Genomic DNA, 72,089 nt, shown 5'->3' on the forward strand with positions numbered 1-72,089 from the left:
AGCAGAAACGACGTGAAAATCTCTCCAAATTTTTATTTTTAATTCGGCTGCTTTGCGCTTCTCAAAATTATTATTAAAAAAAACGGCTCAGAAGTAAACGATGCAAAGAGAACAGTAAAAATTTAGTGTTCTTTAATAAAACAAATCAAATGTTAATCAATATAAAACAGAATCATTTTACTTACAAATTCTGCCGAATGAAAAGTTGTAAAGCACTTTCAAAAACAGGCTTAAAGTATCATTATTCGTTGATAAAAGTAAAAGCTGGTTTCCTATGTAAATAGTAGAAGTAATAATTCCTGCGTAAAGTTTATTATTTAATTTGTAATTATAATCTCGATGTCATAATCACATCTTAAGTTTGTATTAATTTTCATTAGTAAATGAAAATTTCATTTATTATTTGTAATATATAATTTACTATTGCAAATACTAAGATACTAAAGAGTAAATAAATCATGATTTCAAGAATTTTAACGTGTGTAATTTCAATATCCTTTGTTGAAACTATAACACGTGACAATAGAAATCATTACTTTGGTGTTTAAATGTCTTTTTGATTACTTAATTTAAAATTTATTTCTTAATTTTATAATTTAGGGTATAGAAAACCTGATTTAGTAGCAGAAAGTTTTATATTTTATAAATTCTGTAATACAGTTTAGAGATTGCCTTACGAAGAAACAGAGAGAATATCACACGTACAATTCACTTGTACACGTTGTACAAGTGAAAATAAAGAAAGAAGACGTAATCATGGTTTCAGAAACGCTTCATTTTTTAATATAACATGCAAAAAATTTCCCTGTGATTTCTGTTCAAAAAGATAATGAAGCCATTCTTATATTCTTGGAATTTAAATTTAAGGGGTAAAATTTAAGGTTTCATATGATTTTGATCTGAAAAATTGAATAAAACCAGTTCTAGACTTGTATCTAGTAATTTTAACAAAATTGTTGTAGTACACCAACAATTGCGGTCGCAAAACACTATTTTTAAGATTGGCACGCAAGGTTTTTTAAATTACCAGTAAATTAATACAATTTGTAGAGAATTTAATTTTGAGAAAATCTATATCAGTAATGTCAACTGAACATGAAGAAGAGTTTAACAATTTGGCTTTTATTGAAAACAAAACACCCTGAAACGTGGCAGAAAGATTTTTATCATAATTTTAAACTGAAAACTATTCAATTTCAATTCACAAGATTCAGTTATTGATCAGATGTTAATACTCCAACTTACAAAATGAAAAGTTTCTCAAATCTACTTTTTGAAAGTTACTTCTAAATAATGAATTTTCGTTTTTTAATATTTTTAACAAAATAAAATGAAATTTATAATTTTATTAAACAGTTGTCTTAGTTAATTTTTACTTTATTTATGTTTAATTTTTCGATTTTGTTTCTAGATATTTAACAACAGCGAAATTATTTTTGATTCGGATTAAGATTATGTGTAGTATTTTTTTCTGCCAAGTTTTGTTTTAAATAAAAATCAAATTCCTCATTTTCAGTTGATGTTACTTAAATAAAATTTCTCAGAATAAAATTCTATAAAAGTTTTGTTATAAATTTTATTCATTTACTGACAGTTTAACGAAATTGTATGTCAAACGTAAAAAAAATGTGTTTTGCGACTCCAAGTTTTTGTTTAACAATACGTTTCATAAACATTACTAGAGACAGTTTTGGGAACTGTTTTATTCAATTGTTCAGGTCCAAAACCATAAACGTTATCCTTTAAGTATGTAAGTATTTCATATGGCTTCATTTTACCCTTGGAGCAAAAATCAGAACGAAATTTTTCGTAAGCTTTACTCGAAAACGAAGCTTTTCCGCGTCTCTCTCTCTCTCTATATATATATATATTTTTTTTCTTGATGAATATTGTCGCAGAATGGCTTCGACGGCACGTGGCACTTACTAACTTTATGGTGGCTCTGAAAAGGGCCGTTTTGTCGTCGATTGGCTTCGACAGCTCGCTGTAATTGCTAACCTTACGGTAGCCCTGAGAAGGGCTGTTGTCGTAGAATGGCTTCGACGGTTCATATTTCATAACCTTGTGGTGGCCCTGAAAAGGGCTGTTTTTTGCGTTAGCTCTGAGAAGAGCTGTTGGGTCCGGAAACTGGTCTCCGGCGAAGTCGGGGAGTTGAGGCTCGACCATTGAAGTCCGACCGGGCTTTCCCTCAGCGGCAGTTGGGTTCCCACTACAGCGTGGCAGTGGTGGCCCCCAGAGCCCCGCAGTGTTGGGGCGTCGGTCGTCCATCGCCGGCGCGGCGGGGCGGTTCTCCCCGAGCGATCCCACGCTGGGCTACCTCCTGCTGCTGAGTCCGCCGGCCAGGGCGATTGAAGCCCGGTGAGCTGGAGCGGGAAGGTAGCGTCCGCGTCCAGCGACTTCCTCGGCGGGCCGGCCAGGCCTGCTGCTCCGGCGGGGATGTTGGCATCCGCTGGGAAGTCCCACGTTGAGCCGACTAGGGAATTTCTTCTGTCTTCTTCTACCTTCTTCTTCTTTTTCTTCTTAGTCTTCTCTAGGTGGTGGTCGACGATGAATTGGAAATTCACTCTCGTGCACGTTCTTTTATTGGAGCCTGAGAGTGGTGGGGCTGCAGTACCGCTATGGTGCGAGAACTGCGCGGTCATCAGTGCGATGGGTGTGATACTTGTATCGGCGCGTTCATATACTGTGCGCCCGCTCACATCATTGCTACCGTTATCCCCCGCCGATATTAAATTAGTCATATATGTGGTAACAATATATATTTCTCGAACCAGTTTTTCAGCTATTCCTGGATTTTGTGTGCGCGCATAGGCAAATTCAATTACTGCTGGGCCATGCCTGACGTAGCTGCAGATGCAGTGCAGTGTAAGAGTAAATGTACCGGTAAACATGTAGTATGGAACAGACTCAGGTCGATCACTCTTGAGACTTGTGGTTAATTGAAACCTAACCACCAAAGATCCCCGGTATCTACAGTCTGGCATTCAAATCTATATAAAAGCAAACTGCCTCTACAAGGACTCGAACCTTATCAATCTCGACTTCGAAAATTTTGTGATGACTAGACTAACTTAGTGTAGTTTAATTTATATATATGAATTAAAGATTATTACAGTAAAACTTTTTTCCTCCCGGAACGTGGATGCGGCGGAAACTTTCCCATTCCAAATAAATTTTATGGTCTGAGCCAAGAAAATAGGTTACACATTGTTAATTTTTTTGCATAATACAAAATATCTCTAACTTGGAAACGGAAAGCAATAATTGAAGAATTTACTACAAAATCTATGTGTATAATACGGAAATATTTTCAGAATAATCCACGACAGAGAAATTTATTTTTATTATACTGCAGTACTTTCGCCGCATTAATCTTGTTCGCCTGCTCCGCGCATTTTACGGATAACAATATACATCTTTTGAGAGAGTACGGTGCCTCGACAGATAGTGAAAAGATGGGAATTGTCCAAACAGAAAAATCTCTGGTAGTTAAGGGAGAAAAATGTTCTGCAAGCAAAATGTCCAAAGGAAGGTTCACTTTGTTATTATGTGGGAATATATTTAGTGAAATGGGAAAGCCTCTTGTAATTGAAAAAGCTGTGAAACCTAGGTGTTTCAAAAACTTAAAAATTAATAATCTCCCTGTAGTATGGCGCAACAACAAGAAAGCTTGGATGACTGCTGCTTTAATAGAAAAGTGGTTAAATCGTTTTAATTCCAAAGAAGAAGAAAAATCGGAAAGTGATTCTTTTGTTTGACAATGCCAGGTGTCATTCAAAGATAACTCTGTCTAATGTGAAACTGGCTTGGTTCCATCAAGTGTATTGTAGCCCACGAATATGGGTGTTATTTACATGTTCAAATTACACTACAGGCGATATCTGATGCAATGGTCATGAACACTGAAGAAGCCGACAATTCCTATACCTTGGCGATATTTATGTTCATACTAGGTGCTGTTAACTGGAGGCTTAGCACAACTGCTTGGTGAAAGCAGGTTTTGGTAGAGATAGTTTTGGTAAAGCAGATTGTACAGATGGCTTAAATGAATCGAATGGAAATGTAATGGCCATGTCCAACCTCTCTCAAGATAAATACATTTCATTCGATGCAGAAAATTTCATTGAAAGCGATGTTTGTCTTGGAGCTAATTTCACCTTCGAATCAACTGCTGCCCTTCTAGCAGAACGAAATGCTGAAAAAGAAGAAGAGGATAAAGAAGAAGAAGCCGCAGAACAAAAAACATAACTAAGATCCGCACACACGACGAGGCCCTTCGTAGTGTAAATGACCTAATTCAGTTCATAGTTTAGTGAAGCTCATCCCATATTCTTGAACACCTATATAACTTCTGTAAAAAGATTTTCCCAAGAGAAATTTGAAGTAAGGTTAAACCTTTGGAAGAAGGCTTAATAGGCCTAACTCATAGTTTTCAAGTGTGTATTTAAGATGTACTATAGTGAAGTTTAATGTAGTATAAAGTAGTGTAGTGCAGTAAAATACAGTTTGAAATCTAGTGTACAGAAGTAATATATAATTATGTGATCGATAAATGTAATATGGGATTTCACAATATGCGTCAGTGTAATAATGAAATCAGCGAGAATCTACACTTATAAACAGCTGATATCCTGTAGGTATGTACTTAAAATAGGTATAATTTATTCAGACTTATAGTCTGAGTAATCTCTGTATATAGATAAAATTTTATCTCTGAATGCAATTTGTATAATGTGGAAACTTGTCCAGTTTGGAAAAATCTTTCAGCCTTTGCGATTCCGCTTTGAACAAGTTTTATTGTGTATACATATACACCGGATGATGACTGTTTACAGAACAAACGATTCTCACAGAAAAAATGGAAAGAATATTATGACACTCTAGTGAAAAAATAAATCTATGTGAAAATAAATAAAAACGTTCATATAAACTTGAGTCCGGAAACGATTCGTTTTCGAGTTAAGATTACGAAAAATTTTGCCCTGATTTCCGCTCCAAGGATAAAATGAAAGCATAATGAAATTTTTGGAAGTTACAAAATGAATTTTATGGTTCTATATATAATTTTATGGTAAAAAGTAAATTGTATGATTTCATATATACGAGTATTATTGTTTTTCATTTTTTCCCTTAAGGACAGTGTTTGAACTTGAATGTTTCATGATTATGCGATCCTTTTTCTCCTTCCTTTTCTCTTCCCTGAATCTCTTCATTTTTTTACTGTGTTCCTGTCTCCTTTGTTCTGCCCACTTTGCTCCTGTTTTCCCCTTATCTTTGACTTCAAATTCCGTGTTCATAATTTTGTTTCTAACTTTTCTTCCTTCTCCCCTCATTTCCCCATTGATTCCTGCTTGTCTTAGATCTTCTTCTAGTTCATGATGCCAATTGGTTTTCCTGATTGAGCCGTTCACCACACCAAAGAATCTCTTCGTGAGGCTGTTGTTGTTCATTCTCTGTATGTGGCCGTAGAATGTAAGTCGTATTACTAACGTATTAATTGTTCTTGAGCGTGTCTCTTTATTCTTATACTGTTTAGCTTTTTTTAAGTACATCAAATTAAAAATTATCTGAAACGGTTTTTTTGTTTATTAGATAAGACATTTAATTTTTTTAAATTACTCTGACTTTTCTACTATCCACATCAATGACAAAGTATGTATTATATTAAATAAAATTCACTTTGTCTATCTAAAATAATAATAAAAAAAATAAAAAATTGGGATTAAAGAGAATTTTTTCTTTATTAATAGTAGTTTTAAGACGGTGTGCATGAACTAATAGTTAGAACTTTAATTAACAACGACACAAATAATCAACTGAATAACGCGCTTCTAATAGGTTTTACTTTTTAGTAGACGATAAGAATTAACTTTATGGTGGGGATAACCCTCGCCATGTCGAGAAGCACGAGATGCTTGTTGGTTGTCGCCGTCCATTCATTTACTCTTAACCAGGAGATAAGGAAGCTGGTAAGTTAATAACATAATAATAATAATAATAATAATAATAATAATAATAATAATAATAATAATAATAATAATAATAATAATTCAGTTGATAAAATATACATAATTTTTTTTTTGTTAAAATATAAATATATTATAAATGAAAAACACAATTCAAAGTAAATTGACATTAAAAAAAAAAAACGATAAAATTACAAAAGTTAGATGTGTACTTCTTTATAATCCTAACGGAAAAAACAAACCAGTAATTACATAACTGGTTTGTTATGTTATTATATAACATAACAATATTGCCTAGGATGTTATATCATAACATATTGCCTAGGATGTTATGAAAAATGACCGCGTTTCACAAAACTTTTCTAGAAAAATCAATAAATCTTTATTCTGATTGGTACATAACAATAAATTACATGGATCACATTAGGAACAGGTAGATATGCTACTCCATTGATAGAAAAGGGAACTGCCCCTATATTTGCTTATATGGATAGGAAAGCCGTGGTAAAAAGCCGTTGAACAGAGCAACATCATAAACTACACTATTAATTATTAAATAAATAAAATAGATTGGATTAAAATTTATATTAATTAAAAAATATATATATAAACCATATAATATAAAAGTAAATGCATAAAGGATGTGTTAAATATAAAAAATAACGCTTAGTTCAAAAGACATTAATGAACATTTTTTGAGCACAAGATAATGTACATTTGAACGGAATGCAAAAATTCAAATTTAAAAAAAATTCATTAGAATTATTTAAAAATTCTTCGACAAAGTAATATTGTTTCAGTAAAATAACTTTTTTTTTAAATCTTATTTTAAATAAATTGATGGGATAAGTGTTCAAATGGTTCCATAATAATTGATTAAAAATGGCAACAGAAGCATAATAAGATCCTTTTCCGTAAGCCGAAATATTATGTTGAGTTATACAAAGATAATTCTGTTGTCTGGTTTAATAGAGGTGGATACTGTTATTTTTTTAAGAATAATTAACAGTTATTTTTTTTAATAAAGATTGCACATTCATAAAATATAAAAAAATCTTCATAAAATATTCATTAAAAAAATATATATATAAACACACGAATGGATACTGATCGATACTTTACTATCGATATATTGATATTCATTTAACCATCCTCAATAATGCGAGGTTTGCTTAATAACTTAGTCATATCGGATGGCTGTATAAATATATAGCATCTCTGTCGCGGCTTCGCCGCGTTATATGACCCCCCGTCGCAGTCATTTTTCTTATTTTATGTTTTTTAGTCAAGTAACCGGAGGCAGGTGCAGCCAGTCGCATTGCACATGCAATCACAGTGGCTGTGTTGGTTGAGCCACTGTGCCGTACACCGTCGCCCTCTTAAAAAAATCGAAATTAAAAAACCCGAAAATGGTTTTTAGATATAAATCTGAAGAATATTTGCAAGCCCAAATCTACTAAAAATCTTGTTTGCAAAATCGGAAATAGGGAAAATTTACAATCATTCTTCGAAGTTTTTTATCTTTCCTCATCCCTTTCAAGGTCGAAAAATCTAGAAATCTATTTTTAAATATTAACATAAGTTTAATTATGTTAATATTTTGGTGCGTTTAGCACCAAAAATCAAGTTGATCTTCATTTGTTACCGAGAAATTAAAAAAAAAATAGTAAATTTCATTGTCACATCATAAAATGGAGTAACATAGAAATTTATAAACAATTTTTGTAAATTAATTTTATATAAACACTGTTTATAAAAATTAGTTATCCATTACAAAAAAAAGCACATATCAAACGATGTTTTAATCACTAATTTCACCATCACTATTACAAATATCATTTTCATCTGAACTTAAGTTTAGAATAAACTTTAGCGATTCTCTCGTTTGGCGATGCTGGTCTTCAAGTTATTCACCATATCGGCAGCGTTTTCACCAGCCGTCTATAATAATGCCTTCAAATTTTTATTTGTGTGCTTAGCTAATATCAGCTGTCTAAAACAAAGCATTGCAACTCGGTATTTAATTTGAACTCGAATTAGTTTTTTGGTATGTAGGGCCTGATGGTTAAGATAGTAAAGATAACATAGCACGTCCTTCTTTTTTGAGCTATTCATCTGTTTTTTAATTTTCTTTATCTTTTCCTCCATAAGTCGTATTAATTTGGGAAGCGATTCTCTTAATATATCTTCCCTAAAACTGATGTCATTTCTCTTTAGCCGGTCTTCTCAGACATTCAAATTCATGACGATAACAAAACCAAATTCCATATTAGTTTTTGTTTCAATATATAAGCGTATAAATTTCGTCTTATTAATTATGATTTTTTCCCCTGTTTAATCTCCGGGAATCACCGTCAGGCATTACTTCAGAGGATGAATGAGGATGATATGTATGAGTGTAAGCGAAGTGTAGTCTTGTACAGTCTCAGGTCGACCATTTCTGAGATGTGTGGTTAATTGAAACCCAATCACGAAAGAACACCGGTATCCACGATCTAGTATTCAAATCCGTATAAAAGTAATTGCCTTTACTAGGATTTGAATGTTGGAACTCTCGACTTCGAAATCAGCTGATTTGCGAAGACGCGTTCATTACTAGACCAACCCGATGGGTACCCGGTACATTACTGCAGTAAAAAAATCGCACACGTTACAGTAAAATGTCACTACTACAAACAACAGCTAGAGTAGTTTTACGCAGAACACAGTATAGTTCTTTGTGTAGATGTGTAACTAACCTACCATGTGAACCATCTTCTTTCTCGGTATTCTGATGTTTCTGTTAGTCTTACTATGAATGAAACCGCACACCATACGCCCTATTTTTTGTGACTGTAGGGGAGATTCAAAGAAAACGCGCGGATTTTCAGTATCCGAGGTCCGGTAGTTCTGACTATTAACACATCCACCAGGATGACACTACGCTTCATCTGTGTAAAACACTTTCTAAAATGCCAATGTCGCCTCTAATGAAGTTCTTGAACCGTTGAGGTAGTGAATCCTTTTAGCATAATCAGGATTAGTTAGCTCATGGGAAACCTGTATTCAATATGGATAACATTTCAGCATTTTCCTCACAGTGTCGGCTGAACCTAGTGAAATGTTCTTTTCTCGGCTTAGTCTCCACAAATATTTACGAGATCTAGTAACTTCCACTTTAATGTCCTGTATGACCTGCGTCGTTGAAATTGACCTCTGTCGGACACGTTTCTGTAACACCGAACTTATTTCACAAAATTTTTTAACTAACCTCTGAATAATAGTTTCACTAGTGTTTTTTTTCAAATCTCCCTGAAATTTCGCCGATACACAACATGAAATTTCATCTCTAAATAAGTTTTCATCGCAAATACACGTCCTTCAACATTGTTAAAATGCAGTTAACCGCATTTTAACGAACAACAAAAAACGATTACGCAACCTGTTCAAAAGCCAGTGCTCGAATAGGACTGGCAATACTCAAATTCGCAGGCAATTTGAATTCTCCCCACTCCAGCTGCAGTTGTACTAAAAATCTTTCACATTATTTTATCCATCTAACACCAATGTATACATTTTAATAAAAATGAGTATAAACTGCTAAGCGTTAGTCTCTTTTAAGTTGAATACTCTGTATAAAATACATCTGCTTACGTGCATAGTTTTTTATGTTAATTTCCCTGTTTTTTTTTTGTTTCAGTTTTGCTAATTATTGTAGACTATCTATTTCTCATTTCACATAAGAAAGAATATACTATTGCATGGAAATTATTATACGATTAAATTTCGAATATTTCCCACATTTGGATTAAGAATTAGATATTTTGAAAAAAAATTAGTAAGTATAAATTAGCCATTTATCATGATAAACTAAATGAAAGTTAAACCTTCTTGACATCGTTAATGTTTCTTTGATTCCTTTCATAAAAGTACACTTAAAAAATGTAATTTTGTGGAACGTTTTTAAATCGATCAAATGGAAAAATCGGATAGATTGGAACGGCGAATCGTTATGAAATAAGACTTTGGAAACGTTCAGGATTTACTATTGGATTAATGTATATAAAATCAACTGTTGTATATAATTATATTAATAATTATTTTTCCATTATAATGTAAAAACTTTTATTATTCCTCAAATGAAATAGTGAAGAAAATTATTCAAAGACTTCTTTCTATTAAAATAGATTAATTTTGTAAACAAAACTATTAACTAACCACTAGACCAACCCGCTGGGTTGGTCTAAACTCGTCGTCGTAATTCAGCTGATTTAGAAGTCGAGATTTCTCAGGATCAAATCCTAATAAAGGTAGTTTACTTTTAGTAAAGGTAGTACTTTTATTCGAATTTGAATACTAGATCGTGGATACCGGTGTTCTTTGGTGGTTGAGTTTCAATTAACCACACGTGTCAGGAGTAGTCAACCTGAGTTTGTTCAAGACTACAAATTTACCGACACAGTTAAATTACACTGATAAGTAGCTAATGACTTTAATTCTTGATGCGACTGTAAATGAAAGTATTACAAAAAAAAAAAAAATAATGCGTTGTTTCCATGATCCCAGATTATTTTCGTAAAAAAAAGTTGCTTCATAGTAGTTTTCATTAGTATATATAACATTTATAAAGAAAACTACTTAATACTTCATTTCATAAATTCTAGTTAATTATTTTTCACTTTTTAGTGCATAAGTTACTTTGTCCATTCTAAATAAAAGCGTTTTAAAATTTTTTTTAATTTATTTTTTATTATTTAGGCTTACGTTATAAAATGCCAAAATTTTCTAAAAAAAATTAATTCACAAAAAAGAAATTCAGTTATTGCATTATTAAAATTTTATTATTTTATGACCATTAAATTTATCTATTTATATTAAAACTTCATTGTATATTATTACATTCTTTTTTGTTATGTTACATAAATAAGGTTTATAATAATTATTACAAACAAAATACTTTATATGTATAAAAAAAAAGTACTTAAAACGTCAGAGGACAACTCTGATTTGTAATTTTTTCTGTTATTGTTTCGATGTAGGCTATATACTTGTAGAAACAGACTATTCGTACTAAAATAAGCGTTATTTCACAGGATACTTTATGAAAACAAACACCACTAACACACAAATGATATAGTAAAATCCGGTGAAGAGTGAGGGCTATACGTATTGGCTAGTTCAAGTAAAAGTAGCTCTTCACTGGCGACTTTTGTAACCTTAACATCTATGTTTTTATCACCAGATTTAAATTATCTTACACGGGAAATAAGTTCGATCTTTTTATTGCACTTCAGTCAATAGTATGCATGTGTTACTTTCGACCTATACACATTTCTCGCAACACGGTCAAAATTTTGGAATCGGAACGTGTAAACTTTTTTTTTGTATCACAATTCGTTTATTTACAATCGGTTCCCAGAAAGAACCACAAGTAAATGGAATTACAATAAGCGCTTGATGAGCGGTTTCCAATGAATCCCCTCAATAAAGCATACGTACATAAGACAATAGTTTAAATGTGATATAAATATAAGACAGTATGATATAAATGTAAGATGATACAAACATAAGACAATAGTTTATTTATATAAATGCACTTGAACAGATTCATTTCATAAAAAGTACAAAATTTTGTAAAATCCAAACGAAAAAAAAAACAATATTGAAGGACAAAGGAAAAGAAAAACAGAACAGCAACATAACTTGCTTATGGAAGGTTTAAGCCCTTCATCAAGTATAGAGAAGATGCTCATCATTTAATGGCAAACGCGCACACGCGGCTGCGGCCACTGCCAGGAAAGCAGGTGGTCGCAAGCGGCCAATTTGTATGGAACTCGTATGAATGAACGCGCATGTGGCCATTGCGACCAACTTGCCGCTGCAGTGAAACGTTTGTCGTTCTGGCCGCCGCGATAAACCAAAATCTTGCGGCAAGATTTGTATTAATTGTAATGGGACAACGCGCACGCCAGACGGCCAGTATGCGATCAGACAACGACTTGTTCAGTTTTGTGCAAACGTATGCAAAATTGTATTAAATTGTAATTTTAGTGGGTAATTTGGCAAAAACGTGCAAGCGTATATTTTTCAAATTCGTGTTTTTCTCTTGACTCTTTTTTAAACATTTTTATATAATGTCAGAAATTGATTTCGATACAGAAAAACTCATTTCTGAAGTTAAAGAAAGACCAAGTTTTTGGAATCTGTCTTCCGATGACAATTCCAACAAAATTTTCCTATGCACAGACGCAATGATGTGTCCATACCTCTTACGTTGTCTGTAATTGTACTTAATAAATCATCAAAACTCTTGACTGACATTCTTGAGAAATAGAAAAGTTTTTTTCATGTTGACGCAGGTCACAAAAAAAAATTATAAAATATGCCTTTTAAAAAACAACTTCGTAAAATGGGATGTATCCAATACATTTTTCTTTACCGTTTCAAACGATTATATAAATACACAACTGCAGCTACCTCGGTGACATCCATCCTGTGACTGGACGGCCAAGGCGAGGCCACCACCTTGCTGGCCGCAGCGGCTGTTCGCTTTTTCAGCCGCTTGTAATGTGGCCACGACCAGCCGCTGCCGTGGTTGCAACCGCATAGTGCGCGTTTGCCCTAAGGGATGTCATCCCAACCCAAGAGTCACTCAGACTACCCCGGCTCTAGCACGTGAAGGCGTTTGGATCGCCGAACATCCTCACTGTTGTCAAGGAGATTCAGCGCTGAAGAGTTGTTGTTGATTACCACATGATTACCTATTCGTTGTTTGTAATGTGAACCGAACTGCTTGATTTCTTCGCGGATATAAGGCATTCTAAAGATAATTATGAATTATTTCGTTCGTGTAAACCGCGGCGACTCTGTAATAATTTTCGCCAGATTATTCTGGAAACGTTGTACTCGTATAACCTCAATGTTGCTTTTCCTCGATGTACTACAATGCTCTATGTCTATACCATAGGTCCAAATAGGTTTCAGAATGACCTTGTGTATTAAAAGTTTGTAGGACAGCGACAAATGTGAATTCCGGTTTAGTAACCAAGAATACTCCTTAAACCTTATGTGTTCAGCTATTTTCTCTTCTTTTTCACATAGTTCTTTCATCTCCCGTGTAAACTAGAATTCTTTTTTTCTGTGTAATATCAATAATGTACAAATGAGATTTGTAAACTAGAAACTTCGTTTTTTTTTAATGAAATCTTATTTAAAAAAATAATATCATCACGGATATACAGTATATTTAATATGATGGTTATTTTAAGGTGGTATTTTGATGGTTTTTAAAACACGGTTAATTTAAATAAAATAATAATAAAAGATAAGTAAAAACGTATCTAAGCGTCAAAAATGTAAAAATTGAGGTTTTAGTAAAGTACAAGCTGAATAAAATTTACAAGGCAACTGGTTCATTTTTTAGTTATTGTTGATTGATGGCATTCACTGACCCTCGCGATCTACACAAATAATAAGGTCTATGTAGAGCGCATCACATGACCATCTTTTGTCATTTTAAGAATATTTCAGTTTCGTTGTCTTATTTCTTGAACTATTTCAGTAATAACAAAAAAGTATCAAAGTACTAAAAGAAATATATCCTGTTAAGAAGGTCCCACTTTTATAATTTGTAAGCAAAAAAAGTTGTTTATTTTAAGTTCTTACAAAATAAAATAAAAATATATATTACAAAAAAAAAACATTTTTATTCATTTTCTACAAACTGAGGTGTCTTGTAATAAGTTAAATATATGGTTTTTATTACTTCTAAAACAACTACAATGAAGCTGAACTTGTATCAATGTCTAGGTCATGTGTTATTCCTTTTTATTTCAGTTTATTGACAATTTTTCATTTATTATGTTTGCGAAATTGTATGGCTTTTTGTGGTAAATGCAAATTCGGCTCTGTGAGAAATTCAGCACACATATTCGAGATCACATAATATGAATCAATTGTGACATCGTATTTTCAGTACCAAAAGCTGGTTTAATGTCCATGCTGTTACTTAAATAATAATAAAGATGATATTTAAGGACTTTAGTCTCGTCTAAAGTTGTATGCTAGTCTGACTAATCTCAAATGAAATAACTGCAGCCGGCCTCTGTGGAGTGAGTGGTAGCGTCTCGGCCTTTCATTTGGAGATCCCGGGTTCGAATCACGGTCAGGCATGGCATTTTCACACGCTACAAATCATTCATCTCATCCTCTGAAGTAATATCAAACGGTGGTCCCAGAGGCAAAAGAAGTGTGAGAAATGATTTCTTGTGCTTGTTTATTGTTGTTGTTTAAGATAAATAAATACTTTTATTTGTATGTAACTGGTTTTATTAATAAAATGTATGTAGAAGTTCAAAAAATTATCTACGTCTAGTGTTAATAATTGTAGGATATAAATTGTGTAATGTAGAATTTTTTTTAGGCAATTAATTCATTAAACAAAGCCGATGTTTATGTAGGGGGATGTGATATGAAAATATTCTAAGAAAGAAGAAAGAAGAAAATAAAAAGCCAAAACTGGGAAGGTGTGACACTATTTTTCTGTCACAGAGAATGACATTTAATATGCCTATAGGTAGGCATAATAAAGTACTGTTTGCAAATAAAATATTTCCCAAGAAATGCAGAGGCAGAGTCCAGCAACTTATAAAATAAAGAGAATTCAGAGAATTCTCTTTATTTTATAAAGAGAATTTAACGTAAAGAAAGTACTAGAGAGCATGAGCTTGAGTTTTGTAAACAATGACACATTAATTTTGTACATATATATTTATGTGAATTATATACATTATTAAAAAAAAAATGCACCAAATGACAATCTTATTATATTTTTAGCCACTTACAAAAATACTTTGTAACAAATCAACAGTATTATTATTATAAAGGTAAGCTGTATAACCTGTCAGAGAAAATATAAAGACCAGAAATAATTTCAGCCAAAAAAAATCTTCAATGTAACTTATATTTAACATTTTGGTTCATGTAAAATGGAAAGAGATAGAACTTCCTTGACTCAGCTTGAACAATCCATATATATGTTTATTTGTATGTGTGTATATATATATATACAAATATACATATACACAAAAATGTGAAGTACAGTACAACAAGAAGGCAACTTCAGGGTTAGATTTAATCTAACACAAATATTATCAATGCCTATTGAAAGTTAAATGTACAGTTCAAAGAGACACTTTATTTTAGAATGTAGTATTTTTATCCAGGTATTATTTCAGTTTTTTTAATAATACAAAAAAAAAACCTTATTTCATTCAGAAAAACAATAATTATTTATTTTTAAAAGAAAACATTAAAATAACATACTGTATGTTGTTATAAGCAAAAACAAAATTTTATATTTATTAGTAACAAGGACAACTGCTTTACTAGTAGTAAATAATACTTGCAAATAAATACACCACAAATAAACATCTCATCTCAAATTTCACACCTATATTAAAATTACTTGGGTTTCATAATTCAATCCAATTAATAAATATTATATAACACCAGACATGTTTAATACAAATATTATTGTATTCACTTAATGTAAAATAAGCCTGCAAAATAGTTTTAATTACTCATGTGTATTATAAATAAATTTATTTTATTTATTCTTTTATGTTTAATATAACTGGTATCCAATGTGCTTGCTTGTGATAGTAAAAATTCTATTTGATAAAATAGTGAGTAAAAAGTAAACGCTGAATCAACAAATTTATAATGCTTTGAATTTTGTTACTTCTTCATCACAACAAGTTATAAATTATGTTTTTTTAAAACTTATTTAATTTGATATCAGATAATAATGCATTAATTCAGAGCAGAGCTATCATAGCACACCAGTCCATTAATGACATGAAAATTCTTATGCTACATGTAGTATGAATAATTTATTATTAACACTCAGTATTCCTGATGTTATGAACTGACATTTAATTATATAGGTAGGAAGTTGATTACAGCAGTGTTTCCCAAACTTTTCCAATTCTTGGTTCCCTTGCTGAATTCAGATTTTTTCAAGGTGCTCATGTCTATTTTAGCCAGTAATATTTTGCTAGGGTAAAGTAAAAATAAATAAAATACATTTTGTTCACAAAAGAATGTAATTGAACAAATTAAATTAATAGTGGTAAAAGTAAATAAATATAGTCAATAATCAACTAAATAATTAGTGGGGATGAATGAGCCTGTTCATCACCACAATTTTCTAAAATCATGAAATTAAAATGGACAGCCAGTTGAACAGCGAGTAGAAGTCATCCCCTTCACCACATTGATTTTTGCATGGTACTACCCTTTAACACAGCAACTCCTGAAAATCCAGCTTTGTACAAGAAAGAAGCTGCAAATGGAATTAAAGTACTTAAGAACTATTCATCTTTTACTGAAATCCAAAGTTCAGTTAATGTCATGCGGCTAAATTTTGCTTTCAATGCGTTGTAAGACAATTCAATCAGATTCTTTTCTTTTGCGTAAATAAATTCAAATGAGTAGTGGTATTAAATAAATATTGAATCCATGCAGATCTATCAATATTGTCATCTTAAAAATATTTCTCACAACAGGTGATATGCAGTGATAAGTGTTCTTCAAAAACAGCATTCTTTATTATATAGAGCCTTCCACAAACAGTAATCTAAGTGGTTTGTACCAGCTTTGCTAGATACTGGATTAGACACTAGATTTCATATGCTATGTTGAATTACTTAATATAAAATAAAATTACTGTCATTAGATTTAGAATTTAGTTTATATTTCATAATTGTTCCAAAAACAATTTCAAACTGGCTAAATTTTTTGGTTTGTGAGAAGTACCTTCATGGGATGACTATAATCATCCAATAAGTTAATTAAAAAAATTAATAGCTTTAATTTGAATTCCTTTTAGGTTAAAAAAAATTCTTATTAGTCTTTATGATAAATAAAATTTAACTTTTTGCTACTTTTTTATGTATAAAAAAGATATACACTTATATATCAGTGTGTCTGTAAAATAATTGTGGTTTGAAATGGTTATAGCTTCAGAACATAACATTGTAGAGAGATGAGCTGTATATTAAATGAAAGAGAAACACTCCGAGTTAATGTGTGTTGTGTTGTTGTGTTGTGCTAGCACATGCGTGTTGTGTTTCTAGTATATGCAAGCAGCATGTGCGTGTTAGTCATCAAGTTTGTGGTGAAGAGGAAGGTTCAATGTGTGTTGTGGCTTTCTATGTAAGTCAGTTACATGTGTTAGTCATGAGTACAATGAAGATCCCTCCCTCATGAAAATAACATTTGGCAATGGGACAAACAACTCAAAGAAATAGACAGCCTACTGAAGCAAACACATCCAGGATGGCCATCAGTGTCTGATGATGCAGTGTGAACTAGTTTCTTGTGTAGCCTGAAGAAATTCATCCGAAAGTGATCTAGTTGATTCTGGATAGGTTACAGCAGTATGGTGATCTTTTTAAACAAGTTCATTTTTAGTGATGAAGCAACATTTCATGTTTCTGGATGAGTACATCAGCATAATGTTTGTATATGGGGTACTGAACCTCCACAAGCAATTATAAAACATTAGCATGACTGAAAAAGTGAATATGTGGAGTGTTATTGGATGAGACAGATTTATTGACCTCTTCTTTTTTGCTGGAAAAAAGCAATAACAAAGAACATCTTTCTGGATATGGTAGAAGGATATGCAGCGGCTCAAATTCCGGAGAATTCCATTTTGCAGTCAGATGGAGATCGTCCACATTTTGCCACAATCGTGCAGGATTTTCTTAACAAAACATTTCCTCAGCGATAAGTGGAATGAGATGGGTGGATTGCCTGACTCTTGTAATAACCAGATTTTACCTCCATGGATTTCTATTTTTAGAATTATGTAAAAAAACAAGTATATTCTGTTTAAGTTCAGAATCTAGACCATTTAAAAGAAAGGATCACTGAAGCTGTTTCTTCTATCATGCCGGGTTACTTTACCATATATGGCAAGAAACTAAACTATATCGTCTTGACGTTTGCAAGGCAACTAAGGGAGCACACACTAAAATCTACTGAACAGGTAAGAAACTTAGAGTGTTTCTCTCATTTAATGTACAGTACATCTCTCTACAATGCTTTGTTTCGAACCTATAACCATTTAAAGCCCTACTATTATTTTAGAGACACTCTACAGTATATGTGTAATTTTTTTTTTGCATAATCTCACTTACTCTCATGGTATCTATTTGTTTATCTACGTTTCTAAAAATAAATCTTATAAAGTACACACGACTTTAAAGTATAACAAATGTTACAAAATAAATACTAATAAACATAAAATTATAAAATATTATTGTATTAATAGAATTAAATTTACATTAAATAAAGTAATCTATCTATGATCTATACTATTATATAAAGAGGAAGAGGGTTTTTGTTTGATTGGGATAAACAAAAAAACTACCTGATCAATCGCAACCAAATTTTTACCCATGTTTCTTGGCATAACTGAGAAGGTGTTTGGATATATTTCATCTTGAAAATTTTCAGAAAAAGAAATTTATATATATATATATGTAATACTGGAGATTTACCAGTCAAAGCACAAACTTTAATAAATGAAATTAATTAATTAATTGTGAACTGTGAGTGTCTTTCACTGTGTGAGCTAGGTTTTAACTGAATGAATATCTCTATAAACCAATTTCTAGATTTTTTTAATTACAAGTTTCAAGGACTAAAAGTGATTTTTGAATTTTTTTAAAACCCTGTTTTTTCCAATTTCTCTGTCATAAATGAAGAAATCAACCTGATCTTTGGTGAGTATAATCTTCATGTCAATACAGCGATTTCTAGATTTTTGAAATTCGACCTTGAAAGAGGATGAACAAAGGTAAAAAAGATATTGAACAATGATTGTAAATTTTCCCAATCCAGGCTATAGTATATTCAGTAGATTTGGGCTTGCAAATACTCTTCACATAAATATTTAAAAACCATCTTTGGGTTTTTTTTAATTCCTGCTACCATCCCTGAGGAGATCTTTCTTTTGAATTTCTTCTTGTCGATTTTATTGATGTTGTATCTTTTCACCAGCCGTGGGGGCCCCGGGCGCTCTCGTGCAGCATCTAGGACTCTAAATGAGGTATATTGGTGGTCGCTACCGGTATAATCCTCGAGAACTCTCCAGTCCTGGACGAGCGTGACTAGCTCTTCGGAGGTGAGGGAAATATCGGGAATGGTTTCCAAGTATCCTGGGCGGCGGAACGTCGTCGTGTTCCCTGTATTGAGGATCACGAGTCCAGTACATGCCGCCATGTTCAGAATGTATTTCCCTTTGGAGTTGGTATGCGCCATACCCCACTCTAAACGCCCTGGAGTTGAAGTCCCCAGCTACCACTAACCCACCAGCGGCAGCGAGGATAACATCCTCCAGCGCGTCAACTTTTCGGCGAAAGTCCGCTATCGAGTCATTTGAGATGAGGTAACAGCTAAAAATTGTCACTTCACCGGAGCAGATTCAAACGAATCCATCGCCTGCGCCGTGCCTCCGAACTTGGGTTCTGCTGCGACACGGAATCCATGCCGCGACAGTCCCGAGCGAGTCCCGGAACCATTGGGAGTCGTCACGGTCCCGATACTGCTCGCTGATCAGCGCCAAGTCGGCCTCCCTAACTCTGGCTAGCTGCAGCAGCAAGTCATCAGCTAGCCGACTCCAGTTACGATTGCCTGTAGTACGTTCAAAATTTTAACGGAGCCTTCTCTTCGCCTGCTCCAGGGCAATAATAATAATTATAATTTTTTTCTCTTTTTTTTGCTGAGGGAGGTGGAAATGCATTTACGCACGAAGTGTCGGACTCCCGCTGATGGTATTATCCAATCACTTATAGCAAACTACCGACTAAAACCACCACCCTTTCTACCAGGACTCAACCCGGAACCTTTTAACACATTACTTCCGGTCGAGTCTTCCTATACTAGCCTGATTAGGTGATACCTAATTTTCAGGACTATCCAGGTTAACCTTTTTGGTTCTGAGAATGCTACCGACTCCTGGAGAACTTTCGAGACTCCCCGAGAATGTTGCCCAGGTTGCCCAGATTTATTATTATAAATTATAAATTAATATAATAATTAATAGGAAAGCTACCTACAGCCTTTGTATATTACACAACAGTACATAAAAAATATATTACAGGAAATATAAATTAAAAATTTCAATATAAAGTAAAAATACAAAATCTAAAATTTATACAATAAATATTATTATATGTCTGCATAAATACAAGATACAGATAAATATGTACACATAATTAAAAATACACATTCAGAAAACAAATTTAAAAAATACAGTTTAATAACAATAATAATAATTATTATTATTATAAATTCAAAAATTTACATTTTATCTCCGTCATTCAATTACATTTGTTTTATAAATTAATTAGAATTTCTGGTACTTATACAACACTATCAATATATATATCTGCAGGTAAAAATAATCACAAAAGAAATTCACATCACTATCATACAATATTAACTGATTTTAATTATTAAAATATTTATCTATTTATTAATATAAAATGGTTTTAATTTACATAACTTAACTACGGACAAGCAGAAGAGGGTCTGTGTAGTTCTGCAGTAATCCAGTATTATAGCTTTATGTTTTTAATATTGTTTATCATACCGGAGTAAAATCTACTCAGTTCAAAAAAAAAATTCTTCCTTGGTTGGAAAAACCCTATTTTATCATATTTGTTTACAGCGGTTAAAGTGAATCTCTCTGTGTGGGTGAAATAACTTGTGTAGAGTATACAAGAGGACAAAATTTCTAATATTGCGTCCGGGTATACGTAGCTGTATTTTGTTTTCCGTAGGATTACACCCGTGTAATGCTTTATGGAAAAACAGTAAATCAAAGTATTCTCTTCGACATACAAGAGATGGTAAATTATGATGTAACTTGTTTGCCAAGATGCTGAAGTTTAAATTTGTGAGACAGCCAAGATAGAAAGTTGTTCTGAATGGATTCGATGTTATTTGATATATAGTCTCTTCCAAAATTCCAGGTTGAGGTGGAATATTCAAGTTGGCTTCGAACAAGTGACTTGCAGAGTAAGACACAAGTTAGAGGATCAACAAAAGGTCTCGCAATTCATTTCAACAGACCAGGATTTCTCTTCGCTCTGCTCATAGTCATGTCTGCGTGTTTAGAAAGGTATAGCTTGGAGTCAAGTAGTATGCCTAGATCGGTGACGGAGTTTACAGTATTAATAGAAAGAGAATTTACTGTATAATTAAAACAAGCAATGTTAGTTTTACAGGAGAACGGAATATGTTTTTTTTTTTAGAAATTTAGCGGCATGTGATTTCTCATTGCCATTGGTAAATATGGTTAATATTATGTTGTAACAGTAGGTGATCATGCAAGCTTTTAATCTGGAGAAATATTTTAAATCATCGGCATACATACTCAGACCAACAGAGACGGATTCAGTAATATCATTGATAAAAAGTAGAAACAGCAAAGGGCCAAGGTTGGAACCCTGTCGAACACCAGGGACTACGGAGAATTCCCATTGGGAAGTGCATCCAGCATACCTAACAGCAAAAGTTCTGTAATTCAAGTATGAAGAGATCCACTTTACAAGACGCTCACTGAACCCAAATACAGCCAACTTCTTTTGGAGCAGGTAATGCGGTATTTTGTCAAATGCTTTTTGAAAGTCAAAATAGATAGCATCCACCTGGCCTTGAGATTCAACAACAGGAACCACTTTTATCAAGGAAGGAATTAAGGTTTATGGTAGTGGAACAGGACTGCATGAAGCCATGTTGAGAAACGGAGATCTTATGTTGGATATTTTGAGATATATGAGATGATAGGATTGATTCAAACATTTTAGAAAAGGAGGATAGGATGGAAATAGGGCGGAAATTAGAAATATGGGGATACCAGGTTTGGGAATCAGGGTAACAATCGCCTTTTTCCGTAGGCTGGGGAAGGTACCTGATTTCAAGCTCCAGTTACATAATGAGGCCAGAATAGAAGCGATCACACTGCTGATACCGTTAATGATAAATGGTGGTATGCCATTAGGTCCAATGGCTGCATTGTGATTAATTTCATTAATGGTGGTTAATACTAAATCGACGCTGACATAGGGTATATCAAGTTCAGCACAGTTCATCCGATCTTTATACGTTGAAGGAGTATACTTGTACATCTTCTGGAAAAGACTGAAACATAGATTGACAGTACTCCCCAAAACGGATACATAGCACTTGAGGATCGGTGACTGGTTCATTATTGACCAGAGGTGCAACTACTCTATCTGGGTTAGATTTATGTTTTGGGATGTATTTCCAAAACCTTGAAGGCCTAAACATTAGATCACTTTCGATAATAATAATAATAATCTTTTTATTTTAACCAATAGAATTAAACTGAGATTATTTTTATTTCTTAATTAAGTACTTAGGGATACACAACATTTTCATTTTAAGTATCCCACCATTGGAATCTCATAAACAAGAAAAGCTACAAAGAACATTAAGTAGGAATGATTAATCAATTTTTGAGTTGATTAAACATATCTTATTGGTATAAATGAAACTTCCACTATTTTTCTAATATGGCAGCCAATTCAAATTCTTAATTTTTTATAATATTTTGGATACAGCACATAATTCTAAAAAATCTTTATTCTTGGATATTTTTCCCTAACCACCACAACTCCTGAAGCTGCACCACTACTCCTGATATACACATCGACAATATACATCCTATAAGTAGAATCTAAGTCCGCAGTATTGTAATTTTATTCTTTTTCTCTTACTTCAATGGAGCTGTATTTTCATAATTTCATTATTTGAGTTTTTATCTTAACAGTTACAATACATTAAATTAGTGAACCAAATTTTGTTAAGTAAATACAACAAAAAACAGGATACTGACAAAATAGTGGTTTGATCTCTCGTCGGAAAGACTAATTCCCTAAAATGATGAGGATCTGAAAACTAAATTTCAAATTGACTTGTAGAGAACTTGCTAATACAATATTAATGTTAATGAAGAAACCATAAAATCACGTCATAGTTTGACACATTAAAACAAACTGAAACGACTCAATACATGCATTTCTTGTCCCATCCGATCAAAAACAAGATCTTTATTCTATTGAATTTTAGTGTACCATAAAAATGGATCATGTTCTTGAATCGCAAGAATTCTCATTGGTTATCCCCACATGATTTTTTGACATAAAAACCAAAGGTACAACTGACTCAAGAAAATCTTTGCTACATCTTCAGTGGACTCCCATAAGAAGTCATAAATTTTTATTAAAGCAAAAACCCACTTATTCACAGAAAATTTGAAAAAACAACTGTCATCAGAAAACAGGAAGAAAGTTTTGTTTCTTCAGGATAATCCCTGAATTCATATGGCAAAGATGACTCATAAGACAACGGAATTGTCTGTGATTGGGATTATGTCATCAAATTGTTGTGAGTTATCTCTCGCTAACAGATTTCACTTGAGTTTGAGGAACAATCCATATGACAAACAATCAGTTCAAAAATGAAATTGACCTGAAAGAAGTATCAAGATTTTGCTGTAATAAAACAAAAGATATTTATAAAAACATCATTTATTAGTTCTTAAACTGCCTGGAAAAAGTTACTGATTGTGAAGAGTCTTATCTAAATGAATAAATTCATTTTAAAACAAGAATGTTTAATTTAATTTTTCATGTGAAAAACAGCAAAAACATTTTTGGAAAATTATTTTGAAACATAATCGTTAATCTACTTTTTTGTAGATGTAACTATGTGAAGGTCAACAACTTTCATCATGGGTTTTCCTGTCTCTCTCTTTTTCCTGTTTAGCCTCCGGTAACTACCGTTTAGATAATACTTCAGAGGATGAATGAGGATGATGATATGTATGAGTGTAAATGAAGTGTAGTCTTGTACATTTCTCAGTTGGACTATTCCTGAGATGTGTGGTTAATTGAAACCCAACCACCAAAGAACACCGGTATCCATGTTCTAGTATTCAAAAACGTGTAAAAATAAGTGGCTTTACTAGGACTTGAACGCTGGAACTCTCGGCTTCCAAATCAGCTGATTTTGGGAAGACGCGTTCACCACTAGACCAACCCGGTGGGTTGGGTTTTTCTGTCTGTATTAATAATATATTGCTGCATGTAATTGTAATAAAAAATATACTATCATTTAATTATTTTATTAATTTAAATATAAAAATGATGTTTATTATTTGTTGTGTTTCAGAGTGGTATTTAAGTTTTGAATGAGAAAAAAATTTCTGTAATTTAAATAAAAAAAGTTAACTAAAATGGTTGGAGAAGCACTCAATACATGTGAAGGTGGATACGGAACACATGGATTTGCAGGATTATTATTTAGTCAATTACTTAATTGGCTGTTACAAGCACAATGTAGTCTTGGTGGTCCACATATGTATCCTAAAGATCAGACGCCATTACAAGAGTATGATTTTATTATAATAGGTGCAGGTTCTGCTGGATCAGTTATTGCTAGCAGGTTAAGTGAAATTTTACAATGGAATATTCTATTAGTGGAAGCTGGTGGAGATCCAACTGCTACAAGTGATATACCAGGTACCGCGTTTTTTTATGATCGCGATATATTAGATTGGGAGTATTTCACAGAACCTGAACCAGGAATATGCGAAGGGCAAGTAATTAATATAGTTTTGTTTATTTTTAATCTGTAATTCTCTAAGAAAATTTAGGAAGAGTCGCAAGAAACTTTCACTTAAAATCTACGTACGGAGTGTTTCACAAAGTTCTCCGGAGACTTTCATAACCTATTCTACTCGTTAAAATATAAATATATATCATATATCATACAAATATATATCCAATAATGCTTCGTTTGCGAGTTGTGGCTAGTGAAAAATTTCACTCGGGCCCGGTGAAATGAAGTCGTACTGAAATTTTTAGGACGTTAATTAAGAGACAGATATAGTGATTTCTTATGGTTTTTGTCCCTATAAAATCGAATAAATTAGGTCCTAGAACCGTATCTGCAGTATTTTTTGAGAAATCTGGGGTGAAACGCAATAAATTGTGGTAAAAAACTCTTGTTTTTTTTACGTTCAATAACTTTCTTAAATGATAAACACATAAAAATTTTAAACAAACTTCTAAAGAATTTAAGAAATTTTGAGAAAATTGGTTTAAGAAGATGAAAAATACAAAGAAAAGTTAGAAAAATTCGAATTTTATTTAGTAAAAAGTATATTACTACAAATAAATTGATCAGAAAAGTACTTATTTAATGTAAACAAAACTTAACTCTTTTTTGGTGATGTGATCAATTCGTAAAAACAAAATTTACTGTTAAACAATTTAAAAAACTGGAAATTACACAAAAAAAATAAATAAAAATAAAAATTACTTAGATAATAATTTGTTTTATTAATGATTGAAATAATAATTTTTCAATTTATTTCATTTCTATGTTGGGAATAAAATAACAGCTTATCAACAATGAGCAATACTGTATTAGTGTTTAAATCATTTTATAAGGTACATTAAGAATATCGGGTACTGCAAACTGTGCTGTCGTTAATCGTGATCGGTTTGCCATTGAAGTAATGCCGTACTTACTTATAACAGAGGGACACGCCGATATTGTGTTCATTTTGAGCGTGTGTAATGGTAATGCAACAGCTGGTGAAGTAGAATATGAAAAACATTTTCCAAATCGCAGGATTCCAGATCCCAAAACAATTAGAGCGACTTTTTGCAATCTTCGGGAAACAGGTTCACTACCTAGTATTCATACGAGTAACAAACGATCTGTTTATCAGGACGGTGTTGTAGATGAAATAATTATCGACTGAATACCGCGTCGTCCAGGCGTCAGTATACGACGTCTTTCTAAGCGGAGTTTCGCATTCGATGGTTTGTAGGACATTTAAATAAAACAAGTTTTAACCTTATCATAAACAGCCAGTTCAACATTTACATCCAGGAGACGGTCCGCTTCGCTTGGAGTTCTGCAATTGGTGGAATACAAATCGACAACTCTACAAGTGTGTTTTGTTTAATTCTCATCTGGGGATGGATGAAAAATATTGTATACAAAACAAAAATATATTCCCGTGGGAATTAATTGTCCAAATTTTGGAAACAGCTGAGTAACTTAAGGTCAGTTCTGAAGAACTAAAAAGAGCAACAAGAACAGTACAGAAGCGTGCCAAGAAATGTGTTCAAAATGGAAGGCTCATTTTTGAATATTTATTATAAACTGGTACGTATATATTGGTACTTTGTTCTACTATACTATTTCTAAATAAAATTCGAATTTTTTTACTTCTTACTCCATTTTTTTCAGAATTAAATTCTCCAAGGTTTGTTAAAAATGTTTATGTGTTTACTGCCCATAAAAAAACAGAGTCTTTTACCCAATTTATTGGTTTTTACCGCATATTGCTCAAAAACTACTGCAGATACGGTTCTGGGACCTATTTTATTCGATTTTTCAGATCAAAGACCATAAGAAATCACAAATCCCTTAGTTAACGTCCTAAAAACTTCAGTACAACCTAATTTTTTACTGGGGGTAGCTGAAATCCGTGCGAAATCTTTTACCAGCCGTAACTCGCAAACAAAGCATTTTAGAACATATGTTTATATGAACCTTTTCCATTATTTTCACGAGTAGAATAGGTTATGAAAGTCCCGGGAGAACTTCGTGATACATTCTTTTTATTACCTTCACAAAATATTTGTATTTGCATGTTTATGCAAATGCGATTCCTTACATAACCATAATTTATTTAACAAGAAGAATGAATGTATAAATGAAATGTGTAATTATTAGTCCAGGCGGTACTTTTCCAGAAGATATCCGCCACCGACTTTTCAGGTGTCTCCCACTGGTTGTAGGTTTATTACAAAAAAAATAAAAGTTAAAAATAACTTGTAGGCCTATGCAATTGTTTGTTAATAATTTTAATTACAAAAAAAATTAAGTATTAAAACCAACTATTGTATTAATTGCAATAAGCAATAGCTTTCAGTACGGTCAGGAAAATATTACGGTCACCAAGACGACGTCTCCACATGAAATCGCACATGTAATTGTGTCTATCATGCCTTGATGAGTCCAAAGTGACGCTGGTTCCTTCTTTTGCTAAGCTCCACAGTCCTTCCGTAACGTGTATGAGAACCAGTAATTGGATCGATGAAGTTATGAGAGTGATTTACAGTTAAGCGAGTGTAGTTGCGGTTGGCATTTCTTATGCCGTCATACGCAGCCCATTGATTGGAATGGTTAACTGTTCCTGGTCTTAATATTTTCAACAATTATTGGTAGTAGAGTAGCTTCACACGCCACCGAAAACCCATTGACCGAAGTGTTATGGCCCGCGGTTATATTTTCCTTAATTTAAAAAGCGATTCATCTATTTCAACATTCATATTAGGACCACCAATTTCAGTCGGATTCCTAAGCAATTTCGTCACGCATGCCTCTCGAAAAAAGTGATTCCAGGCCACCACTGTTGAATGTGAAATGTTTAACTCATTCTCACAACAAGTTGTACTTGTCATTTCGTAACTCAAATATATGAACAACAATACAGTGGAGTAGTCTAGTTTTACCTGTTTTAGCCTTGTGTCTTTCTGCAGCTGTACATCTTCGCGACATCCCCTACGGTGACAGCCAACGGTCTCTTGAATCAGAAAGACATAGTCATTTCATGACCAAGCGATCACATTTTACGAAAGGGTAATATTCCCACACTGCAAAAATTAAACAGCATTTTCTTCCCGCTTTACTGACTCATGCAAAATAACGTTATTAGGCAGCTCCATTATGCAACACAAATTATAACTTTCAGAGACAAATACATAATCACAAGAAATGAGATTGCTACTAAACAACTACCATAATATCTGAATACCTAAATAGGACATACTTATTTAGATAATATATGAAAGAAAAATGTATTTATTAGTTAACAGCTCCCTCATTCCGATGAAGATCGCTGTCGCTTGACTAATAAAGATAAACCACCGCTTTAATAATAATAAAAATAACAAATTCCTGTGACGAGGGCGCTGGATCATTTATATCTTTAAATAAATTGATTGTTAGTCTATTGAAAATATGTTTATTTTGTAAATAATTTAACACATATTTATGTTGATTATATTTACACAGGATATCCTTTACATTTTATATTAGACTGTATTATGTTTAAATAGTGTACATATAATTCAAAATGTGTTTATTGTTAGAATAAAATATTTATATTTATTAAGAATAAAGTTATATGTTTTAATGTGTAAATTAGACTAACAATAAGAAAAAAAGGTTATATGTAATAAAAATCAGCTGTTGAACTCGTCGAACTGAAATAAGAAATACATATGCTTTTATGAGTAAGAAGAGCAGACAGTTTACCATCAAATAAAGAGGAAACAAAACATGGCACTGAGCATAACTGCCCGTCACAAAATCCAAGGATTTTTCCTTTGTAATATTGCAATGAAATATTACATGAAATAATATAAATAATCTTTACTTTGTAATCTCAATAAACTTATAATAATTATATATAAATATTATACAGTATAACATGAATATTAAACAAGTGTACATATCACTTATAATTGAATTATTGAATTTATACATAGTTTCAAATTATATTCACACTGGTTTGTATTTAAAATAATAATAATAATAATAATAATAGTAAATAATACTAATAATACTAATAGTAAATAATAATCATAGAGGTCAAATATATATTAAGTTACTTTATCAACCACATTTTTCTTTGTCTTTACTAATAAATCGGGTAACCCTATACCGCTTGCTTTAGGACTCCTTTAAAAATGTTGTTCGTGAGTCCTTACGACGTATAGGTGTATTCACTAGCGAGCATCTCATTCCAATGAAGATTTAATGTACATCGGGTAATCTATATCGATACTTACTGTACTTTTCCCCCTTCCCCTTTACTGAAACCGTTCTTGGAGAGCATTGCATCTGAAAGGGGGGAGTATCACGCCGTCAGATGCCGGTATACGGGGTGTCCGCGGCCTCATCGCGCAAAGACGACCTCCACTTACTCGGAGGGCCCCCTAAACACTTCGCTACGAGCCTGTTCGCCCCAGCACCCTCCGACATTTCATTCTCTGGCGGGTCTCCTCGTACGTATGTAATCTATTCATTACCTTGTTAACGTACTTTGCGACCGAACTCCATTCTTCAACAGCTTTCAGCATTATACATTGTGTATCCTCCGGGCGGAGGATACACAAACCTAACGTATCTAATATCTCCCTGTGTCCTCTTACACCAAATCCTGATGTTGCTAATGAGTCGGTAGGTCCACCGACCTTTACTATCTCGGTCCCACCGTTCTGCCAGACCTCCATTAATTCTTCTCCTATGAGATGATATGGGTTTCCTGTCTCCGTGTGGCAAAGGCCTTTGCTGCCAAAGCCTCCTCCTCTGCGATAAAACTAAGTCAATTGGCATTGCACCTGCCAAAACTTCAGCTGCCTCCTTGGAGGCGGTTCCATATGCAGCTATGACTCGTAAACAACATTGTCTATGGACTGCCTCTAACTTACCTAGATATTTTGCATATCTAGTTATTTTTACAGAGCTCAATCCCGTAAAACATTGTGGTGTACGTCGCTCCCACAAGTAACCTTCTTCAATGCGGAGTTGGTTCGCCAGTATTTGGGAGGAGGCCAGCAATCAGTCTCGCAGTCCTCTCAGATTTCTTAACAGCCTCTAAGTAGTATATTCCAAATCTTAGCCTAGTGTCTATCCAGATGCCGAGGTGCTTAATTATCGGCCTTAACACTATTCTTCTATTCTCCAAGACTACTTTTAGAGTCGCTTCTTCGCCGCGGGGATCGCTACCACCTCTGTCTTATCTGGGGCGAATGTTAGTCCCACCCAGTTATCCAATCTTTAAATGCCGTATATGTATTCCTTATTTTGTCCTCTCTTATTGTGACCTCTCGCCTCGTACTCGCCTCGACGACCAGAGCGAGGTCGTCGGCATATCCCACAATCGTTACATCATGCGGGAGGGCAACTCGGAAGACTTTATCATAAGTCAAATTCTAGAGAGTCGGTCCAAGGACCAACCCCCTGGGGCACTTCTCCTTTTTTTCTTTTCCTTTTTAGCCTCCGGTTACTACCGTTTAGATAATGCTTCAGAGGATGAATGAGGATGATATGTATGAGTGTAAATGAAGTGTAGTCTTGTACATTCTCAGTTCGACCATTCCTGAGATGCGTGGTTAATTGAAACCCAACCACCAAAGAACACCGGTATCCACGATCTAGTATTCAAATCCATGTAAAAATAACTGGCTTTAGTAGGACTTGAACGCTGTAACTCTCGACTTCCAAATCAGCTGATTTGGGAAGACCCGTCAACCACTAGACCAACCCGGTGGGTTTGGGGCACTTCTCCTATGAAGGCTTCGCAGAACTGTTCCTCCATGTACCCGACACTCAACTCTGATAGGAGTCATTAGGTAGGATCGAATTATTCTTCGCAGATATGAAGGCACTCTATGATCCTCTACGGCCTGCATTATGGCGACGTGATAAATGCAGTTAAATACATTTCTCACGTCTAGAGTAATGAGGGTAGAAATTCCCCGCTGATGACCTCTTGTAGCTCTCCCAGCCCCTCGCACGCTGCTGCCACAGCGTCGAGGACGGACCTTCCCCTACGGAATCCACACTGACTAGCAGAAAGTCCGCCCCCCTCCTCGATTGCCCGAGATATTCTGTTCTGAAGCATGCGCTCCTGTATCTTGGCCTGCCCATCTATCATCGCCAGCGGCCGGTAAGAAGAGGGGAGCGCCGGATCCCTCCCCGGCTTTACCACAAGTACCAGCCGTTGGCCCTTCCAAATCTCTGGGAATACGCCTTCCGTAAGGCAACTGTTATACACCTCAAGAAAAACCCCCGGCTCGGCCCAGACCGCCAACTTGACCACGGAATTCGGCAGTTAGTCCGGACTCGGCGCCTTAGCCGGAGGTAAGCGCGGTGCTGCCTCCAATTGTTCATTTGAAGTGAAGAGGGGCGGGCTCTCCCCATCACTTCTATCATCAATCCCAAGCCCCTCTTCGGGAGGAAAGAGCTCGTCTATTATATTGAGAATCTTTTGGACATCCTGAGTGACTGGGGCTCTGGGCTTTATGGTTCTCCTTACCAATATGGCCTGCTCCATGGATCCATTTCTACATCCGCAATTAGCCTCTTCCAGGATCTCTTTTTTGCATTGCAAATGCATCTAACAAGATCCTTCTTGCATTTGTGATATCTGTCCCCCCTCAAAGGGCAGGGAGATACGCCCTCGTCATGCGTCTCCTTGCCCTGTGGCAAGCCTCTCTCTTTTCCGCAATCTCAGGGGACCTCCAATAGACAGGTGGGTGAAAAGTATTTCTTCAGTCAAACCCACATAATTAAAATGATGAGATAAATCTATTTTTTTAAATATAAATTATCTTAAGTTTTTTTCTAAGCTCAGATTTCTTTAAAGTGTAAAAGGGATAAGATTTGAGTACAAGAAAGTTGATTTATTTTATTTTTATTGTTTATTTTATTTAAATCAAAATTTTTAAAAAGCACTTATTCTTTACACAAAAAGGAAAATAAAGATTATAAAGTAAATTATCCTATGGTATTAAATGTATTATATACGATTAGTATTAAACATATAAGAAAGTTAAATTAAAATTTGTCAGCAACAGTAAAATAACAGTTAAATTTTTCTGTTTCCATTTTATTTAATACCTTGTCTTCTCAAAGTGCCAGTAATTCCAGAGGATGAACCCCATGCCCTCAAGTATTAAGTTTAAAAAACATATAGATTTTGTTAAATTAATAATGTATTTAATTTTTTCTTTTCTCGTTTTAACTACTTTTTATAAACAAATATTTTTTCTATTTTTTTACTATTGAAACATAGTAAGAAGATATTATATTGAAAGTGAGTTCATATATTATATGAGTAAACATAGATTATTTATAAGCTTAATGATACATATTATCTAAATTTATAGTTCAGATGTTTTTTTACTTCCTTGAACAAAGTAAAGTACTATGATCGCAAAATATTTTAGTTTTTCAGATTTCAACGGAAATATCCATTTTGACTAGTTTCGGTGTGATGTCTGTACATATGTATCTCACATAACTCAAAAATTATTAGCAGTAGGATGTTGAAATTTTGAATTTAGAACTGTTGTAACATCTAGTTGTGCAAAATAAGTACCACTTATGATATATAGTTGAAAAGTGCTCAATGAAGGCCTATTACTGCAGTTAAGGGAAAGTCCAAAATCCAATTTATTTTGGATTTTGGACATTCTCTTAGCTGCAGTAATAAGCCCTCATTGAGAGCTTTTCAATGATATAAGTGGTACTTATTTTTTTTGATTCCAGAATTATAGGAAAATTAAATTTCAATTAATGAAATATTTGGATCTAATAAGGGGAAGGCATATCGATTTGAATCAGACTTCATCTCCTTTTTTAAACTTTTTTTGTAATTTAAATATGTTAATTTATTAATAATTTATTAACCCCTGATTATAAAAAAGCATTACTACAAATAATAATTCAATAACAATAAAGAAAAAAAGTATGAAAAAATATCAGAAGTTATAAATGAAATAAAATCTTATGTACTTTTCATTTTAAAAACGTGTATATATGCAATTTAATAGGCGTACAAATAAGTTATGTGGTGTCCACATCTGATTATTTGTTTTGTTGATGGTTACATCACAATAATTTAAAAAACATAATATTAGATGGATATAAGGTTTACATTTACTCTCCTAATATTTTTAGTCTTCTCTTCTTCTTTTAGTCTTTTAGATTTTTACTCTCCCAATATTTCAGGTAAGATTGTTTATTAATAATTGTATAAATATTTGATTTAATAAAAACTAATATTTTAGACATTGTGCAATTGTCCACTTTTTTATAGAGCTGGAGGATTGTATCTCGATTTCAAATGAAATAAATTTAAATGAAGTGCAGAAAAAAGTGTATATGTAATTTAATAGTCATACAAGGAAGTCATGTGGTGTCCATATCAGATTTTTTTTTAACTTTATTTTATTTTAAATAAAAATAAAACTTGTCACAGCAGTTATAAAACTTCAATTTTTTGTTTAAATTTATAATGTGTGATATATAAAGAATGGCTTAAATATTCATTTAATAAACATTAGCAGGCGTTTATAATACCAGAATTATTTGACAAGTCTGATGTTAATGAAGTAGTAAGAAAATTCTGGAAGAGATTTTAGTCCCCAAAAAGGATTTCACTATTTGTTAAAATTTTGTAAATGTTAAGTAAGTTGTTATTATGTTATAAGTAAAGAAAAAAATTTAGAATATATTCAATCTCCTCTTCTAATATCATAAAACTTTATAAATATTTCTCTCTTCTTTCTTAATTAAAGGCAATCTTTCAGAATAATATATGCATCTGCATGAAACATTCAGCAAATAATTTTGTCAGTTCTATGTTGATATTTTTTTTGTTACTATAGTCATTTTTTGGCAGTTCTTCTTATGTTATCTTGCGCTGTTTTATATTGTTTCTGTGCATGTAGTAGTACTTACTGAATTCTTGATTTTTACTGATTTTACCCAAATAAAAAGTAAGATAGACTTTCAGTACAAAGTAATTAAAAAACACTGTAATATTATGTATAATTATACATAAATAAAAGATTAAAAAAATAAATGTTTCTGTTTGATTTTTCTGTGCAGATATAAAGGAAAACAATGTTACTGGCCAAGAGGAAAAGGACTTGGAGGATCAAGCTTAATAAACTTTCTTATTTACATAAGAGGAAATAAAAATGATTTTGACAACTGGGAAAAACTAGGAAATGAAGGTTGGAATTATGAAAATGTATTACACTATTTTAAAAAATCAGAAAACATAAGAGTACCTCAATTATTAGACAGCATATATCATGGAAAAGAAGGATATCTTGGGATTGAAGATATGCATGATCCAGAATTTGTAAATGTCAGTTCACTTATAATTGCTGCAGCAAAAGAAATGGGATTACCTGTTTCACATGATTTAAATGGTGAAAAACAATTAGGATTTTCTGAAGTACCTGGATTTGTTTGTGGTGGAACACGATGCAACACAGCAAAAGCATTTTTATCGCCTATAAAAGATAGAACTAATTTACATGTGATGAAAAATTCTCAAGTTACTAAACTTTTAATTGACGATAATAAACATGTTTATGGATTGGAAATAAAAACGAATGAACAGATTTATTCAGTAAAAACAAAGAAAGAGATTATTTTATCAGCCGGTGCAATTAATAGTCCACAAATATTGATGTTGTCAGGCATAGGACCAAAAGAACATTTAGAAGAATTAAATATAAAAGTGGTTAAAAATTTAAAAGTAGGACAAAACTTAAAAGATCATTTCCTTTTTCTAGGTACTGTAATTGGATTTGATCCATTCAATGGAATGCATCCGAAACCGCCATTAGATATGTTAAATGATGTATATAAATATTTATCTACCAGATCTGGTACACTTTCGAAAACTAGAACATCAACACTCATTGGTTTTATAGACACAACTGGAAACAATGACTGGCCAGATATAGAATTTCTAAATGCATATTTTCCAGCAAATGATACTCTTGCATTAGCAGAAGTTTTACGTAGATTAGGTTTTGAGACAGAATACGTAAATGCAGTTACTGAAACAAATAAAAGTTATGACATATTATTATTTTGTCCAGCTTTACTGAGGCCAAAAAGTGTAGGTAAAATTCTTTTAAAAAATACTGATCCTTTATCTCATCCAAAAATATATACAGGTTACATGAAAGATTATGATGATATTAAAACACTATTAAAAGGTATAAAGTTTATTAAAGATTATATAAAAACCGATTCAATGAAATCACGAAATGCATTTCTCCTTAATATTGAATATGAAAGTTGTAAAGATTATGAATATGGAACAGATGATTACTGGATTTGTGCAATGAAACAAGTAGGATCAACAACATATCACCCTACTAGTTCATGTAAAATGGGTCCACCAACAGATCAATTTGCTGTTGTAGATTCAAGATTGCGTGTGTATGGTTTAAATGGGTTGCGAGTGGCTGACGCATCCATAATGCCAGAAATAGTAAGTGCCAACACTAATGCTGCTTCAATAATGATTGGAGAAAAAGCATCAGATTTAATTAAAGAGGACTGGAATTCAGATAATTTAATTAAAGATGAACTGTGATAAATATGTAAAAAAAGTTTTTAATTTTTTTCTGTTATCTATCAAAGATCTTAATTCTTGCTGTTTTTGTTGTTACAAAATTGTATTTGAATTTATTTTGGTAAAACTTACATACTGTATATGATGATTACCTGATTACATAACACATGATGTACAAGTTCCACGTAAGTACCATCAATACTTGTTCACGAACCTGTTGACAAAAATTATAATATTTGTATGATAATAAAACAACTTACAGTACTTATACTAGATACACATTGTGATAGTATATACTGCATTCATTCCTCTAGCTTGAAGATTAGATTATCAATTTGTTCATCATTACATTTAGATGGAAATTCTTTGGTCTTTTTAAATGTATTTGGACTAAATTTACTTTGTAGATCTTGCCTAATTCTAGATTTCAGAATATTCAAAATTTTGGTTCAGTAAATTAAAAACTTCTGAAAATTTCCTTTTTGCACCTTGGAATCTGTATTACATCTTCTTTTGTATTTCTAATGTAATGCTCATGAGTAATTTTTCTGCACATATTATTACAGACAATGTTCTTTATTGTTGCTACACAATATATAATTCTTATGCCGATCAGCCTGTTTTTGTTAAATAGCAATTGCCATGCCAGAAAAGCGTGGACTTTTTTATATATATTTTTAATGATTTGCTTGTGAAATCACATTCATGAGAGAATGTTGTTCCTTACACCTCCCCAAACAGCTATGCCTTATTGCACAATAGCATAAACTATTCCATAATATACTACTGATGGTGCTTGTTTCTCATTGAGGATGTTCCTGATTTAAAAAAAAATATAAATGTCAGATAGTCTTTTTGTCAAATATTCTTTGTGATGATTTCACTTCCATATAAAGCTAGCTCCAAACATATACTTTAAGAAATGTTTTCCTGATGTTTAAATTAATTTTTGATGTAAGCAAATTATATTTCTGACTGAAAGCTCGTTTTTCCTGTGCTATTCGGCATTTTATATCGCTCCTGCTTCGTCCATCTTTAGTAATTCTACTTCCCAAAGAACAGAATTCTTCTATAATTTCTTTTCTTCCTATATTTATATTCAGTGGTCCATCTACATTATTTCTACTATATTTCATACTTTCATTTTTTCTTGTTTATTTTCATGTGGTAGTTCTTGTGAAGGACTTCAACCATGCCATTCATTGTTTCTTCTAAATCTTTTTTACTCAGCTAGAATTAGGAAATAGAGGAGATAGAGAACATCCTTGTCAGACTCCCTTTTTTATTACGACTTCTTTCATACGTTCATCGATTATTACTGTTGCAGTTTGGTTCCTGCAAATGTTAGCAATTGTTCTTTTATCTCTATACTTGAACCCTAAATTTGTTAAAATGCTGAACATTTTATTTCAGTCTACTTGTCAAATGCCTTTTTTAAGTCTGTAAATCCCATGTATGCTGGTTTGTTTTTCTTTAATCTTCCATCTACTATTAATCTGAGTGCTAAAATTGGTTCCCTCGTCCCTATACATTTTCTGAAACCAAATTGGTCTTCTCCTAACACTTCTTCCACTCTCCTCTCAATTCTTCTGAACAAAATTCTAGTTAAGATTTTTGATGCATGAATAGTTAAGCTAATTGTTCTGTATTCACACTTTCTGCTCCTGCTTTCTTTGGCAGGACAATAACACTTTTTTTGAAGTCTGACAGAACTTCCCCTTTTTCATAAATATTACACACCAGTTTGTATAATCTATCTATCGCTTCCTCACCTGCACTGTGCAGTAATTCTGCAGGTACCCTGTCTACCCCAGGAGCCTTTCTGCCATTAAAATCCTTTAATGCTTTATTAAATTCAGATCTCAATGCTGTATCTCCCTTTTCATCCTCTTCGATTTCCTCTTTAACACCAATTTCTAATTCATTTCCTCCATATAACTCTTCAATGTATTCCACCTACTTATTGACTTTTTCTTTCGTATTATGTATTGGTGTACCATATTTATTTAACACATATTAGATTTTAATTTATATACCACAAAATTCTCCTTAACTGTCCTTTAAGCTCCATCTATTTTACCAATAATCATTTCTCTTTCCACTTCTGAACACTTTTCTTTAATCCACTCTTCTTTCACTAATTTGCACTTACTGTTTATAGTATTTCTTAATTTTAGATAGTTCCTTTTACTTTCTTCTTCACTAGCATTCTTATACTTTATGATCATCCATCAGCTGCAATATACTCTCTGATATCCAAGGTTTTCTACTAGTTCTCTTTGTTCCGCCTAAGTTCGCTTCTGCTGACTTAAGAATCTCCTTTTTAACATTCCCCCATTCTTCTTTACTGCCATTCTCCATCGTTTTTACTCAGACCTCTTACAATAACCTCCTCAAAAATCTTCTTTACCTCCTCTTCCTTAAGACCTCTTTACCACTCCTCTTCTCTAAATTCCACCAATTCATCTGACGCCTTTTCTTCAGTTTTTTAAACCACCACTCCACATTTCATTATCACTAAATTATGGTCACTATCAATCTCTGCACCAGGATATACTTTGCAGTCGACAAGTTGATTTGTAAATCTTTGTTTAACCATGATGTAATTTATATGATACCTTACAGTATCACCAAGCTTTTTCTATGTATATATTCTTCAATTATGATTTTTAAACTGGGTGTACTAATAATTTTGTATTATAATACAAAGTTTTGTATAGTTTCTTCTTTTTTTTTGTATTGTTGAGTCTGTATAACATCTTGAGAAGTTCTGTGTACCACCAGTGAGTAGTATGAATACCACAATTTGAGAACCGCTGCCCTAAACAAATACTAATTGTATTTTACTAAAGTAGGAGGAAATTTCTATTTAGGAGTTGAGAGAAATATTTTACACTTTTTCTAATAGTTGTTAGAACATCCTAGAAAAAGTTTCACCAAATTACACCTGGATCAAGCTGGTAGTAATGAGTCTCAAAGGAATCATCCCTCAGCTTTTTATCTTGGAATGACTATTTTTGGCTGGAGTGTTTTAAATTTTTTTACTACTAATAAGCCCAAAAATTTCCCCAAAGTAATTTTCACTAAAATCCACCTATATCAATATAATAACTGTAGGTTAAATGAATTATTCTGTTTGATCCACAAAAAATTAAAAAAAGAGTATTACATAAAACAACTCGTTAAAAGCATAATGAAGTTGGCAGATTGTTATCATGTGATATTGCTGTATTAAATGATCCAAATAAGAATCTTTTCATATAATAATAAAGAATTGTTGGATTATAATATAATAACTAATTTAAAAGACTGTTGTGTAGTAAATTAAGACTAGTCTCTTTTTCTATAGAAATACTGTATATTATGTGTTACTTCTGGAAAATATTCATTTAATAATTTTCTATATTAACATCTATTCCCATCCTTCTTACGACTGTCATAAATAAAGCACCTTAGGTAAAGAGGTACTAACTGGAATAACATTTTGTGAAAATAATGATGTTCACTACACAGCTGGTAAAAACAGAAATGAGTTGAAAATCACCTGATATTTCTGTACAGTTGACATGGTGACATACAACACAATATTCTGCAACCTGTTCAGATCTCACTTACCATAGTAAGTCTGACAAGGGGTCCTTTTATTTTTCACCATAGCTGTTGTATTTTAAGGAGAAATTTTTTTAATTCAGACAGTTTAAGACCAATAATATAACTTACGAACAACAAATAGTTAAGTCTTGAGAAATAACAGAATTATTCCAGTTTTTGAAATAGGATTTTTAAAATTAGGTATTTAATAGGATCTTTCTTTTCTATCCTGTGATAATAAAAAGTATGGATAAGTATATAAAAATACTTTTGCATAATGCATTTTTAAATATGTATCACTTTAATTATTTTAAGATGTACATTATATATATATTTTTTTTTTAATTTTTAAGCATTCTCCTATTAAACAACTAATTTTAGTGAATGTAAAGAATGCAAAATAGATTAAAATGTAACTTTTTTTTATAAAATTTAATGTTATTAGTTAGAAAAAAAATCTTGTAGAGTATTTTAATGCAATAGGTTTAGGTAAAATATCATTTTAGAATAGAAAGAAATGAATAATAATAATAGGAGATTTATCCAGCACATGCTTGAATTCCATTGATCCTTAATACACACACACCTTGACAGTTGCACTTTGTGTAATTGTAGTGTTTCTCTTTGTCCATTGCTAAGTCACGGATGTAATTTGGTGTTAATCACTTGATAACATAACATGATTAACAAATATTTTATTATTTCCATTGAATGGAAGAAAATTCCTTTGCTTTTTAATTTTTGTTTTAAAAATGAAATTTGAAAAAAAATTTAACATCTTCAAAACACTACATTCATTTATAACAGTAATAGGGCCAAAGATTAATATGGATATGTTAAACGAAAAGTTTTTTGTTTTTAAAAATCCTTCAACTGCTATAAGAAAATGTTTGTACATTATTTATTTTGATCGGTACGTAATAATATATAGATTACATCAGGAATGTTTATAATGTATTTTGTGCAATATAATGTGTTGTGTGTATAATGTATTATGTATCATTTAAAAAAGGAACTGCCCAAATATTTACAAAGTACACAATAGATTATAAAGTAAAAAATATATGTGTTTAAAATCCGTTAAATTATATAAAATATAAACACATAAAATGATATTAAGGTAAATCATAAGACATTAAATATACAAAATAATTTACAATTGAGAAGGATTTATTGATAATTATTTGAGCAAAAAAATTAGGGTTTTTTTAATTAGTACTATTTAAAAATTTATAGACAGAGAGATAATGTTTCTATAAAAGAAACCTTTTTATTGTATTTTCAGTAGACTGGTGGTAAGATTTTTTAAATAGTTCAGCAATTTAATAAAGTGGAAGCATAATAATGCCCTTTCTAGTTAGCTGAAGTATTTGTTCAATTATATGAAACCAGCTGTTGTGTGGTTTGATAGAGATGGATATTGTTATTTGCTTAAGAATAAGTGACTATCATTTGTTAATAAAAATTGCACAATCATAAATGCAAATGCTTAGATTAAGTAAAATTTTAATTTTCTAAATATTGGTTTTACACAGTTCATACTATGAACAACAAATGATGATCTGACACTCATTTTTATACCTTAAAAATGTGGTCTAACATTTTGAAGAAGCCCCAAGAAATGATATTATATTCTAGACAGATATACATAAGCATTCTAATTATTTAATAATAAACTTAGTATCGTGTGAAGGCACTTCAAAGCAAAAAAGTACAGTTTAATTTTGCTGCAAACAGAATCAGTTTGATCATTTGAAAGAAAGTTGTAATCTAACAAAACGCTTGGAATTTCGGCTTTACAGATGAAGAAATATTGTTGTTATCATTACTGAGAATTCTATAAAAATGATCAGCAATGTTATGTTTACTAAAGAATACATTAATAGTAACAACAATATTAATGACTGTTAAGAGGAATGATCATTTTGAAACTGAAATAAGAATTTAATGTTGAGAGGACTGGATTATTGACCAAAAGGTAACTGAAAATATTATGAATAAACTTTAACTATATATACAAGCTAGGTTATAATTTTTTTTTTTTTAGATGAAAAAATACATCAAATTTTGTTATCTTTTATAAACAAATATCAATTAAACATAAATTTAAAATAAATTGTATTAGTAAGTGCAATTTTTACTGAACAGTGTTTCCCATTCATTCCCATCCAGTGTTGTGTTTATGATTTTTTAAGTAGAACAAAGAGTAAGATTAAATAAATAAAATTACAAATAATAGAAAGAAGAATAGTTTATTTTTCCCATTCTAATATATTCACCAGAGTTTTATCAAATGATTGTTTTTTGTAATTTAACCAAAGGCCTGAATGAATTTCTTATCAATCATGGCATATACGAGTGATATTGTATTTACCTTGCTTATTGTAAGATTGCACACAGTGCACACAGTATATTTGGTGAAAATGAGAAACAAAATTCCTGGCATGGACCGAAAATCGTAAGAGGCATTTATGAAGTAATTAATCGAAGGATAGAGAAACAAATCCGTTACGTATTACCTACTCCACAGGTTGGTGGTTAGGAGTTTGGTTACAGGAACAACAACCATGAGAATGTAGATTAGTTAAAAACAACTTGAAAAGATTGATATGAAAGCAATGAAGATTTGGTCATAGTGTTGTATCATTAAACCCTCTAGATCCAGCTACAATCCTGGAAAGTGAACTCTGGAAAAATGATTAGACATTGTAGTTATTCAAGAAAAAGTAGGATTAAGGATACTCCATCTTTTTCAACTGAAAAGGGATGAGGAATAGTCTTGTCCATGAGTTTAATTGGTAAGATTTCTACACAATTCTTGTTTTGACATAGAAAATAGCCATTTTAATTTTGTTGCAGTAGGTGTTAAAAAGTCTCTGAATTCTAACCCATTGGAGCATTATGTAGATATTTGTTTGACACAGGTTAATAATTGACAAAGATCAAATTACCAGTCTTAAAGTTGATTATTCTTAAAAATTTATGTTGACCCATTTCAGTAGATCTCATTTGTGTCATAGAGAATGGAGACCAGACGATACTCCAAATGGGAATGAACTATGGTATAATACAAAGGTTCTACAATATTTATTTATTAGTTTATTCACATGATGCTGTATCCAGCATCATATGAATAAATAATAACTACACATACAAGCTATATATTGTCTCTTGTGGTTGCAAGTTAATGAATTTTTCACCAGATATCTGCTTTGGTAATGTAATCTATAATGGTTATAGGACTGGTTGTGGGTACCTATTCATTTAACTTTATATCAAGTGAGAGATTCATAAGCTTTATTTGTTGGACCAGCAAATCAACAGTAATGATCTATGCAACATAATTAATTACTATGTGATTTTATTAAAAGGCAACAACGATTGCATTTATTGTACAAACAATGCATTCGATTCATACAAAAAAAAGCCAACCGATCAAACTGTTTTCAATATGGGCTCGGGACGCCAAAATTCCGCAATGCTGTAATAACTGATCGCCGACTGAAGGTTCATAAGCTTGCTGTCATGGCAAATAAACAGCGTGATAGACACCATGTTCAATTTTACACGGTGTTTTGGGTATGTAAAACATTTCCGTTTAATGGATGTCGCGTTTGGTAGTCAACCAAATGCATTCGACTTAACACTTCTTGAGGGAGCTTAAACTTATTTAAACGCAATTCCATTGAGTTTCTTGGATATTTTATAAACATTTTATAACAGTCGATAAAACATGGATTACTACTACGTGCCGGAAACCCAACAATGGGTGGAGGCAGGTGAAAACTACGCCATAGAAAGCAAGAACGGTTCCATCAGCAAGAAACGCCGTAGCTACGGTTGTTTGATATTATTGTAGTGCAGTCCTTATAAACTACCTGGAAACAGGAGGACAATGACCGGTGAGTATTAGGCTTTTCTACTGGACCGAATGAAGAGACGTATTCAGGATGAACGTCCACTCCTGACCAAGAAGAAAGTGCTCTTTCATTGCGTCTGCACAACGTCTCGGAGCTACACTTTAAAACTACATGACCTACGCTTTGAAGAGCTTTTAGATGCACCGTATTCGCCTGATTTGGCTCCCAGCGATTACTTCCTCTTTCCAAACCTGAAGAAATGACTGGCTGGATGAAGATTCACTTCAAATGATATGGTCAAAACTAATTGTACAACCGCCTATTTTTGTAGAGTTGGAGAAATCGTAATATAGTGAGAATATTAAGATTTTGGAAGGTTGCTGGTCTGAATGATCGAATCGCAAGGTGACTGTTGACAAATAAAAATCTTAACAAATTTTGTGTTTTCTGTATCAGACCACGAACTTTCCGAACTGCCATTATACATATATAATGTATAATAATTACAGTTGTAGTTTAAAATTTTAGACGATATTCATACCGAAAAGACGTGGCACTTTTTGAGTTTCTTCCATGTAAAAGAAATCTATAAACGCACAACTGAGGTGATGGGATGGAAGCTCATCAATCCTTAGCCCACGCGCATCTTCTATTCTCAAGTGGCCTTTGAAAATAACACCTGGTGTATAACTTTATGAAAAAGGGTGACAATTAGCAATTCAATATTCAATTCCGTGAAGAAATCGAAACACATTGTCGTTATGTGATTTCAATCGTTTGAAAATTGAAACGAAGTTTTTGTTACACAAAGTGTAAATATATATTTTTTAAGCATAAAAACAAGATACACTGTTTTAATCTACCTAGTATCATCTATGTTGAAATAGAATAGTTTTTTTAAATACTTGCACAGATGTGCTCAATGTGTTTCGGGGTTTTAGTTGTAGTGCATTCATAAAATTATCTATTATAACATTTTTATAGTCGGGGTGGATCTTGAAGTGACTTACAACCTAAATACCTCGAACTCTCTGCATGTTTCAGTAGAATATCGCCTCGGTTTATTAGAAATAATTTTAATTAATGAATTCAAACTTGTATTTATAAATCTAAAATGACAATCTTAAGCATTAGCCCGCAAAATATAACCGTACCCAAACATCGACTTTAAAAAAGCATAATAAATCGTCCGTAATGTATTTTTATTTAAACCACTTCTAAAAAACACTAAAACACTAAATAACATTTTTTAAACAAAATTCTTGTACACCTAGTTAATTTTTAATATGAAAATTAAATTTTAATTAATTGTCAAGAAAAACCCCAAATAACTACAATCCAAAGCCTAATCCAGGATTACACAAAATTTAAACACTTTTTTCAGATTCATAATAGAGTTGTAAAATACATAAACAGTTTTTTTTTACAGTTAAGAGCAAAAGAGAATGCAATCTAATTAATAATATAATAGTAATCAAAAGCATTTATTTTAAAAGTTTTAGTTGCAAATGCAATTAATACGTTAGAGAAAATTTATTATTTTCTTTAAAAATATTTTGTGTATATTTGTTTTGGTTTCTTGAAACAAATCCTAAATTAATATTATTGTGAGGATACGTCCACTCCTTCCTGCTAATACACACTTTGTATCTACATTCATTTGACAGGCAAGCCCCTACGTGTGTGTTCCTGCTTGAGTGTTTTTGTGTTTTACCATGGAAGAGGTTAGTAAGTTTTGAACGATACTTGCCCGTCTCGCGTCCCTGTGTTGGTGTATACATTGAACTGTAATGAAAATGAGAAAAAAAAATTAGTCTTCTCGCTAAGACTGAACGACTGCTGGTGTCGCAGCAGATTTACCTACTCTGAATGGCCCCATCAGAGGTCCTCATCGGGGTCTCCTCCTGATCGTTGGAACAACCAGACTTTCCGTTTGTGGATATTACGAGATGTCCTGAACAGCGGAGCTGCCCTTCCCGGCCCTAACGTACTAGGTTCCTGACTAACTTGTTTGTGTTATGTTTCTGGCGTAATAACATGATCGGAGGGGAGGTACCCTCTGTAAAATCAACTTAAAATTCATTCCAGTGACAAAGGCAGTTGTACGTGTAAAATCTGCAATTCCTATGAGAGAAATGATAATTTATTAACGTTTCTGTAGCAATAAAATTAATCTATCTTTATTTAATTTTTTTATTGTTGAGAAATCTTTTAATTATTTTATTGCGATATTTGAATTAAGATTTATTAATTAACTAGCTGCAGAGTCCGCAGGTAGGCCCTCCTGCCGGGCGGCGTCTCGGATGGGGTTATTAGGTGTCCAAAATTGATTACTTCTCGTGTAATAATATATATATTTTGAATCATGAAATCAGATGTAACGAAAGTTAAGTTAGAAATTTTACCCTACAAATTGATACTAATTAGGGTGGTGGCGGGCGTAATGCCAATCATTACTTATTTTTATCGTATCAATGCATGAGCATGATACTCTACTGTATGATACAGTAATTATTCGTATATCTTATTCGAATAAAAATTTGTAAAGGAAATATTTTCTCTCAGTTTGATTTTACCAAACATTTAATTTTTGTTATTTGTTTCTTTTCACCATTCTTCATATCTCTCTCCTGTATAAGTAGCCCATTCTGGCTCAGATGCCCTACATTTTCTAAAAACTAAAAATGTAACTTTCTAATTCGTGAATTTTTTATTGATATTATCGACGTTTTTTCTGTACATATTGGGTTCGATTCTTGGAAGTATCTAGTGTGCTTTGACCATAATTTCATCAGTTACATATTTTTACTTAAAATGTGTTTGTCAGACATAAAATATTAAAACAAAAATGTCTATTCTTGTTTTCCGAACGTAATTTTATACTGTTTGCTTTTAATAATTTATTTCTATCTATGTATAATGTATTTTTATCCTACCTCTATCAGTCTATCAGTGTTAAGAAACATGATTTTTTTTGCTCGTTACTATCTGTTATCATGTTATTTCTTAGGACTTATCCCTTTAGATAAAATAATTCCCCTTAGCAATGTGTTTGTTAATTTTAATTTATACACAGCACGAATTCCTAATGTATTACAGGCAATTAATAGACACTTTAACACACACATACACACAAAGAGAGAGAGCGAGTGAGTGAGAGAGAAAGAGAGCCTGAGAGAGACAGGGTGAAGAGAGAAAGTGGGAAGAGGGACAGAGAGAATAGCAGTTGCTCAGAATAACACTTAAGCCTTAAATAACTTATCTTTCAATGAACTATGTAAAATTTTTTAAAGCTATACTCAATTTTTGAGGGAATATTAGAGATATATAAATAATGAATAAGAAAACTGCATTTTTTCTCAGAATAGTGAAAACGTATTCTGCACGATACATTTGCGCACTAACTCTTCTATTACGTTGTTACGGTATCGATGTCCTCTCCGTGACTCTTTCATTAACCCAAACAAATACTAATCTGAAGAGGATCTGGATCGTACGGCGATGTTTTAAGGATCCTCAGTAAATTTCGGCCAGCTTATTCCGGTTGCTAACGGCTATATGAAGGCTGCCGTAGTCGTGAAGAAGAATCACACCTTTTATCGATAGGCTGACGGTGTCTTTTGTTTCCATAGGTGGCTTTCACTTTGTCCGAGAGCGGGACCTATTAAGTACCATTTACAGTGCAACGGTTGTGGAAAAAAACGACGTGCAGTACGTCTTTCTTTCGTCCAAAAAGACGCTCGTGAGGAATTTACGATAACGGACGCGTTTTCACCTTTACGATGAAAAGCTCTACATTTTTATGAAACTTTACGAGCCGATTTCGAGTCGGGAGTGTAATAAAGAACACATGTTTAAGCATTTCAAATATTAAACCCTATCTCTCACAGACTTTGCTGAACACTAGTTGCTTTATGTTGATGGAATGGGCACTATTATTTCCGGCCTGGTTTCATCAACCGTAGAATTCCGATCATCTTCAACAAGGTCACAGTCAATCGATATTCTCGTCTATCACATTTTACCGTGAACGCCTATTGCGACTCGCTTTCTGGAGCTTCTTTCCCTTCATTAAATGTGGTGACTGAGTTGTAGAATTTGGGACATGACGTCAGATCCCCAAAATACGCACGAAGTATAGTCATAATTTCAGACATTTGAGCTGTCATTCTTGAAGTAATTCTCGGTAATAGCATTTTGCTCCGACAAGACGCTGCTGATCACAAAACGGAAGTTAAGGCTGGTGGAATCTATGGCTTCAACTTACATTTCCCTTTGCACGAGCTCCATGATGCTTGTATCCGGGACATGAAGACAAGATTTCTGCTGAACTTTGTCGGTGGGTGGGGGTGATATATCCGGTTTAGATTTGACTCTCGTAAATACTGTTTAAAATGATCTTTGTTATTTATACAAAGCCTTGTACGATATTACATGCGTAGGTATCTTTCATAATATTTTTAAGGTATTCAGGTGCGTCAAATTTGATCAGTTTTACAAATTTTTAACAAAATTCTTTGTACCATAGTTACGTATACGGTGCGCTAGACGAAAATATGAGCTTGGCTGTGACAAAAAGGAGCTTGTGATACACATTGTAGTAATCTATTCGTAAATGTATTCTCACATCAACCTTGTATTTTTCACGAGTAATTGTTTACTAAAAAATAATTTATAAAGTAATAATAATAAAGTAGTAATAAAAAACTTTTAAATAATTGTACAGTTTACTATGGATTTGTTATATATTCTTACATACGTATATATATATTTTTTTTTAAATAATAATAGTAATCAAAAGCATTTATTTTAAAAGTTATAGTTGTAAATGCAATTAATATGTTAGTGAAAATTTATTATTTTCTTTAAAAATATTTTGTGTATATTTGTTTTTGTTTCTTGAAACTAATCCTAAATTAATATTATTGTGAGGATACGTCCACTTCTTCCTGCTAATACACACTTTGTATCTACATTCATTTGACAGGCAAGCCCCTACGTGTGTGTTCCTGCTTGAGTGTTTTTGTATTTTACCATGGAAGAGGTTAGTAAGTTTTGAACAATACTTGCCCGTCTCGCGTCCCTGTGTTGGTGTATACATTGAACTGTAATGAAAATTAGAAAAAAAATTTAGTCTTCTCGCTAAGACTGAACGACTGCTGGTGTCGCAGCATATTTACCTACTCTGAACGGCCCCATCAGAGGTACTCATCGGGGTCTCCTCCTGATCGTTGGAACAACAAGACTTTCCGTTTGTGGATATTACGAGATGTCCTGCACAGCGGAGCTGCCCTTCCCGGCCTTAACGTACTAGGTTCCTGACTAACATGTTTGTGTTATGTTTCTGGCGTAATAACAGGATCGGAGGGGAGGTACCCTCTGTAAAATCAACTTAAAATTCATTCCAGTGACAAAGGCAGTTGTACGTGTAAAATCTGCAATTCCTATGAGAGAAATGATAATTTATTAACAACGTTTCTGTAGCAATAAAATTAATCTATCTTTATTTAATTTTTTTATTGTTGAGAAATCTTTTAATTATTTTATTTCGGTATTTGAATTAAGATTTATTAATTAACTAGCTGCAGAGTCCGCAGGTAGGCCCTCCTGGCGGGCGGCGTCTCGGTTGGGGTTATTAGGTGTCCAAAATTGATTACTTCTCGTGTAAACATATATATATTTTGAATCATGAAGTCCGATGTAACGAAAGTTAAGTTAAAAATTTTACCCTACAATTTGATACTAATTAGGGTGGTGGCGGGCGAAATGCCAATCATTACTTATTTTATGATTTTTATCGTATCAATGCATGAGCATGATACTCTACTGTATGATACAGTAATTATTCGTATATCTTATTCGAATAAAAATTTGTAAAGGAAATATTTTCTCTCAGTTTGATTTTACCAAACATTTAATTTTTGTTATTTGTTTCTTTTCACCATTCTTCATATCTCTCTCCTGTATAAGCAGCCCATTCTGGCTCAGTTGCCCTACATTTTCTAAAAACTAAAAATGTAACTTTCTAATTCGTGAATTTTTTATTGATATTATCGACGTTTTTTCTGTACATATTGGGTTCGATTCTTGGAAGTATCTAGTGTGCTTTGACCATAATTTCATCAGTTACATATTTTTACTTAAAATGTGTTTGTCAGACATAAAATATTAAAACAAAAATGTCTATTCTTGTTTTTTCGAACGTAATTTTATACTGTTTGCTTTTAATAATTTATTTCTATCTATGTATAATGTATTTTTATCCTACCTCTATCAGTCTATCAGTGTTAAGAAACATGATTTTTTTTGCTCGTTACTATCTGTTATCATGTTATTTCTTAGGACTTATCCCTTTAATAAAATAATTCCCCTTAGCAATGTGTTTCTTAATTTTAATTTATACACAGCACGAATTCCTAATGTATTACAGGCAATTAATAGACACTTTAACACACACATACACACAAAGAGAGAGAGCGAGTGAGTGAGAGAGAAAGAGAGCCTGAGAGAGACAGGGTGAAGAGAGAAAGTGGGAAGAGAGACAGAGAGAATAGCAGTTGCTCAGAATAACACTTAAGCCTTAAATAACTTATCTTTCAATGAACTATGTGAAATTTTTTAAAGCTATACTCAATTTTTGAGGGAATATTAGAGATATATAAATAATGAATAAGAAAACTGCATTTTTACTCAGAATAGTGAAAACGTATTCTGCACGATACATTTGCGCACTAACTCTTCTATTACGTTGTTACGGTATCGATGTCCTCTCCGTGACTCTTTCATTAACCCAAACAAATACTAATCTGAAGAGGATCTGGATCGTACGGCGATGTTTTAAGGATCCTCAGTAAATTTCGGCCAGCTTATTCCGGTTGCTAACGGCTATATGAAGGCTGCCGTAGTCGTGAAGAAGAATCACACCTTTTATCGATAGGCTGACGGTGTCTTTTGTTTCCATAGGTGGCTTTCACTTTGTCCGAGAGCGGGACCTATTAAGTACCATTTACAGTGCAACGGTTGTGGAAAAAAACGACGTGCAGTACGTCTTTCTTTCGTCCAAAAAGACGCTCGTGAGGAATTTACGATAACGGACGCGTTTTCACCTTTACGATGAAAAGCTCTACATTTTTATGAAACTTTACGAGCCGATTTCGAGTCGGGAGTGTAATAAAGAACACATGTTTAAGCATTTCAAATATTAAACCCTATGTCTCACAGACTTTGCTGAACACTAGTTGCTTTATGTTGATGGAATGGGCACTATTATTTCCGGCCTGGTTTCATCAACCGTAGAATTCCGATCATCTTCAACAAGGTCACAGTCAATCGATATTCTCGTCTATCACATTTGACCGTGAACGCCTATTGCGACTCGCTTTCTGGAGCTTCTTTCCCTTCATTAAATGTGGTGACTGAGTTGTAGAATTTGGGACATGACGTCAGATCCCCAAAATACGCACGAAGTATAGTCAAAATTTCAGACATTTGAGCCGTCATTCTTGAAGTAATTCTCGGTAATAGCATTTTGCTCCGACAAGACGCTGCTGATCACAAGACGGAAGTTAAGGCTTGTGGAATCTATGGCTTCAACTTACATTTCCCTTTGCACGAGCTCCATGATGCTTGTATCCGAGACATGAAGACAAGATTTGTGCTGAACTTTGTCGATGGGTGGGGGTGATATATTCGGTTTAGATTTGACTCTCGTAAATACTGTTTAAAATGATCTTTGTTATTTATACAAAGCCTTGTACGATATTACATGCGTAGGTATCTTTCATAATATTTTTAAGGTATTCAGGTGCGTCAAATTTGATCAGTTTTGCAATTTTTAACAAAATTCTTTGTACCATAGTTACGTATACGGTGCTCTAGACGAAAATATGAGCTTGGCTGTGACAAAAAGGAGCTTGTGATACACATTGTAGTAATCTATTCGTAAATGTATTCTCACATCAACCTTGTATTTTTCACGAGTAATTGTTTACTAAAAAATAATTTATAAAGTAATAATAATAAAGTAGTAATAAAAAACTTTTAAATAATTGTACAGTTTACTATGGATTTGTTATATATTCTTACATACGTATATATATATATATATTTTTTTTTAAATAATAATAGTAATCAAAAGCATTTATTTTAAAAGTTATAGTTGTAAATGCAATTAATATGTTAGTGAAAATTTATTATTTTCTTTAAAAATATTTTGTGTATATTTGTTTTTGTTTCTTGAAACAAATCCTAAATTAATATTATTGTGAGGATACGTCCACTCCTTCCTGCTAATACACACTTTGTATCTACATTCATTTGACAGGCAAGCCCCTACGTGTGTGTTCCTGCTTGAGTGTTTTTGTATTTTACCATGGAAGAGGTTAGTAAGTTTTGAACGATACTTGCCCGTCTCGCGTCCCTGTGTTGGTGTATACATTGAACTGGTATGAAAATGAGAAAAAAAAATTAGTCTTCTCGCTAAGACTGAACGACTGCTGGTGTCGCAGCATATTTACCTACTCTTAACGGCCCCATCAGAGGTCCTCATCGGGGTCTCCTCCTGATCGTTGGAACAACCAGACTTTCCGTTTGTGGATATTACGAGATGTCCTGCACAGCGGAGCTGCCCTTCCCGGCCCTAACGTACTAGGTTCCTGACTAACTTGTTTGTGTTATGTTTCTGGCGTAATAACAGGATCGGAGGGGAGGTACCCTCTGTAAAATCAACTTAAAATTCATTCCAGTGACAAAGGCAGTTGTACGTGTAAAATCTGCAATTCCTATGAGAGAAATGATAATTTATTAACAACGTTTCTGTAGCAATAAAATTAATCTATCTTTATTTAATTTTTTTATTGTTGAGAAATCTTTTAATTATTTTATTTCGATATTTGAATTAAGATTTATTAATTAACTAGCTGCAGAGTCCACAGGTAGGCCCTCCTGCCGGGCGGCGTCTCGGATGGGGTTATTAGGAGTCCAAAATTGATTACTTCTCGTGTAATAATATATATATTTTGAATCATGAAGTCCGATGTAACGAAAGTTAAGTTAGAAATTTTACCCTACAAATTGATACTAATTAGGGTGGTGGCGGGCGTAATGCCAATCATTACTTATTTTTATCGTATCAATGCATGAGCATGATACTCTACTGTATGATACAGTAATTATTCGTATATCTTATTCGAATAAAAATTTGTAAAGGAAATATTTTCTCTCAGTTTGATTTTACCAAACATTTAATTTTTGTTATTTGTTTCTTTTCACCATTCTTCATATCTCTCTCCTGTATAAGTAGCCCATTCTGGCTCAGATGCCCTACATTTTCTAAAAACTAAAAATGTAACTTTCTAATTCGTGAATTTTTTATTGATATTATCGACGTTTTTTCTGTACATATTGGGTTCGATTCTTGGAAGTATCTAGTGTGCTTTGACCATAATTTCATCAGTTACATATTTTTACTTAAAATGTGTTTGTCAGACATAAAATATTAAAACAAAAATGTCTATTCTTGTTTTCCGAACGTAATTTTATACTGTTTGCTTTTAATAATTTATTTCTATCTATGTATAATGTATTTTTATCCTACCTCTATCAGTCTTTCAGTGTTAAGAAACATGATTTTTTTTGCTCGTTACTATCTGTTATCATGTTATTTCTTAGGACTTATCCCTTTAGATAAAATAATTCCCCTTAGCAATGTGTTTGTTAATTTTAATTTATACACAGCACGAATTCCTAATGTATTACAGGCAATTAATAGACACTTTAACACACACATACACACAAAGAGAGAGAGCGAGTGAGTGAGAGAGAAAGAGAGCCTGAGAGAGACAGGGTGAAGAGAAAGTGGGAAGAGGGACAGAGAGAATAGCAGTTGCTCAGAATAACACTTAAGCCTTAAATAACTTATCTTTCAATGAACTATGTAAAATTTTTTAAAGCTATAATCATTTTTTGAGGGAATATTAGAGATATATAAATAACGAATAAGAAAACTGCATTTTTACTCAGAATAGTGAAAACGTATTCTGCACGATACATTTGCGCACTAACTCTTCTATTACGTTGTTACGGTATCGATGTCCTCTCCGTGACACTTTCATTAACCCAAACAAATACTAATCTGAAGAGGATCTGGATCGTACGGCGATGTTTTAAGGATCCTCAGTAAATTTCGGCCAGCTTATTCCGGTTGCTAACGGCTATATGAAGGCTGCCGTAGTCGTGAAGAAGAATCACACCTTTTATCGATAGGCTGACGGTGTCTTTTGTTTCCATAGGTGGCTTTCACTTTGTCCGAGAGCGGGACCTATTAAGTACCATTTACAGTGCAACGGTTGTGGAAAAAAACGACGTGCAGTACGTCTTTCTTTCGTCCAAAAAGACGCTCGTGAGGAATTTACGATAACGGACGCGTTTTCACCTTTACGATGAAAAGCTCTACATTTTTATGAAACTTTACGAGCCGATTTCGAGTCGGGAGTGTAATAAAGAACACATGTCCAAGCATTTCAAATATTAAACCCTATCTCTCACAGACTTTGCTGAACTCTAGTTGCTTTATGTTGATGGAATGGGCACTATTATTTCCGGCCTGGTTTCATCAACCGTAGAATTCCGATCATCTTCAACAAGGTCACAGTCAATCGATATTCTCGTCTATCACATTTGACCGTGAACGCCTATTGCGACTCGCTTTCTGGAGCTTCTTTCCCTTCATTAAATGTGGTGACTGAGTTGTAGAATTTGGGACATGACGTCAGATCCCCAAAATACGCACGAAGTATAGTCAAAATTTCAGACATTTGAGCCGTCATTCTTGAAGTAATTCTCGGTAATAGCATTTTGCTCCGACAAGACGCTGCTGATCACAAGACGGAAGTTAAGGCTTGTGGAATCTATGGCTTCAACTTACATTTCCCTTTGCACGAGCTCCATGATGCTTGTATCCGAGACATGAAGACAAGATTTGTGCTGAACTTTGTCGATGGGTGGGGGTGATATATTCGGTTTAGATTTGACTCTCGTAAATACTGTTTAAAATGATCTTTGTTATTTATACAAAGCCTTGTACGATATTACATGCGTAGGTATCTTTCATAATATTTTTAAGGTATTCAGGTGCGTCAAATTTGATCAGTTTTGCAATTTTTAACAAAATTCTTTGTACCATAGTTACGTATACGGTGCTCTAGACGAAAATATGAGCTTGGCTGTGACAAAAAGGAGCTTGTGATACACATTGTAGTAATCTATTCGTAAATGTATTCTCACATCAACCTTGTATTTTTCACGAGTAATTGTTTACTAAAAAATAATTTATAAAGTAATAATAATAAAGTAGTAATAAAAAACTTTTAAATAATTGTACAGTTTACTATGGATTTGTTATATATTCTTACATACGTATATATATATATATTTTTTTAAATAATAATAGTAATCAAAAGCATTTATTTTAAAAGTTATAGTTGTAAATGCAATTAATATGTTAGTGAAAATTTATTATTTTCTTTAAAAATATTTTGTGTATATTTGTTTTTGTTTCTTGAAACAAATCCTAAATTAATATTATTGTGAGGATACGTCCACTCCTTCCTGCTAATACACACTTTGTATCTACATTCATTTGACAGGCAAGCCCCTACGTGTGTGTTCCTGCTTGAGTGTTTTTGTATTTTACCATGGAAGAGGTTAGTAAGTTTTGAACGATACTTGCCCGTCTCGCGTCCCTGTGTTGGTGTATACATTGAACTGGTATGAAAATGAGAAAAAAAAATTAGTCTTCTCGCTAAGACTGAACGACTGCTGGTGTCGCAGCATATTTACCTACTCTGAACGGCCCCATCAGAGGTACTCATCGGGGTCTCCTCCTGATCGTTGGAACAACCAGACTTTCCGTTTGTGGATATTACGAGATGTCCTGCACAGCGGAGCTGCCCTTCCCGGCCCTAACGTACTAGGTTCCTGACTAACTTGTTTGTGTTATGTTTCTGGCGTAATAACAGGATCGGAGGGGAGGTACCCTCTGTAAAATCAACTTAAAATTCATTCCAGTGACAAAGGCAGTTGTACGTGTAAAATCTGCAATTCCTATGAGAGAAATGATAATTTATTAACAACGTTTCTGTAGCAATAAAATTAATCTATCTTTATTTAATTTTTTTATTGTTGAGAAATCTTTTAATTACTTTATTTCGATATTTGAATTAAGATTTATTAATTAACTAGCTGCAGAGTCCGCAGGTAGGCCCTCCTGCCGGGCGGCGTCTCGGATGGGGTTATTAGGTGTCCAAAATTGATTACTTCTCGTGTAATAATATATATATTTTGAATCATGAAGTCCGATGTAACGAAAGTTAAGTTAGAAATTTTACCCTACAAATTGATACTAATTAGGGTGGTGGCGGGCGAAATGCCAATCATTACTTATTTTATGATTTTTATCGTATCAATGCATGAGCATGATACTCTACTGTATGATACAGTAATTATTCGTATATCTTATTCGAATAAAAATTTGTAAAGGAAATATTTTCTCTCAGTTTGATTTTACCAAACATTTAATTTTTGTTATTTGTTTCTTTTCACCATTCTTCATATCTCTCTCCTGTATAAGTAGCCCATTCTGGCTCAGATGCCCTACATTTTCTAAAAACTAAAAATGTAACTTTCTAATTCGTGAATTTTTTATTGATATTATCGACGTTTTTTCTGTACATATTGGGTTCGATTCTTGGAAGTATCTAGTGTGCTTTGACCATAATTTCATCAGTTACATATTTTTACTTAAAATGTGTTTGTCAGACATAAAATATTAAAACAAAAATGTCTATTCTTGTTTTCCGAACGTAATTTTATACTGTTTGCTTTTAATAATTTATTTCTATCTATGTATAATGTATTTTTATCCTACCTCTATCAGTCTTTCAGTGTTAAGAAACATGATTTTTTTTGCTCGTTACTATCTGTTATCATGTTATTTCTTAGGACTTATCCCTTTAGATAAAATAATTCCCCTTAGCAATGTGTTTGTTAATTTTAATTTATACACAGCACGAATTCCTAATGTATTACAGGCAATTAATAGACACTTTAACACACACATACACACAAAGAGAGAGAGCGAGTGAGTGAGAGAGAAAGAGAGCCTGAGAGAGACAGGGTGAAGAGAGAAAGTGGGAAGAGAGACAGAGAGAATAGCAGTTGCTCAGAATAACACTTAAGCCTTAAATAACTTATCTTTCAATGAACTATGTAAAATTTTTTAAAGCTATACTCAATTTTTGAGGGAATATTAGAGATATATAAATAATGAATAAGAAAACTGCATTTTTTCTCAGAATAGTGAAAACGTATTCTGCACGATACATTTGCGCACTAACTCTTCTATTACGTTGTTACGGTATCGATGTCCTCTCCGTGACTCTTTCATTAACCCAAACAAATACTAATCTGAAGAGGATCTGGATCGTACGGGCGATGTTTTAAGGATCCTCAGTAAATTTCGGCCAGCTTATTCCGGTTGCTATCGGCTATATGAAGGCTGCCGTAGTCGTGATGAAGAATCACACCTTTTATCGATAGGCTGACGGTGTCTTTTGTTTCCATAGGTGGCTTTCACTTTGTCCGAGAGCGGGACCTATAAAGTACCATTTACAGTGCAACGGTTGTGGAAAAAACGACGTGCAGTACGTCTTTCTTTCGTCCAAAAAGACGCTCGTGAGGAATTTACGATAACAGACCCGTTTTCACCTTTACGATGAAAAGCTCTACATTTTTATGAAAAAATACGAGCCGATTTCGAGTCGGGAGTGCAATAAAGAACCCATGTCTAACCATTTCAAATATTAAACCCTATCTCTCACAGACTTTGCTGAACCCTAGTTGCTTTATGTTGATGGAATGGGCACTATTATTTCCGGCCTGGTTTCATCAACCGTAGAATTCCGATCATCTTCAACTAGGTCACAGTCAATCGATATTCTCGTCTATCACACTTGACTGTGAACGCCTATTGCGACTCGCTTTCTAGAGCTTCTTTCCCTTCATTAAATGTGGTGACTCAGTTGTAGAATATGGGACATGACGTCATATCCCCAAAATACGCACGAAGTATAGTCAAAATTTCAGACATTTGAGCTGTCATTCTTGAAGTAATTCTCGGTAATAGCATTTTGCTCCGACAAGACGCTGCTGATCACAAAACGGAAGTTAAGGCTGGTGGAATCTATGGCTTCAACTTACATTTCCCTTTCCACGAGCTCCATGATGCTTGTATCCGGGACATGAAGACAAGATTTGTGCTGAACTTTGTCGGTGGGTGGGGGTGATATATCCGGTTTAGATTTGACTCTCGTAAATACTGTTTAAAATGATCTTTGTTATTTATACAAAGCCTTGTACGATATTACATGCGTAGATATCTTTCATAATATTTTTAAGGTATTCAGGTGCGTCAAATTTGATCAGTTTTACAAATTTTTAACAAAATTCTTTGTACCATAGTTACGTATACGGTGCGCTAGACGAAAATATGAGCTTGGCTGTGACAAAAAGGAGCTTGTGATACACATTGTAGTAATCTATTCGTAAATGTATTCTCACATCAACCTTGTATTTTTCACGAGTAATTGTTTACTAAAAAATAATTTATAAAGTAATAATAATAAAGTAGTAATAAAAAACTTTTAAATAATTGTACAGTTTACTATGGATTTGTTATATATTCTTACATACGTATATATATATATTTTTTTAAATAATAATAGTAATCAAAAGCATTTATTTTAAAAGTTATAGTTGTAAATCCAATTAATATGTTAGTGAAAATTTATTATTTTCTTTAAAAATATTTTGTGTATATTTGTTTTTGTTTCTTGAAACAAATCCTAAATTAATATTATTGTGAGGATACGTCCACTGCTTCCTGCTAATACACACTTTGTATCTACATTCATTTGACAGGCAAGCCCCTACGTGTGTGTTCCTGCTTGAGTGTTTTTGTATTTTACCATGGAAGAGGTTAGTAAGTTTTGAACAATACTTGCCCGTCTCGCGACCCTGTGTTGGTGTATACATTGAACTGTAATGAAAATGAGAAAAAAAAAATAGTCTTCTCGCTAAGACTGAACGACTGCTGGTGTCGCAGCATATTTACCTACTCTGAACGGCCCCATCAGAGGTACTCATCGGGGTCTCCTCCTGATCGTTGGAACAACCAGACTTTCCGTTTGTGGATATTACGAGATGTCCTGCACAGCGGAGCTGCCCTTCCCGGCCCTAACGTACTAGGTTCCTGACTAACTTGTTTGTGTTATGTTTCTGGCGTAATAACAGGATCGGAGGGGAGGTACCCTCTGTAAAATCAACTTAAAATTCATTCCAGTGACAAAGGCAGTTGTACGTGTAAAATCTGCAATTCCTATGAGAGAAATGATAATTTATTAACAACGTTTCTGTAGCAATAAAATTAATCTATCTTTATTTAATTTTTTTATTGTTGAGAAATCTTTTAATTATTTTATTTCGATATTTGAATTAAGATTTATTAATTAACTAGCTGCAGAGTCCGCAGGTAGGCCCTCCTGGCGGGCGGCGTCTCGGTTGGGGTTATTAGGTGTCCAAAATTGATTACTTCTCGTGTAAACATATATATATTTTGAATCATGAAGTCCGATGTAACGAAAGTTAAGTTAAAAATTTTACCCTACAATTTGATACTAATTAGGGTGGTGGCGGGCGAAATGCCAATCATTACTTATTTTATGATTTTTATCGTATCAATGCATGAGCATGATACTCTACTGTATGATACAGTAATTATTCGTATATCTTATTCGAATAAAAATTTGTAAAGGAAATATTTTCTCTCAGTTTGATTTTACCAAACATTTAATTTTTGTTATTTGTTTCTTTTCACCATTCTTCATATCTCTCTCCTGTATAAGTAGCCCATTCTGGCTCAGATGCCCTACATTTTCTAAAAACTAAAAATGTAACTTTCTAATTCGTGAATTTTTTATTGATATTATCGACGTTTTTTCTGTACATATTGGGTTCGATTCTTGGAAGTATCTAGTGTGCTTTGACCATAATTTCATCAGTTACATATTTTTACTTAAAATGTGTTTGTCAGACATAAAATATTAAAACAAAAATGTCTATTCTTGTTTTCCGAACGTAATTTTATACTGTTTGCTTTTAATAATTTATTTCTATCTATGTATAATGTATTTTTATCCTACCTCTATCAGTCTTTCAGTGTTAAGAAACATGATTTTTTTTGCTCGTTACTATCTGTTATCATGTTATTTCTTAGGACTTATCCCTTTAGATAAAATAATTCCCCTTAGCAATGTGTTTGTTAATTTTAATTTATACACAGCACGAATTCCTAATGTATTACAGGCAATTAATAGACACTTTAACACACACATACACACAAAGAGAGAGAGCGAGTGAGTGAGAGAGAAAGAGAGCCTGAGAGAGACAGGGTGAAGAGAGAAAGTGGGAAGAGAGACAGAGAGAATAGCAGTTGCTCAGAATAACACTTAAGCCTTAAATAACTTATCTTTCAATGAACTATGTAAAATTTTTTAAAGCTATACTCAATTTTTGAGGGAATATTAGAGATATATAAATAATGAATAAGAAAACTGCATTTTTTCTCAGAATAGTGAAAACGTATTCTGCACGATACATTTGCGCACTAACTCTTCTATTACGTTGTTACGGTATCGATGTCCTCTCCGTGACTCTTTCATTAACCCAAACAAATACTAATCTGAAGAGGATCTGGATCGTACGGGCGATGTTTTAAGGATCCTCAGTAAATTTCGGCCAGCTTATTCCGGTTGCTATCGGCTATATGAAGGCTGCCGTAGTCGTGAAGAAGAATCACACCTTTTATCGATAGGCTGACGGTGTCTTTTGTTTCCATAGGTGGCTTTCACTTTGTCCGAGAGCGGGACCTATAAAGTACCATTTACAGTGCAACGGTTGTGGAAAAAACGACGTGCAGTACGTCTTTCTTTCGTCCAAAAAGACGCTCGTGAGGAATTTACGATAACGGACCCGTTTTCACCTTTACGATGAAAAGCTCTACATTTTTATGAAAAAATACGAGCCGATTTCGAGTCGGGAGTGCAATAAAGAACCCATGTCTAACCATTTCAAATATTAAACCCTATCTCTCACAGACTTTGCTGAACCCTAGTTGCTTTATGTTGATGGAATGGGCACTATTATTTCCGGCCTGGTTTCATCAACCGTAGAATTCCGATCATCTTCAACTAGGTCACAGTCAATCGATATTCTCGTCTATCACACTTGACTGTGAACGCCTATTGCGACTCGCTTTCTAGAGCTTCTTTCCCTTCATTAAATGTGGTGACTCAGTTGTAGAATATGGGACATGACGTCATATCCCCAAAATACGCACGAAGTATAGTCAAAATTTCAGACATTTGAGCTGTCATTCTTGAAGTAATTCTCGGTAATAGCATTTTGCTCCGACAAGACGCTGCTGATCACAAAACGGAAGTTAAGGCTGGTGGAATCTATGGCTTCAACTTACATTTCCCTTTCCACGAGCTCCATGATGCTTGTATCCGGGACATGAAGACAAGATTTGTGCTGAACTTTGTCGGTGGGTGGGGGTGATATATCCGGTTTAGATTTGACTCTCGTAAATACTGTTTAAAATGATCTTTGTTATTTATACAAAGCCTTGTACGATATTACATGCGTAGATATCTTTCATAATATTTTTAAGGTATTCAGGTGCGTCAAATTTGATCAGTTTTACAAATTTTTAACAAAATTCTTTGTACCATAGTTACGTATACGGTGCGCTAGACGAAAATATGAGCTTGGCTGTGACAAAAAGGAGCTTGTGATACACATTGTAGTAATCTATTCGTAAATGTATTCTCACATCAACCTTGTATTTTTCACGAGTAATTGTTTACTAAAAAATAATTTATAAAGTAATAATAATAAAGTAGTAATAAAAAACTTTTAAATAATTGTACAGTTTACTATGGATTTGTTATATATTCTTACATACGTATATATATATATTTTTTTAAATAATAATAGTAATCAAAAGCATTTATTTTAAAAGTTATAGTTGTAAATCCAATTAATATGTTAGTGAAAATTTATTATTTTCTTTAAAAATATTTTGTGTATATTTGTTTTTGTTTCTTGAAACAAATCCTAAATTAATATTATTGTGAGGATACGTCCACTGCTTCCTGCTAATACACACTTTGTATCTACATTCATTTGACAGGCAAGCCCCTACGTGTGTGTTCCTGCTTGAGTGTTTTTGTATTTTACCATGGAAGAGGTTAGTAAGTTTTGAACAATACTTGCCCGTCTCGCGACCCTGTGTTGGTGTATACATTGAACTGTAATGAAAATGAGAAAAAAAAAATAGTCTTCTCGCTAAGACTGAACGACTGCTGGTGTCGCAGCATATTTACCTACTCTGAACGGCCCCATCAGAGGTACTCATCGGGGTCTCCTCCTGATCGTTGGAACAACCAGACTTTCCGTTTGTGGATATTACGAGATGTCCTGCACAGCGGAGCTGCCCTTCCCGGCCCTAACGTACTAGGTTCCTGACTAACTTGTTTGTGTTATGTTTCTGGCGTAATAACAGGATCGGAGGGGAGGTACCCTCTGTAAAATCAACTTAAAATTCATTCCAGTGACAAAGGCAGTTGTACGTGTAAAATCTGCAATTCCTATGAGAGAAATGATAATTTATTAACAACGTTTCTGTAGCAATAAAATTAATCTATCTTTATTTAATTTTTTTATTGTTGAGAAATCTTTTAATTATTTTATTTCGATATTTGAATTAAGATTTATTAATTAACTAGCTGCAGAGTCCGCAGGTAGGCCCTCCTGGCGGGCGGCGTCTCGGTTGGGGTTATTAGGTGTCCAAAATTGATTACTTCTCGTGTAAACATATATATATTTTGAATCATGAAGTCCGATGTAACGAAAGTTAAGTTAAAAATTTTACCCTACAATTTGATACTAATTAGGGTGGTGGCGGGCGAAATGCCAATCATTACTTATTTTATGATTTTTATCGTATCAATGCATGAGCATGATACTCTACTGTATGATACAGTAATTATTCGTATATCTTATTCGAATAAAAATTTGTAAAGGAAATATTTTCTCTCAGTTTGATTTTACCAAACATTTAATTTTTGTTATTTGTTTCTTTTCACCATTCTTCATATCTCTCTCCTGTATAAGTAGCCCATTCTGGCTCAGATGCCCTACATTTTCTAAAAACTAAAAATGTAACTTTCTAATTCGTGAATTTTTTATTGATATTATCGACGTTTTTTCTGTACATATTGGGTTCGATTCTTGGAAGTATCTAGTGTGCTTTGACCATAATTTCATCAGTTACATATTTTTACTTAAAATGTGTTTGTCAGACATAAAATATTAAAACAAAAATGTCTATTCTTGTTTTCCGAACGTAATTTTATACTGTTTGCTTTTAATAATTTATTTCTATCTATGTATAATGTATTTTTATCCTACCTCTATCAGTCTTTCAGTGTTAAGAAACATGATTTTTTTTGCTCGTTACTATCTGTTATCATGTTATTTCTTAGGACTTATCCCTTTAGATAAAATAATTCCCCTTAGCAATGTGTTTGTTAATTTTAATTTATACACAGCACGAATTCCTAATGTATTACAGGCAATTAATAGACACTTTAACACACACATACACACAAAGAGAGAGAGCGAGTGAGTGAGAGAGAAAGAGAGCCTGAGAGAGTCAGGGTGAAGAGAGAAAGTGGGAAGAGAGACAGAGAGAATAGCAGTTGCTCAGAATAACACTTAAGCCTTAAATAACTTATCTTTCAATGAACTATGTAAAATTTTTTAAAGCTATACTCAATTTTTGAGGGAATATTAGAGATATATAAATAATGAATAAGAAAACTGCATTTTTTCTCAGAATAGTGAAAACGTATTCTGCACGATACATTTGCGCACTAACTCTTCTATTACGTTGTTACGGTATCGATGTCCTCTCCGTGACTCTTTCATTAACCCAAACAAATACTAATCTGAAGAGGATCTGGATCGTACGGGCGATGTTTTAAGGATCCTCAGTAAATTTCGGCCAGCTTATTCCGGTTGCTATCGGCTATATGAAGGCTGCCGTAGTCGTGAAGAAGAATCACACCTTTTATCGATAGGCTGACGGTGTCTTTTGTTTCCATAGGTGGCTTTCACTTTGTCCGAGAGCGGGACCTATAAAGTACCATTTACAGTGCAACGGTTGTGGAAAAAACGACGTGCAGTACGTCTTTCTTTCGTCCAAAAAGACGCTCGTGAGGAATTTACGATAACGGACCCGTTTTCACCTTTACGATGAAAAGCTCTACATTTTTATGAAAAAATACGAGCCGATTTCGAGTCGGGAGTGCAATAAAGAACCCATGTCTAACCATTTCAAATATTAAACCCTATCTCTCACAGACTTTGCTGAACCCTAGTTGCTTTATGTTGATGGAATGGGCACTATTATTTCCGGCCTGGTTTCATCAACCGTAGAATTCCGATCATATTCAACTAGGTCACAGTCAATCGATATTCTCGTCTATCACACTTGACTGTGAACGCCTATTGCGACTCGCTTTCTAGAGCTTCTTTCCCTTCATTAAATGTGGTGACTCAGTTGTAGAATATGGGACATGACGTCATATCCCCAAAATACGCACGAAGTATAGTCAAAATTTCAGACATTTGAGCTGTCATTCTTGAAGTAATTCTCGGTAATAGCATTTTGCTCCGACAAGACGCTGCTGATCACAAAACGGAAGTTAAGGCTGGTGGAATCTATGGCTTCAACTTACATTTCCCTTTGCACGAGCTCCATGATGCTTGTATCCGGGACATGAAGACAAGATTTGTGCTGAACTTTGTCGGTGGGTGGGGGTGATATATCCGGTTTAGATTTGACTCTCGTAAATACTGTTTAAAATGATCTTTGTTATTTATACAAAGCCTTGTACGATATTACATGCGTAGATATCTTTCATAATATTTTTAAGGTATTCAGGTGCGTCAAATTTGATCAGTTTTACAAATTTTTTACAAAATTCTTTGTACCATAGTTACGTATACGGTGCGCTAGACGAAAATATGAGCTTGGCTGTGACAAAAAGGAGCTTGTGATACACATTGTAGTAATCTATTCGTAAATGTATTCTCACATCAACCTTGTATTTTTCACGAGTAATTGTTTACTAAAAAATAATTTATAAAGTAATAATAATAAAGTAGTAATAAAAAACTTTTAAATAATTGTACAGTTTACTATGGATTTGTTATATATTCTTACATACGTATATATATATATTTTTTTAAATAATAATAGTAATCAAAAGCATTTATTTTAAAAGTTATAGTTGTAAATCCAATTAATATGTTAGTGAAAATTTATTATTTTCTTTAAAAATATTTTGTGTATATTTGTTTTTGTTTCTTGAAACAAATCCTAAATTAATATTATTGTGAGGATACGTCCACTCCTTCCTGCTAATACACACTTTGTATCTACATTCATTTGACAGGCAAGCCCCTACGTGTGTGTTCCTGCTTGAGTGTTTTTGTATTTTACCATGGAAGAGGTTAGTAAGTTTTGAACAATACTTGCCCGTCTCGCGACCCTGTGTTGGTGTATACATTGAACTGTAATGAAAATGAGAAAAAAAAAATAGTCTTCTCGCTAAGACTGAACGACTGCTGGTGTCGCAGCATATTTACCTACTCTGAACGGCCCCATCAGAGGTACTCATCGGGGTCTACTCCTGATCGTTGGAACAACCAGACTTTCCGTTTGTGGATATTACGAGATGTCCTGCACAGCGGAGCTGCCCTTCCCGGCCCTAACGTACTAGGTTCCTGACTAACTTGTTTGTGTTATGTTTCTGGCGTAATAACAGGATCGGAGGGGAGGTACCCTCTGTAAAATCAACTTAAAATTCATTCCAGTGACAAAGGCAGTTGTACGTGTAAAATCTGCAATTCCTATGAGAGAAATGATAATTTATTAACAACGTTTCTGTAGCAATAAAATTAATCTATCTTTATTTAATTTTTTTATTGTTGAGAAATCTTTTAATTATTTTATTTCGATATTTGAATTAAGATTTATTAATTAACTAGCTGCAGAGTCCGCAGGTAGGCCCTCCTGGCGGGCGGCGTCTCGGTTGGGGTTATTAGGTGTCCAAAATTGATTACTTCTCGTGTAAACATATATATATTTTGAATCATGAAGTCCGATGTAACGAAAGTTAAGTTAAAAATTTTACCCTACAATTTGATACTAATTAGGGTGGTGGCGGGCGAAATGCCAATCATTACTTATTTTATGATTTTTATCGTATCAATGCATGAGCATGATACTCTACTGTATGATACAGTAATTATTCGTATATCTTATTCGAATAAAAATTTGTAAAGGAAATATTTTCTCTCAGTTTGATTTTACCAAACATTTAATTTTTGTTATTTGTTTCTTTTCACCATTCTTCATATCTCTCTCCTGTATAAGTAGCCCATTCTGGCTCAGATGCCCTACATTTTCTAAAAACTAAAAATGTAACTTTCTAATTCGTGAATTTTTTATTGATATTATCGACGTTTTTTCTGTACATATTGGGTTCGATTCTTGGAAGTATCTAGTGTGCTTTGACCATAATTTCATCAGTTACATATTTTTACTTAAAATGTGTTTGTCAGACATAAAATATTAAAACAAAAATGTCTATTCTTGTTTTCCGAACGTAATTTTATACTGTTTGCTTTTAATAATTTATTTCTATCTATGTATAATGTATTTTTATCCTACCTCTATCAGTCTTTCAGTGTTAAGAAACATGATTTTTTTTGCTCGTTACTATCTGTTATCATGTTATTTCTTAGGACTTATCCCTTTAGATAAAATAATTCCCCTTAGCAATGTGTTTGTTAATTTTAATTTATACACAGCACGAATTCCTAATGTATTACAGGCAATTAATAGACACTTTAACACACACATACACACAAAGAGAGAGAGCGAGTGAGTGAGAGAGAAAGAGAGCCTGAGAGAGTCAGGGTGAAGAGAGAAAGTGGGAAGAGAGACAGAGAGAATAGCAGTTGCTCAGAATAACACTTAAGCCTTAAATAACTTATCTTTCAATGAACTATGTAAAATTTTTTAAAGCTATACTCAATTTTTGAGGGAATATTAGAGATATATAAATAATGAATAAGAAAACTGCATTTTTTCTCAGAATAGTGAAAACGTATTCTGCACGATACATTTGCGCACTAACTCTTCTATTACGTTGTTACGGTATCGATGTCCTCTCCGTGACTCTTTCATTAACCCAAACAAATACTAATCTGAAGAGGATCTGGATCGTACGGGCGATGTTTTAAGGATCCTCAGTAAATTTCGGCCAGCTTATTCCGGTTGCTATCGGCTATATGAAGGCTGCCGTAGTCGTGAAGAAGAATCACACCTTTTATCGATAGGCTGACGGTGTCTTTTGTTTCCATAGGTGGCTTTCACTTTGTCCGAGAGCGGGACCTATAAAGTACCATTTACAGTGCAACGGTTGTGGAAAAAACGACGTGCAGTACGTCTTTCTTTCGTCCAAAAAGACGCTCGTGAGGAATTTACGATAACGGACCCGTTTTCACCTTTACGATGAAAAGCTCTACATTTTTATGAAAAAATACGAGCCGATTTCGAGTCGGGAGTGCAATAAAGAACCCATGTCTAACCATTTCAAATATTAAACCCTATCTCTCACAGACTTTGCTGAACCCTAGTTGCTTTATGTTGATGGAATGGGCACTATTATTTCCGGCCTGGTTTCATCAACCGTAGAATTCCGATCATATTCAACTAGGTCACAGTCAATCGATATTCTCGTCTATCACACTTGACTGTGAACGCCTATTGCGACTCGCTTTCTAGAGCTTCTTTCCCTTCATTAAATGTGGTGACTCAGTTGTAGAATATGGGACATGACGTCATATCCCCAAAATACGCACGAAGTATAGTCAAAATTTCAGACATTTGAGCTGTCATTCTTGAAGTAATTCTCGGTAATAGCATTTTGCTCCGACAAGACGCTGCTGATCACAAAACGGAAGTTAAGGCTGGTGGAATCTATGGCTTCAACTTACATTTCCCTTTGCACGAGCTCCATGATGCTTGTATCCGGGACATGAAGACAAGATTTGTGCTGAACTTTGTCGGTGGGTGGGGGTGATATATCCGGTTTAGATTTGACTCTCGTAAATACTGTTTAAAATGATCTTTGTTATTTATACAAAGCCTTGTACGATATTACATGCGTAGATATCTTTCATAATATTTTTAAGGTATTCAGGTGCGTCAAATTTGATCAGTTTTACAAATTTTTTACAAAATTCTTTGTACCATAGTTACGTATACGGTGCGCTAGACGAAAATATGAGCTTGGCTGTGACAAAAAGGAGCTTGTGATACACATTGTAGTAATCTATTCGTAAATGTATTCTCACATCAACCTTGTATTTTTCACGAGTAATTGTTTACTAAAAAATAATTTATAAAGTAATAATAATAAAGTAGTAATAAAAAACTTTTAAATAATTGTACAGTTTACTATGGATTTGTTATATATTCTTACATACGTATATATATATATTTTTTTAAATAATAATAGTAATCAAAAGCATTTATTTTAAAAGTTATAGTTGTAAATCCAATTAATATGTTAGTGAAAATTTATTATTTTCTTTAAAAATATTTTGTGTATATTTGTTTTTGTTTCTTGAAACAAATCCTAAATTAATATTATTGTGAGGATACGTCCACTCCTTCCTGCTAATACACACTTTGTATCTACATTCATTTGACAGGCAAGCCCCTACGTGTGTGTTCCTGCTTGAGTGTTTTTGTATTTTACCATGGAAGAGGTTAGTAAGTTTTGAACAATACTTGCCCGTCTCGCGACCCTGTGTTGGTGTATACATTGAACTGTAATGAAAATGAGAAAAAAAAAATAGTCTTCTCGCTAAGACTGAACGACTGCTGGTGTCGCAGCATATTTACCTACTCTGAACGGCCCCATCAGAGGTACTCATCGGGGTCTACTCCTGATCGTTGGAACAACCAGACTTTCCGTTTGTGGATATTACGAGATGTCCTGCACAGCGGAGCTGCCCTTCCCGGCCCTAACGTACTAGGTTCCTGACTAACTTGTTTGTGTTATGTTTCTGGCGTAATAACAGGATCGGAGGGGAGGTACCCTCTGTAAAATCAACTTAAAATTCATTCCAGTGACAAAGGCAGTTGTACGTGTAAAATCTGCAATTCCTATGAGAGAAATGATAATTTATTAACAACGTTTCTGTAGCAATAAAATTAATCTATCTTTATTTAATTTTTTTATTGTTGAGAAATCTTTTAATTATTTTATTTCGATATTTGAATTAAGATTTATTAATTAACTAGCTGCAGAGTCCGCAGGTAGGCCCTCCTGGCGGGCGGCGTCTCGGTTGGGGTTATTAGGTGTCCAAAATTGATTACTTCTCGTGTAAACATATATATATTTTGAATCATGAAGTCCGATGTAACGAAAGTTAAGTTAAAAATTTTACCCTACAATTTGATACTAATTAGGGTGGTGGCGGGCGAAATGCCAATCATTACTTATTTTATGATTTTTATCGTATCAATGCATGAGCATGATACTCTACTGTATGATACAGTAATTATTCGTATATCTTATTCGAATAAAAATTTGTAAAGGAAATATTTTCTCTCAGTTTGATTTTACCAAACATTTAATTTTTGTTATTTGTTTCTTTTCACCATTCTTCATATCTCTCTCCTGTATAAGTAGCCCATTCTGGCTCAGATGCCCTACATTTTCTAAAAACTAAAAATGTAACTTTCTAATTCGTGAATTTTTTATTGATATTATCGACGTTTTTTCTGTACATATTGGGTTCGATTCTTGGAAGTATCTAGTGTGCTTTGACCATAATTTCATCAGTTACATATTTTTACTTAAAATGTGTTTGTCAGACATAAAATATTAAAACAAAAATGTCTATTCTTGTTTTCCGAACGTAATTTTATACTGTTTGCTTTTAATAATTTATTTCTATCTATGTATAATGTATTTTTATCCTACCTCTATCAGTCTTTCAGTATTAAGAAACATGATTTTTTTTGCTCGTTACTATCTGTTATCATGTTATTTCTTAGGACTTATCCCTTTAGATAAAATAATTCCCCTTAGCAATGTGTTTGTTAATTTTAATTTATACACAGCACGAATTCCTAATGTATTACAGGCAATTAATAGACACTTTAACACACACATACACACAAAGAGAGAGAGCGAGTGAGTGAGAGAGAAAGAGAGCCTGAGAGAGTCAGGGTGAAGAGAGAAAGTGGGAAGAGAGACAGAGAGAATAGCAGTTGCTCAGAATAACACTTAAGCCTTAAATAACTTATCTTTCAATGAACTATGTAAAATTTTTTAAAGCTATACTCAATTTTTGAGGGAATATTAGAGATATATAAATAATGAATAAGAAAACTGCATTTTTTCTCAGAATAGTGAAAACGTATTCTGCACGATACATTTGCGCACTAACTCTTCTATTACGTTGTTACGGTATCGATGTCCTCTCCGTGACTCTTTCATTAACCCAAACAAATACTAATCTGAAGAGGATCTGGATCGTACGGGCGATGTTTTAAGGATCCTCAGTAAATTTCGGCCAGCTTATTCCGGTTGCTATCGGCTATATGAAGGCTGCCGTAGTCGTGAAGAAGAATCACACCTTTTATCGATAGGCTGACGGTGTCTTTTGTTTCCATAGGTGGCTTTCACTTTGTCCGAGAGCGGGACCTATAAAGTACCATTTACAGTGCAACGGTTGTGGAAAAAACGACGTGCAGTACGTCTTTCTTTCGTCCAAAAAGACGCTCGTGAGGAATTTACGATAACGGACCCGTTTTCACCTTTACGATGAAAAGCTCTACATTTTTATGAAAAAATACGAGCCGATTTCGAGTCGGGAGTGCAATAAAGAACCCATGTCTAACCATTTCAAATATTAAACCCTATCTCTCACAGACTTTGCTGAACCCTAGTTGCTTTATGTTGATGGAATGGGCACTATTATTTCCGGCCTGGTTTCATCAACCGTAGAATTCCGATCATATTCAACTAGGTCACAGTCAATCGATATTCTCGTCTATCACACTTGACTGTGAACGCCTATTGCGACTCGCTTTCTAGAGCTTCTTTCCCTTCATTAAATGTGGTGACTCAGTTGTAGAATATGGGACATGACGTCATATCCCCAAAATACGCACGAAGTATAGTCAAAATTTCAGACATTTGAGCTGTCATTCTTGAAGTAATTCTCGGTAATAGCATTTTGCTCCGACAAGACGCTGCTGATCACAAAACGGAAGTTAAGGCTGGTGGAATCTATGGCTTCAACTTACATTTCCCTTTGCACGAGCTCCATGATGCTTGTATCCGGGACATGAAGACAAGATTTGTGCTGAACTTTGTCGGTGGGTGGGGGTGATATATCCGGTTTAGATTTGACTCTCGTAAATACTGTTTAAAACGATCTTTGTTATTTATACAAAGCCTTGTACGATATTACATGCGTAGATATCTTTCATAATATTTTTAAGGTATTCAGGTGCGTCAAATTTGATCAGTTTTACAAATTTTTAACAAAATTATTTGTACCATAGTTACGTATACGGTGCGCTAGACGAAAATATGAGCTTGGCTGTGACAAAAAGGAGCTTGTGATACACATTGTAGTAATCTATTCGTAAATGTATTCTCACATCAACCTTGTATTTTTCACGAGTAATTGTTTACTAAAAAATAATTTATAAAGTAATAATAATAAAGTAGTAATAAAAAACTTTTAAATAATTGTACAGTTTACTATGGATTTGTTATATATTCTTACATACGTATATATATATATTTTTTTAAATAATAATAGTAATCAAAAGCATTTATTTTAAAAGTTATAGTTGTAAATCCAATTAATATGTTAGTGAAAATTTATTATTTTCTTTAAAAATATTTTGTGTATATTTGTTTTTGTTTCTTGAAACAAATCCTAAATTAATATTATTGTGAGGATACGTCCACTCCTTCCTGCTAATACACACTTTGTATCTACATTCATTTGACAGGCAAGCCCCTACGTGTGTGTTCCTGCTTGAGTGTTTTTGTATTTTACCATGGAAGAGGTTAGTAAGTTTTGAACAATACTTGCCCGTCTCGCGACCCTGTGTTGGTGTATACATTGAACTGTAATGAAAATGAGAAAAAAAAAATAGTCTTCTCGCTAAGACTGAACGACTGCTGGTGTCGCAGCATATTTACCTACTCTGAACGGCCCCATCAGAGGTACTCATCGGGGTCTCCTCCTGATCGTTGGAACAACCAGACTTTCCGTTTGTGGATATTACGAGATGTCCTGCACAGCGGAGCTGCCCTTCCCGGCCCTAACGTACTAGTTTCCTGACTAACTTGTTTGTGTTATGTTTCTGGCGTAATAACAGGATCGGAGGGGAGGTACCCTCTGTAAAATCAACTTAAAATTCATTCCAGTGACAAAGGCAGTTGTACGTGTAAAATCTGCAATTCCTATGAGAGAAATGATAATTTATTAACAACGTTTCTGTAGCAATAAAATTAATCTATCTTTATTTAATTTTTTTATTGTTGAGAAATCTTTTAATTATTTTATTTCGATATTTGAATTAAGATTTATTAATTAACTAGCTGCAGAGTCCGCAGGTAGGCCCTCCTGGCGGGCGGCGTCTCGGTTGGGGTTATTAGGTGTCCAAAATTGATTACTTCTCGTGTAAACATATATATATTTTGAATCATGAAGTCCGATGTAACGAAAGTTAAGTTAAAAATTTTACCCTACAATTTGATACTAATTAGGGTGGTGGCGGGCGAAATGCCAATCATTACTTATTTTATGATTTTTATCGTATCAATGCATGAGCATGATACTCTACTGTATGATACAGTAATTATTCGTATATCTTATTCGAATAAAAATTTGTAAAGGAAATATTTTCTCTCAGTTTGATTTTACCAAACATTTAATTTTTGTTATTTGTTTCTTTTCACCATTCTTCATATCTCTCTCCTGTATAAGTAGCCCATTCTGGCTCAGATGCCCTACATTTTCTAAAAACTAAAAATGTAACTTTCTAATTCGTGAATTTTTTATTGATATTATCGACGTTTTTTCTGTACATATTGG

The 72,089-nt window shown here is 33.4% G+C and overlaps 1 protein-coding gene across 2 annotated transcripts; it reads left to right on the forward strand.

The window, feature by feature from the left end:
• The first annotated feature begins 5,876 nt into the window (after positions 1-5,876).
• Positions 5,877-35,327, forward strand: LOC142319053 (glucose dehydrogenase [FAD, quinone]-like). Of its 2 annotated transcripts, XM_075355901.1 has the most exons (4): positions 5,877-5,969; positions 9,646-9,783; positions 24,219-24,644; positions 33,756-35,327. In XM_075355901.1, the coding sequence occupies exons 3-4, from the start codon at positions 24,283-24,285 to the stop codon at positions 35,266-35,268; spliced, it is 1,875 nt and encodes a 624-aa protein (XP_075212016.1). In that variant the 5' UTR covers positions 5,877-5,969; positions 9,646-9,783; positions 24,219-24,282; the 3' UTR covers positions 35,269-35,327. The 2 variants fall into 2 exon arrangements, with proteins under 2 accessions (XP_075212016.1, XP_075212015.1); XM_075355900.1 differs by lacking the exon at positions 9,646-9,783 and having other exon boundaries at positions 5,930-5,969.
• The last annotated feature ends 36,762 nt before the right edge of the window (positions 35,328-72,089 follow it).

This window comes from Lycorma delicatula, chromosome 2, assembly GCF_047948215.1.
Source record: "Lycorma delicatula isolate Av1 chromosome 2, ASM4794821v1, whole genome shotgun sequence".
NCBI classification, from domain to species: Eukaryota; Metazoa; Arthropoda; class Insecta; order Hemiptera; family Fulgoridae; genus Lycorma; species Lycorma delicatula.

Coding starts and splice junctions, on each gene's coding strand:
- LOC142319053 (XM_075355901.1), top strand. CDS start 24,283: ATGGTTGGAGAAGCACTCAATACATGTGAAGGTGGATACGGAACACAT. Junction 24,645..33,755: donor GAACCAGGAATATGCGAAGG/GCAAGTAATTAA, acceptor TTTTCTGTGCAG/ATATAAAGGAAAACAATGTT.